At 39.5% G+C, this 60,948-nt stretch overlaps 3 protein-coding genes across 7 annotated transcripts in view; all 3 read right to left on the bottom strand.

Moving 5' to 3' along the window:
- Positions 1–2,122: 2,122 nt before the first annotated feature.
- Positions 2,123–32,857, bottom strand: SLC9A4 (solute carrier family 9 member A4). The gene is made up of 12 exons (XM_050331675.1): positions 32,584–32,857; positions 29,965–30,428; positions 24,273–24,532; positions 20,977–21,194; positions 17,289–17,491; positions 16,056–16,142; positions 14,743–14,813; positions 12,768–12,929; positions 7,816–7,912; positions 5,952–6,083; positions 5,135–5,222; positions 2,123–2,424 (listed from the first exon to the last, which is right to left on the bottom strand). Exons 1-12 carry the CDS (start codon positions 32,843–32,845, stop codon positions 2,123–2,125), a joined length of 2,346 nt encoding a protein of 781 aa, XP_050187632.1. The 5' UTR covers positions 32,846–32,857.
- Positions 32,858–34,810: 1,953 nt separating this feature from the next.
- IL18RAP (interleukin 18 receptor accessory protein) lies at positions 34,811–49,302 on the bottom strand. The gene is made up of 11 exons (XM_050331668.1): positions 49,257–49,302; positions 48,081–48,212; positions 46,816–47,083; positions 46,538–46,712; positions 45,111–45,285; positions 42,874–42,942; positions 42,587–42,707; positions 40,724–40,878; positions 39,725–39,862; positions 35,822–35,992; positions 34,811–35,181 (listed from the first exon to the last, which is right to left on the bottom strand). Exons 1-11 carry the CDS (start codon positions 49,300–49,302, stop codon positions 34,811–34,813), a joined length of 1,821 nt encoding a protein of 606 aa, XP_050187625.1.
- A 6,098-nt stretch (positions 49,303–55,400) lies between these two features.
- The window catches only part of IL18R1 (interleukin 18 receptor 1), a 22,195-nt gene continuing 16,647 nt past the window's right edge, over positions 55,401–60,948 (bottom strand). For 4 of the 5 annotated variants that reach the window (XM_050331669.1, XM_050331670.1, XM_050331674.1 and 1 more), the window contains exons 11-13: positions 60,339–60,500; positions 58,893–59,051; positions 55,401–57,230 (exon numbers count right to left, since the gene is read on the bottom strand). In XM_050331669.1, the coding sequence (XP_050187626.1) occupies positions 56,833–57,230; positions 58,893–59,051; positions 60,339–60,500 (719 nt within the window). In that variant the 3' untranslated portion in view covers positions 55,401–56,832. The remainder of the gene's footprint in view (positions 57,231–58,892; positions 59,052–60,338; positions 60,501–60,948) is intronic. The other variant, XM_050331672.1, reaches the window with a different exon arrangement.

Below are 60,948 nucleotides of genomic sequence, written 5' to 3'. Positions count from 1 at the left end.
ATCTTATAGGTACTAATTTTGCCCTCAATTAAATATCATGTGGCAACCGGGTGGCTCACAATGCAATTTAAGACCTTATTTTGTATGATTTAACTGTTTCCCTTAATATCACATTTTAATTTAGATTTATGATATGTCAATATAACTTGCTATAGGACTGAGATCTGGCACAAGGCCAGTTTAAAAACTCTGTAGAGAACTTCCTCCTTTGGTGGAGCTGGGTTTATTTGTTGATTTCAGGTACATAACTGTATTTCATTGCTAATTCAGTGTCGCTACAAAAGAAAAATCCTACCCTGTTTTAATAATGTACCAGTGTTTTCATAAAGGAAGTAGTATAATTCCTCTGGCACAATAAGGAAATACAAACAAAACTTGAGTTTCATAAAGCTTTGCACAACTTCAATACAGATGATTCACTATGACCTGCTAAGTATAAAAGCTGCAATCATGAGGGGGGGGGGGGAAAGGCCTTTTATTTTTTTTTTTTCCTCTGGTTTTGCTTTTCAAATTTGTTTATTTAGATTCTACCTGTCCTGAACCAGAAATCCTTTGTAAGAAGTGTGAAGTCATAACTTACATTTTCAAGTTTTTTATGGACCAGGACATACAAACACTTAACAATAATATAAAAAAAAAAGAGACACAGAGGTGGCACTGCTATCTCTAATTCCTATTTCTCTGACTCTTAGAGTAGCAACCTTGAGCTGGGCAGCTAAGCATGCTCTGAGTGGAGGAGAGAGAAGGAAACTTGATAAAAACATGTCTGAACTCGGTGCATTTCTTAACCATAGATTTGAGCTGTAAGGGTGGGTTTACAGACTTCTGAATTCAATTCACCCCTCTGGATAAAATCAGCTCATGTACAGTTTCAAGACACAGATGACAGTGGCAATGCTGCAGAAAAGAGCTCCATCAGAGGGACTAGGTGTCTAGGACTTAGCTTTTATCTAAAATTACTCCAGACCATACTTCTTGCTTCTCCTACCACTAGGGAGGCCTACCATTGAGAGTGGACCATGGGCATACAGAAACAGTTGGAAGGGAGCTCCATAGAAAGACTGAGAAGTCATGTGCTTCAGTGCACAACCTTTTGGTTATTTCTGCTTTTTTTGGTAAATACTTTTCCATACAACACATAGACAGACACATTACAAAAAGCTGGGAGCAAAACACAGGGCCTCTCTTTCCTGCTAGCCATCAGGCTACAAGGTTAGGTTCCCTTTACCTTTAATCCCAGTTTCTTACTTTCCACCTGCAGTGCTGGTCCAGTTTTAGTGTGAAGAATGGCCCATTTTGTGCACACAAGGTGGGAGTGGGGAATGGAGGTTAGATACTCTACAATGAAGCCTCCCATTTGCTGAATCACAAGAACATTGTGTATGTTCTTGCCATCCCACATTTACAAATAAAAGGTATCCTGACAGCACCCTGCCTGAAGAGTCCTCTGGATTTGTGCATGCAAGGATAGTGGGTGATAGGAAATTGGTTTAAGTAGCAGGAGTTATGAACCATCACAGCAACTGACTTTAGCACTTTCTCAGAGACAAAATCTGAGCTGACAAAAAATTACCAAAGTGCTGAAAATGTCCACTAAAAATCCTCTTGACTTAAGGTCTTGTTTAGGCATCTTCAGTTTACACGCCTTAAAAATGCCTTTCTGCTTGTAACTTTTTCCTGGAATATCTCAGCTACTCTGAGGTCAAAAGCTCTGCACAAGTCTTCAGTCTATGCATTTATGTGTCAAGGATGCCTTTACAAATGTCTTTCCTCTAGATGCAGACCATAACATAGAACAAAGGCAGTATCAGCTTCTACCCATAAGTATTGCCTGAGCCCTACTACTGTTGCTTAAATCCATGTTCAAACCTCTACAAAGATCATGTTCTCCTCTTTCCTGCAGTGTTTTGTTGGAAAGAAAGCTTGATATAAACACTTAAAAATTTGAGTCTTCTCTGAGCCACTAAGTACCGTGATACAGTGCTTGAAAGCGATACGAGAACAAGGACACTGGTCCCAGAAGGAAAATCATAGTTTGGTTCATATAAAAAGAGCTTTGTTATTTCTCTTGGAGCAGTGCACAAGGGGCCCTAGAGATGCAAACACTGCTTTTCTCTGCTCCTCATATAACTAATGGCCTGGCTGGTGCCATTGTTTCTGTCTCTTCTTCTGAGTCATACTCCTCTACCTCTCTCACAGTGAGCCGAGACTTTGGCATTAGAGCTAGATTGTCTGCTCTGGTGAAACGATGATGTCTGATTGAATTTCCTCTTCGACCTGACAGATTGGATGGACCTGCTTGTCTATCCAAGTGTGCCATTGGAATCAGCTCTTCTTGGCGGTGCTTTGCTTCGAGTGGCCGTAGTCGGGGCTGGGGTCTGAACATTAATGGCAATGCAGCATCAGAGCCACTTCTATGCTGATCTAAAGGAAATACACAAATAATTAATATTGTAAAGAAGAGAAAAGAGAACTGCCATGGTATTGGCAAGGGTTTAAACTCTGTAACCAAAGCATTTTAAATAATTACTATAGAATAAGAGAGAAGTCAAGAACTAAAAATAACTCTATTTTTTAATTTTCATCCCAAAGCTGATGTTTAAAAGATTTTATTTATTTAAAAGACTCTGAAACCCCAGCAAATAAGTGTATTCAGCTATCTTTTGATGTCTCCCAGACCTGCCCAGTGCCTTCACAGGGCAAAAGTGCTCCTCTATGTAGTTTTCAATTTTCCACAAATTTCACAAGTATACCTAGTAGGAAGCACAGTTGAAAAGCACTTTGAAACCCACAGCAGAAAACAAAAATGTGTCAAAGGAGAAGACTCTAGTGCCATCAAATGTCAAGTTTACCAGTGACCTATGATTAACAACTGGGAGGAAAAGAGTTTCACCTGAAACCAGGAGTTTGAATCTAGGGTGCTTTGATTACACTGGGTGTGTCAGACCTGCTCCCACTAGCAGTATGGTTTGCCTACGCAGATCTCTTTTGCTTTCATCTCTTTCACAGTAAAACAAAAGGGCAAGAAAAAAATTTGCACATGCAGGAAACAAACTTTATTGTCCAAGGTTTTGATATAAATATGAAGATAAAAAATATGGTTTCAGCCGCTATAGCAAATTTTGCCAGAAATTAAAAGGAATTTTTATAAGAACACTAATGCCTTTCAGATTCACATAAATAAACTCAGAAAGGAGTCAGGGAGATTACAGATGGGGACAATGATGAACATTCAAGTGTCCCAAATTCCATGTTTCTTGAGACACTCTTCTGCTATGTTTCCTTAGACAAGTCAGTGGTGCTCCATCCCTAACCTCTGCTTAGAGTCTGAGGATGGGTCTGCATTTTACCAGGTACATATGATAACCTGGCAGTGGCTGGTAACTTTATCCAGTAATACCAGTATTATTACAGAATATTCATAGAGAGCAAGCTGGGAATAGAGTAGAAGAGACCAACTACTTTGAAACAGACTGACAGGATTATTTGTTGAGTTACGTGATCAGAGACTCATCTTCACAAAGTCAGAGGAGCTCCAAGGCACAATGGTGAGTGGAAGTGCCCCAGTACCATAGTCAGAGGAAAGATTATGAACCCCTGCCCTGATCCATCTCAGGGATGATCATTCCCATGGACAGGGTGAGACCCCAGGGGGGTTTCCCTAGGACACCTCGTAGAGTGAAGTATGGAAGGGTATGGGCCCGATTATGGGAATGCCAGGTGGTAACAGCCTGACACCATACAGGATTTAGGATGCAATTTTAGGATCCTGTTTAGGGCAGGAAACAAAGACAGTGAAAGGAAGGAATCTAGGAAGTCCAAGGAGAAACAAGTGCAGGAAAATAAAGAAAAAAAAAAGGATAAAAAGGGCCAGTCAGTACATGTGTCCAGTAATGCCCTGCAACTAATCTGCCTGTCCTGTATTTTTGTTTGACTCCACTTCTGTTCCTTGGTCAGCAGCTCCCCATACTGTGTGCTTGTGTGTGTGGAGGCCCAAGTGCCAGCAGCTGGAGGGACTGGGGTGCATATGTCAGTGCAAAATTGCTAGCAATCACGAAGCCAGAGTAGCCCTTGTGTAGGATAAGAGGCTTGGGAACCACCTGTGGGAGCAACGCTGAGTCTGGAACAAAGACTGAGGAGAACAAAAGGTCTGTGAGTTGACTACTGGAGGGAATAGGTAGGAGGTCCAGACCAGTGACTGAAGAGACTGTGGGGTCTGTGGTTGGCTACTAGTAAGGCCATAATATGAACTGGGTACCAAAGAGACATGTTTGCAGGTGTGTGTTCCTGTGTGTGAGGCAGGAGGAGACCAGGGGATCCAGGGAGAGTCCTACAGTGCACAGAGTGGAAGACTCTGTGTGTGTGTGTGTGTGTGTGTACATAGGTCTAAGTACCAGCAGCTGCTATGTGGCTGTCTCCCCAGGGGTTTACATGGTCAAGTGTCACCAAATGGGCAGATGAGAGGTCCAGGGCCAGCTAATGAGCAGAGCGTCTATCTGAGGCCAGCTACTGGGGATTCAGATAGCATGTTTGTATTTATAATTTTTTTACTAATAATCTGTCAGTCTGATCAACCAGAGACAGGACCAAAATGCAGCCACTGGTGCTGTTTACATGTGTGTGAGCACTGTGCCTGGTCTGTGCTGCCCTTTGTGTCTGTCCATGTGTACATGTGCACATAATTATGGAATGAGGAGGCCTGCTGGTAACACCTGCCCAGTCTTGATACCTGGAGGACCTGGGGGCATGTGTCAGTCTTGCCTGGGCTAGGCTACGGGTCCAGCAACTCCTAAGAATTTTGCATACAGCTGTGTCTGTGGGGCTGCAGAGAACAGATAATTTGCATTTGTGGGCTTACACAAATGCCATCTTGGCCAGGTGGAACTACAGGGATCTCAGAAATATTTGTGCAAGAGAGAAAAGGAGAAAACTAGGAGGTGCTGGAACAAGAGAGAAACTGCAGCAGTAATGACCATAAAAACAAGATAGATAGAAAGGAGAAAAGCATGTAGCTCATTTAAAGAGGCTAGGGACTTCCATGGGAGTATTAATTTTATACTGTTAAGTCCACTGAACAACTGCCCCAGTTGCTTTCACTACTGGAGTAGAATACAGAGCAAAGCAGTTCCATTACCTGTAAAAGTAACGTGCCTGGCTTTTCGTCTAGTGGTCTGGCTGGGGCCCTGAGGCAAAGAGAGGTAGCGTACTTCCGTGGTGTTAACCTGTGTATGAGACAGAAGTGTGTTCAGTGCTCATGATCGCCTCCACTTGGCATTTATTTGGTGGAATGGTAAAGAGGGATGATTATATGCTGCACTTTTAAAGCCAGATTTTGAGAGGTATGAACAAGGTGAATGCTTGACTTGGATGGCTGAATTCAACGTCAGCTCCAGTGAAAGTGTCTGTCTGATATAATAGTCCTAGAGGGTTTTTTTATAGTCAGCAGAGAGAAATATGTTTTTCAATGATTCACCTTTCCTATTTCAGGTGACAAATTGAAATAAAACTAATCTATCCAGCAAAAAGTTATTTCTTTTCCTGAACTGTGATTATCTCAGGTGTAAATGTCTATGCTGTCCAATGCCTACATTTGGTCAGACAAATCTCTTATTGATCGAGAGTCCAAACAGTCAGTGCAAGGTGTCAGGGGCTTGGTATCAGGCTTTTTTTGATTATACTCTGTTTTGCATATGCAAATCCAATGCAAGTTACATTATTTTACTACATACAGCCAGAGTAGCTGATCTCTGACCAATGTATAGAGGTAGGACATAAAAACATTGCTGTTCACGTGCTAAGTGAACCTCTTTCTTCTTAGGTGCTGTGTGAGCACACTGGGGAAAGTATCCATTTTAGTTACAGCAAAAAGCCTATAAAAATGTGTATCTCTTTCCATATTTACAGATAAGCAGAGGCATTTTTACATAAATGAGAGTTTACACAATAGGTACCGGTCTACTCCAGGGCAAGCTGTTTCCCTTCCTGCAACTCTGCCTCAGGCTGTGCTGCCGGCGGATGAGGATTTCTTGCGCTTGTGTCTCATTTATGTTGGTAGGTAGGTTGTGTCGGTTGTATGGTGGCGCCTGAAACAGAAAGTGCACTCAGCTGATTTTTGTTGCATTTGCAATGTTAATAATCCTGGTCAGTCACAGGGCCAGGGTACATCTCTCTCAGCTCAGGCACCAACTGATCTCTTTGCTAACACATGGGAAAATGCAGCCTTGCACAAACCTCACTGCTGCACAGTAAGATGGGAAGCATGAACACAGCTGTAAGTCTCATACCTCAAGGGCTGCATTTTGATGTCATTTTTGATGGACTCTTGCCTGCTTGAAGTGCAGGTGTATAAAAATACAGCCACCTGTTAAAGGAGGCTGTTAACATCTCTGGGCTTATCCTCCCTTTGTCATCTCTTCACACAAATTGGGAGCTACAGGTATGAAGCAGGTCCCAAAAAAGAGGTAACTGGCTAACTCACCTCTGAGCTTTGGTACTAATATTACTGAGCCAGAAGCAGATGTGATCAGGAATGAAGAATACATTTCCAGAATCAGATGCACAGCTGAGTTTCCTTTCCATACTTGGACAAACTACAAATTAATATTACCCTAAAACTGAGCACCATTTAAGGCAAACTTTTTAATTTATCACACACATCTAGTGAAATGGGGGAAATAATTATCTGCCTTGGAGAGAAAAAAATCACTAAAATTTATAAGCCCTCTTAAAAAGCAGAATCTAATCTCAGTCTCATTTGCAAGGCTTCCTGTCAAGGGGCTCTGGTGAGGCAGAGCATTACCAGGCCTTCAGAGCTGAAAGGGAAGTATTAGAAGTGGCATTATTTTACTTCCAATCTTCCATTTCCAAAAGCACACAGTTCTCAACACCACATAGGAAGCAACTGGTTCAAATAATCATTACTGTAATTGATTTTGAAGAGAGAGTTCATTTCAGTAATCTGAGATAACCATATATGCAAATTGTTTCTGGTAAGATAAGAAATTAATATCATAAGGATAATTAGCCAGGGAAAAATCAAACAATGCTAGGAATGAATATCATGTTAATAATGCCACATTTAAATGACCAGGCCCTAGCATTTTCTCGTATATGCGTCTTAGATGAGTTACCCCCACTTTTTGGTGTCATTTCAAGGTTGCTGTAATATATCCTCTACCACTCATTTCTGTGAGTGAGTCGTCTATTCAGGGCCCACGATTGGGTTAAGTCGATACTACACACGGGGCTGCATCAGGATCACTACGAATTTCTGCAAAACAAATCCCTACCGAGGTATTACCACGCCAGCTTTATGGGGGCAAAGAACATCGTATGAGTAAAGCGGAGCTACAGGAGGACGTGGAATTTTCCTTTTTCCTGCCGGGGTGCGGGTGAGCAGCTGCTCCCACGCAGGGCTGCGCCGCGTTGAGCGCGGCCGGTCCGCCCACCCGCGCAGGGCATCCCCGCCAGCCGCGGCCGCCCACGGGCCGGGCAGCGCTCCCCGAGCGCCGGGCGGCGCGGTGGGGGCGGCTTCCCGTCCCGGTAGCTGTGCAGCGAGGGAAGCCTGACCTCTACAGCTCAGTCACAGATTTTCCTGGCTTTTCGCGCTGCCGTCAGGGTGAAAAGCTGATGGAAAAAAATGGGGCCCAAGCCGGGGCTTTTTCCCCCCATCCCGTTCTCGGGCAGGTGCCGGTTCGGAGCGGCTGCGGGCTCCCAGCAGGTGCCCCTGGGGCCGGTGCTGGTGCTGCGGTGCGAGGAGGGCAAACAAGAGCTCTGGGTCTGCAAACAGTGCGCGGCAGCCGGTGGCTCACACACCCTTTGTCGCACTTGGTACAGATTGTGTGCCAGGACATCTCGCATGGACTCCACCTCCGCGGGGGACAGCCTGTGTGCACGCCGGTTCCTGCCACTCCTGTAAATAAAAGGGAAAATTAAATATGATGTTAATGAGCTGATTAAATACTAATCCCATGAAATAACAGTCTATTTTTAATGCTAGAACAGAAGGCTACAAAGAGCCTTTCAGTGACCAGCAACACCAGAAAATCATCCAAAGACGAATACAAAAAGGCAAACTTTGCTCTTTCACAGATTTTTACCCATATAGTGGGTAGTCAGATTGGGCCCTAAACCTTGTACTACTGGCAGCAGAAACTCTTCTCTCTCTAACCCTCATAAGGAAGTTCCTATTTAATGATTAGACTGGGCCACAACCAGCTGTACATTCAGGAAGGCACTGCAAGTTTCCTCCTGTCTGAATAAAGACCTCAGTATGATCTGGCAGTCTTGGTTTTGCCATCCTACTGGTTGTAACTCCTTTGAGAAAGTGCAGAAAATCCCTAAGAACTAAAGGATATGCCAGTTGAGGAGCCTGAAAGACCTGCTGTGCAGTGAGGAGAATGTATAAGGTTTCCTTGCTGATGAGCCTGTTTGAAATGGAAGAACTACCTAAAAGATAATCATCTTTGTATTTTTTAAAAAAAACTTTGACAAGAAGCCCACTGTCACTTGTAGCTGCCCGGTGTTTTCATTGGCAAAACAATAGAGGGGGGCTGCTGTGAGGTGTTAACTGGTTTTGTTACATCAGTCAGTCTCTGTGAGAGTTAGCATTCGGATGAATTCCCAGGAAAAGAAAGAGAAATAGATAGTGATCATCCAGGATGAATCAGTCTGAGTTCATCTTCTTGTTTCTGTTTTTTTTTTGTCTTTCTCCATTTTGCTTTCCTGCCTTTAAAAAAAACCAAACAAAACCCAAAGAAACAAACAAACAAAGTGATTGCAAATCCTTGTTTTCAGCTAAATGGTGTCCTTTAAGTGTTGTCTGTTGTTTGTGCAATTAAAAAATTGATCATGATCAATGTCCAGTATTGCCAGAGCTTCGTGCGCATTTATTTCATACTTCCTCTAAAATAAATTTAAAACTTTTAATGGCAAAGGAAGATGGATTCAAGCTAAAATGGATCTGAGATTATCCTGGAAACATAGGAAAAGTATTGGAATTTGCAATTACAGCTACTTTGACAGTACTACCACTGTTTTGTTCTATGATATATCATGAACATCTTGAAAACCTGAACTGCCTGGATTTTACATTTTACTGCCTCTTACCATCAAGAGCCCTGGTGTCCTGTCCTGTCCAAAGTCCCTGGAATATAAGACTTAATTTCTGATATATTTCAAGGTGCTGGAATGTGTTTTCATTCTGTATCAGACTAAAACTGAATCTGACAATTTTTTTGTCAAATAAAAACTAAGAGAGAAATTGACAGTAGTGAAGGTATAGAGCTAGAACATACACGACCTCTTCCACATGCCAGCACAGAAGTGTCCAGTTCTAAGTCTCTTAAAAGCTTATTATTTTGCTTGTAAAGTGAATTAAATAGAATAAATAAAATTCCCTGGGTTTCAGTTAAGATGGGGTAGCAAGAGAACAAACATCATGAAGATAATCTGTATTGTTCTGGAGCACAAATAAAAAAATGTGTATTCTTTTCATGGGATTGTATACAAACCTACCCAACAGATAACAATGCACATATATAGAAATAAGGACCAGATTGCTTTTACAATGTGCAACATACAATACATTAAAAAAGAACTTTAAGAAAACCCAAAGACGTTTGGTATGTTACCAAACCCATAAAGTAATCCCTACTGAAAGTATTTCTTTGTTCTTATGGAAACTTCCAACATGTTACAACAAAGCATAGCACAGGAGATATAGTTGTGAAGAAAAATCCTGAATTTACAATATAGCATGAAAACTGTCTCTCTATAATGAGTACCCTGACAGTACTTCTTTCTTTAGATGCGGAGATGTATAGTTGATATGATACATTGATACTTGATACATTGATACCTCCACAAATGGTGTAATATTATTTTTTTATATTATATCTGAAATTTTGAACTTTGTAAGCTACTCACCAATTTTTACTAGTCCTGTGAAGGAACTAACATTCAACAGGCACAGCTCTCTTACAACTGCACCACCACAAATGACAACACAACACTTGGTTCTGATTTGTACTGTATTGATTTTACCAAAGTCAGTATTGCACCAATATGAAGCAAACAATAAATAAGCTCAGTATCAAACCATCTTTCTCTCTAAAGAACATGTCCTCCAAAAAACAGCTGTAAACCCCCAGTTTTGATAATATCTGTATGACTTTGCTTTTGCCATTTCTCTCCTTATTTCTAAGGCTTACATTTCCCAAAACATCATAACTGATTGCTCTATTTTCATTCAAATATGGATTCTTTGTTGCACAATCCATAGGCAAGTTTTTTCAGTATGCACTGGAAATACTTGCTGCACATTGGACACCCACTCCAACTGCAGGAATCATGCCAGCATGAATGCAATTTTGCTAATTCACAGCAATGGAGATCTGCTTTGATTCTTGTAATGCAATTCCCCTTGTTCACATAAAGGCTGCAAAACTGATCAGAAGTGCAGGTGAGAGTTTTCTCACTCCTCTGGCACTGCTAATAATGTTTTACATGCCATACACTGGAATTTTATTTCAAACCTCATCTTGTTCGTGGCCAGAGTTTGTATCCTCACAGAAGACAGGGATTTTAGGTACAAGCTATCTCAACAATATCAATCAGACATTCTAAAAATACATTTAGAAACCTTTTACATAGGTTCACTTAGTTGCTCAGGAAAATGGTGACGAGAACTTCTACAGTGGCTTAGACCAAAGATCCAACAATTAGCTCACTATCCTGTCTCATGTAATACTCCTGACAGCAGACATCTATCAATGAACAGAGTTGGGAAAACATGTGTTTTCCTAGAACACTCACCACCTGTGAGAATCAGAATATTTTTGAGACACAGGTTGGGATTTAAGTTTACACTTCACTTTTAAAAAGGCTTTTTCAGTAGGAGAAGCTGTGCGTTTCAGAGGATGATGCACAGTAAAATTCAATTATAGCCAGAGTAGAGCTAGCAAAAATTACTCCATCATATCAGCTGTTTATTATAAAACATTTTTCAATCTAAATTCTCTTCTCAGAAGAGAATTTTTGAATCACACTGGAGCAATTTGTTTTATTTTCTCTCTCCCTCAGGAAAAGAAGAGGGACATGGTTTGATTGCCATGGATTGTCTAACAATTTTGCACATTTTCCCTTGGCTCAGAAGAGTTAAGGGAATACAGCAGACAGAAAGGAGCCTGACAGACATGAAATCTTTTAATATCATCCATTCAGCAAACAATGATTCAGAGAGAAAAGGGCTGGGTCTTACACTGCATTCTGACATCAGTTTCAAGAAAGCAGAAAGATCTTGACATGATTAAGCCAAGTTTCAAGACAGATTTTAATTTAACATCCAGTTGGTATTTGGACTTTCTGGTATGGGTAGAGATGACCATTAACAAAGGAAAATATGTTGGACCCTGCCAGAGGCTGCTGCAAAATGCAGAAAGATTTAACGATGCAGGAGACAAGAGCAGGCAGTAGCAGCAACAGTGGTCAGTAAGACCCCAGGAAAGAGTTTGTGTAGGCAAGTGCCTTCAATACCCATACACGCTGGACAGCGTTTGCAAAATGAGGAGAAATACACGCATGTCAGTTATGGCATGCAGGAGTCAAGACTTGTGCAGACTTCTCTCCTAGAGGGCAGTTTCCTCAGTGATGGTTCTGGTCTGTCTGATGCTGAGTTGCATTACTATTTCCTAGAATAGTAGATTGATTTGCATCTAGTTCAAACCCCCCTGCAATGAGCAGGGGCGTCTTCGACTTGATCAGATTGCTCAAAGCCCCATCACACCCAACCTTGAATGTTTCCAGGGATGAGGCATCTGCCACCTCTCCGGGCAACCTCTTCCAGTGTTTCACCACCCTCATTGTAAAAATGTGCTTCCTTGTTTCTAGTCTGAATCTAGCCTCTTTTAGTTTAAAACCCCTACTCCTAGTCCTATTGCTACAAAACCTACTAAAAAAGCCTGTCCCAATCTTTCTTATAAGCTCCCTTTAGGTGCTGAAAGTTGTAATCAGGTCTCCCCAGAGCCTTCTCTTCTCCAGGCTAAATAACGCCAACTCTCTTAGCATTTCTTCACAGGAGAGGTGCTTCAGCTCTCCAATCATCTTTGCTGGCCACACTCCTTTTGATGCAGGACATGGTTGTTTTTCTGGGCTGCAAGTGCACATTGTGAGCTCATGTCCAGCATTTCATCCACAAGTACCCTCAAGTCCTTCTTGACAGGGCTGCTCTCAATGTTTAATTGCACAAATTTATTACAGAAGTACCAAAATATGGCAAGACAGTTTGAGGGACTGCAAACTGGAGTAGCAAAAATTACAAATGCTACAAAGAAATCTGCTCTCAGCAAAAATTGTGATTGGGATAATGGAGTCAGAGCCTGTGTGCTAAGCCGTCCCGTAGGGCTCTCAGCACCTAGCAGGGATGAGCAAAACCCACTGGCCAGATTAGTGGAAAGTACAACCATCTTGATCCACTGCTGTGATTTAAAGCAGCTAGAGTAGCTTCTGCACCAGACTCATGATTCCTTTTAAGAACTGCTCATCATTGAAAAGAAACAGAGAAAATGTCCATTTTAATTTTCACCCTCTGAATAAAGAGCCAAAGTGCAAATATGATGAACACCAAATTACAACTACTCTTTCCATAACTGTTTTTTTCTTTTTTCTTACGTTCCTGTTGAAGTCATGGAATACCTTGGGTATTTCCTCATGTTTGTCCCCTTCCTTCCTCTCCCTACTCTGCAAAGGGTCAGGAGATTGATACTCACGGTAAAGAAGCAGTGGATGGTTTTGAAATTTTCATGCCACTCTCAGCCATCTCAATGGCCAGTTTTATCTCCATCTTTTTGTACAATGACACAAGACTGGATTTGGGCTGGTGTTCCCGAATTAAAATTTTCTTCAGATACTTATTGTCAAACTTCTTAAATCTGCAAAAGAGATACCAAAATCAAAGTATAAAAAAAGGGAATGTGTTTTTTTTCTGCAGTACAAGCTGATCTTCATTCAAATGCACATACATGTAATTTGGTGGTACAAACTAAATCCAAATTAGAGGCACCTGTGGAGGCTCCTGAAGGCCTAGTGAGCAGAGACCTTTAGGGGGATATTTGGCATAGTCGACTAGTCCACAGAGATTTCAGAGCCCACGAGACAAAAGAAAGAAACAAGCCGCAATCAGAGCAAAAAAGAGGGCTGTGTGTGTGTTTGAATATAACACCACCACATTTGTCAGAAAAGAATATGGCCAGTCTCCATGCTTTTGTACTAATGTTGTATTATAGTAGGGCATAACAGCAGCAGCTGCTCTTACAGTAATCCTGGTCTATTCAGCCAGCCACCAATGAGGCTCTAAATGGCCCAGCAGTTACAGTAGTTTGGGCCCATTATGTTGCTGATAATTTTGAATCCTGACAATTAGAGAAGAGAAAATACATTTCTTTGTATTCTGAATAACAGAGACATTGAATGGACCCCAAAATACTATGTGCTTGCATGCTGCAGATTGTAAAATATCACTAATGTGTGGCATAATTTGAATGTGAATGTGTGCGTGTGCCTTGGAACAGGTATGTGCTTTCAGGCAGACATTTAGCAGAACAACAGTGAATCTTTGGCAGAGCAACTGTTCTGTTTCTTTCAAAGGAATAGTTTATCACAGCAAGGTAATGTGCTCTACAATGCTAGGAAAAGCAGTACAGAAATTGTATCTTTTTTTCTTAACAAAGGCTATTTTTTATTCTTTAATAGCAGAGGTAGGTACACAAACGTTTCCACTGGGATTAGATTTCTTTATGTTTTTCTGTGTAACAGAAAGCCTCCTGGATTGTCATCGCTGAGGGAATTAATTCTGATATACATCTTTAAAGCTGCATAGAAAATTTTAGGGAATACCTCTAATACAACCTTCTTACATTAAGCGTCTTCAGACACAGTGTGTTTTTGGAATCTGTCCCTAAACCAAAACACTACATTTATGGCTAGTATGGGCAAAATTCTCAATTTCAGAGCTATCAGGTAGATGTGAGACAAAGGGATAGCATTTACTCAAACATATGTGTCAATGCAGCTGTATCAGTGAAAAGACTGCTCCAATGGGGAATTGTTCAGATGATTGTCTGTACAGACAGTGGTGTAGTCCCAGCAGATGGGTGTCCTAAAGCTATCTCTGTACTGTCAGAGCCAAGAAGACATTTTAGCTTCCAGATGTGCCCTAGTACATTACATCATTATTCTCCACTAGGACAAGAACTGGAATCATAACAGCCATCTTCTTCCCACTATTAATTCCTGATTTCCATAGGGAGAAACCCAGTCAGGAAAGGAGTTGCCGCATGTCACAGCAGAGACCCTGGCTGGATCACTGGGGTCCAATGCTGAAAGGTCAGAAAGGATTAGAGCAAAGAAATCTAGGCATAGCTAGAATAACTAGGGGTAATTTTTAGTCCAAAGAATCATAATAAGATGTTTGAGGGAAAGAAAGATTAGTCTATCCCCTACTTCCCTTCACACTCTTTGGTGGTGGTCAACATGATCACAGAGTTCTCTTAAGGGCACCCTAGGGTAAAGGGCACATGATGAGCACTGCACTCCCAAAAGGCAAGGGTTACTCAGGAGTTCAATTTTTAAAAGGAGATATTGCACATGTCCCCAGCATTTTGATTTCCTGTTCTATTTACCTATTGTATTTTGCATGATAGATAGGTTATTTTATTATATTAGGGTGCAATAAGAGATACTTACTTATCTCTCAGCTGATAATGACTCCAATGTCCACATATGTCTTCAATACCAGCCTTCAAGTGATCCATCAACTAGAGAGAAAAACATGGAAAAATTTTAAGTGGCCATTATGAAAAAACAAATATACACTTGATGACAGAATTTTGAGGGGTTTTTTTGTTTGTTTGTTTGTTTGTTTGTTTGTTTTATTGGAGCATGTGTGTTAATTCTGAAAGCAGCTACATTTCTCTAAATATGAAGGTAAAGATCCCACTGTGTCGGCTTCTATGTTTAGCTGCAGTGGCCATATTTTGATGGAGGAAACAAATCTCCTGCTCCTTTTTGCTTACTGAGCCCAAAAACTAAATTCTTGGTTCTGTCCACCAAGCTTCCCTTCTACATGTGTGATCTCTGTGAGAGGGACACAGCACCAGGTACTCAACACCTTTGCCTTGACTGACAAGTTCTCTGAGGATTTTTGAGATTGTTATGAGGCTGGAAAGTTTATCACTTCTAACTACAATGTTTTTCAGTAATTTTTTGTGTATTACTAGCATTACAGAGACAGACAGAAAAAGGCCAATTCTTACAGACAGTTTGTCGTAAGTGGTGCTTTTAAATGTAAATTTTTTTCAAGGTTAAATGTAAAGGTTGAAACAGTAAGAAATAAATTCAAATTAAAATCAGTTGAGATGCTCCAATTTTGCTAATGTCTCTGCATATCCTTCATTTTAAGCCAGTGTTTCCATTAATTTCAAATTTATTCCCTAATGTGAAAACGAAAGAATGTATATACTTTTTCTATAACATTGTTAAGTCAGTTTGAACAGCTTTCTGTTATTTTTTATAATGGTAATTTGAGAACTAAAGTAAATGTTTGAGAGGGAAAAGATCATGACTCATAACTTGAAACTAAATTTGAAGTCCAATGGTTCAACTCATTTTAGTTCAATAAAACTTGGTTAAAGACTTTGGAGGTGTCAATCTGTCTAGAAGCAGTCAAAAGATGTCAACAAATATATCTGACAAATCTGGTTAGGAAGGATGGTGAGTTCATTTTGTAAACATTACTGTTCTATCCTCCCCCGGTCACAAGTACCAAGAAGTAAGGGACTTGCTACACCGTGACATTTGTGACTAGATCTTTTAATATGATAGTCACTATGAATATAAATGAGATATAATAGTCTAGAAAATTATGCCTAGGATTTCCTCCATGTATTCTTAAAAGCACTGAGTGTCCAAATCCATGGAATGCCAGTGCTTCCAGGTGCCTCCCTCTATCCACCCTTTCTTTTCTTTTTGGGATACCAGCTACTGATATAAAAACTTACCCTCACGTGTATTTCTTCATTGATAGATTCCTTTTTGTTTGTCTTTTTGACATCCAGATATCTGACCAGTGGTCCAATTGTGATTCCCTGCATTTGGAACAATGAGTTGAATTACTAATTATCTTTCAGGAAAAAAGAGAAAGAAAGCAAAATTGTTTAATATTAATAAATTAGGAAAGCTGTGTCTTAGATACACAAATGAAGTATTAGTTACATGGAGAACTACAGAAGAGAATTACAATCAAAAACTTAAAAAAAAATTGTACACCAGGGTTTTTTTAAGCAAGATTATATTTGTTGGCATATTCTAACTATGTAAAGTAACTGACTCATTGCCAATTTTTTTCAAAACAGGACTCATTTAAAAGAAAACATTATCTTTGCGAGGTCTTGCAATATTCAAGCCGTTTATTTAAACATTTTTAGAATTAATATCTTGGGGGAATATCAGTTAGAAACAGTTTTCAGTTGTTCCCAATTCTTTACTGTACTGATGCAGAATAGCATTTTCAAAACGGAAATAGAATTAATTTATTTTTTCCACCAAAACATTCTGGTGAAGTCTAAGTGCTTTACCTATCACACATGCATAGTGCCCCATTGTCACCCTATAGTATCTGAGATCTTGGTATGGGAAAATATAGAGCATGGGATGCAAGACCTCTAGAAAATTCAGTTCTTCCAGGTACAGCAGTGTAAACCAGGTGGAATAACCCAAATATCCAAAGTAGACACCTATACTTGCAAATATGAATTATTGACTAGATTTTTCTTTAATATTCTTTTACAAAGGATTTCAAAATATTCTTATTTGGTCTCCAAGATAGATGAAGATAAAAATATGAAATATATAAAAAGTATAAAATTCAGAATCCATCTTAGAAGAGACATGCTGTTCTCTGGTCACTTTGGGATACATCACCAGTAAAGAATGATCTGGTGTAAAGTTAAAATACTTCTTAAATTGGAAGCATCAGGAAATGCATATGGAGTGAGCATAACTCTGAACACATAGTACCCTTTCCCCTGAATATTTTGGAAGACACATTTTTTCAGTACAGGCTTTCTGTAATACCTAAAATTTCCTGAAAGGGTAATTACACATTGAAGTGCTAAATCTGGGCAAAAAATGCAATAGTTCGTCCTCGTCTGAGTACATTCAATGCAATTTTCACTATGAAGCTTTCAGACACCTCTATTACATGAAAGCAATCCATTAAGAAATATACTTACTTGGATGAACACAGTGAAATATATAACTACAAGAGTAGCAGTGATGAAGAGGTTTCTTCTGGGGAAGAGATTCACTGGAAGCAAGAATGCAAGAGAGAAGCTGCTGGCTCCTCGAAGGCCACTGTAGGAAATAATGAGCTGGTCTTTGACAGTAAAGGGATATGTTCGGAACTTGTTACTGATGTAGAAGAGAGCAAATACACCTAGGAAGGGAAAACCCCCACAGCTATTATTATTGATCAAGGAGAAAATGAAAATATTAAAGGCAAAATGTCTTGGCTCAGGAAACTGTTGACAGCCCATTTTTTTCAGTTTTGTTTTTTTGTGGCTTCTCTTTGACCAACTGCTGAATCTGGTTTACGTGAAATAACCTCGTTTAAAAGATGGTGATTCATAACTGCTTCAGGATTTAAATTCATTTACACAGTTTAGCAGTGAGATTAGGGAGAAAGATTTATTTTCCATATGTATGTTGCATAGTTTTCTCCAAAGTGTTCTGGAGAAAAGTAAAATGACTGGATGAGAGTTTTTCCTGTGCCTTCCCTTGCAATGTTTCCTGCTTTCTGCACAGTGTCTGACCAAAGTGTTTCAACAGTGCTTTACCAACAAGTCCTGTAGACAGGTTCACTAAAAGGCAAAGAGTAATAGCTTTTTAATTTTTAGTCCTCTGGCTTATTGTGTCTCTAGTTCTCTGTTTAATAAAAATTGAAAATAGTAAGACAGTGTAAGGATTGCAACTTTTCTTTATAGAGTACTTCCAGCAATCTGCTTGATTTACTCCTAATCTTCCTTGTCTTCCAAAGAAAACATGGATCCTATGTTTTGTGTGGAAACTGGTAAATTACTGGCATAAAAGCTGACAAGTGCTGGTAATTGCTGGTGTTATTTTACACAGCTGTCACTGATAAACTCAGATTACTAGCGGTAAAGACAGCAGCAGTATCCTGTTAAATAGGTTGCTAGATATCACTTTATGCAAGATCTTTTTTGGCTATTTATAACTATGCTAGACATCAGGTACTCAGACTGAAACTGTATATGTGAGGTATCACTCTCAGGCCAGTTTTCTTTATTCAAGCTTCAGAAAAAAATACGTAATCATTTTAATGTACAAGTTTAGCAGAAAATATTTTGGCCTTCCTCTAGAAAGCTCTAGCACTCCCCTTGGTGTCTGAGAGAAGGATGGACATGTGGCAGGAAAATACTTTTTATATCAGGAGAACACTGTTTCTGTCTTGATTGGAATGACATTTCAAAATGGACTTGGAAAGCAAGCCTTGAAAAACTTAGAGGCCATGCTTGGTGCAGAAATAGCAAGAAAATATGTAATTACTTTCTTTTTGCTGTCAACCCACAAGAATCATACCACCTCTACTGTTGAGTATTTGTGTCTTCCCTATATATAATAGAGTTGTTCAGAGGCACATACTTGAACCTGCACAGGTTTCCTCTTTTCTCTTTTTCCTCTGTTAAATATCTTTCTCTGGGGCTCCCAGACTTAAAAATCAAAGGTCTTGAAACGTGTATGGGCTTTGAGGTTCAAATCATCATCTTCTTCCTGCTCTGACATTCTTTTTGACTGAGGGATAAACCACTCGAGAGATTTAAGAAATAGCACCTTAATCTCAGATGTTTGATATATCTGGTCCCAGATGTTTGAATCAGAGTGCTGTAGGCTGGAAAGGACACCTTGAATGGAAGCCATCCAGAATATTGACTACTTCCTGCAGTTTTCTGTCAGCTACAGAGTCACTTGGTGTGCACTCTGTTCCTTCTTCCAGGTCATTAAGGAAGACTTTAAAAAAAAATTGATCTCATCTCCCCAAGGGATGCCATTAGCCACCAGCTCCGACTCTGAAGGGAATATAGATGGGGCAGATGGCCGAAGGAGGTGGTGGCAGGTGATCAGTGTAGATTTCTGCCCCACTGGATGCTCCAGAGGGTACTCCTTTGATTACAAATGAACCATGGGGGAACCAACCTACTAACTTAGCCAAGGTAGTTAGCCTAATTTCAGCGCTCAGAATATCTCCTCCAAGGCTGGATTTCTCATTTTCTTTAAAATTATAAACTACTCTGAAAAAAACCCTACTGAAATTCAAAAAGAATGCTCTTAAGATGGCAAATTCAGGCACTCAGAGTTAAAAAATGTCAGAAATAAGATTGCCTACATAATTGTATTTTTGGCCCTGTCATGTGTTATACTTCCAAAATATCTTTAATTTCAAAAACATTGTTCACTCATATTTTTAACTAGTGGCAAATAACAGTGGCTGAGGAGGGTGTGTTCCATAATTCATCACCTCTCCAGGAGTAAATGTGTTTACTTTCTGTTGCAGCAGTTGTAACTTAACCTGGTGCAGCCAATCAGATTAGGTCAGTTGGTTAGAGCATGGTGCTGATAGCACCAAGGTTTGGGTTTGATCCCTGTATGGGCCGTTCACGTAAGAGTTGGACTGGATGATCCTGGTGGGTCTCTTCTAACTCAGAATATTCTGTGAAATTCTGTGAGAACAGAGTATTAAGGCTACAAAAAAGGAAGTCGTAATCTCATGGACTACCAATCAAAAAGAGACCTCTATGTAGCACAGGCAGGGAGTGTACCCTCTCACACCTCTATCACAGAGTCTCTAGGATCCTGGAGAAGTAGGAGATGAACAAAGCTCAGAAAATGGCAAGGCCTGTAAGCACTTCCTAATTAGCATCTTCTGCAGGATCCATTGAAGACACCAGTAGATAGTTGGTCTGACCCAGTAGGTCATTCCTTCTTTTCTTATGTCATCTAGAAAGCTTGGCAGAACAGTAATGGTAGATGAGGGAGAAGATGGCAATGTGTTGCCTCTCTGCTTCCACAGTTGCAGTAAATTCACTCACAAGCACAAGAGCAGCTCTTGGTAGAGGTGTACCAGGATTGCTACCAGCTCCAGAACACCAACCATCAGCCTTCCTATTGCTTCTCCTTTTTCAACATAACTTTCAACCCATCCTGGACATTAGGAGGAGATGAGCACCTGTGTCGCACAACTCATGTGAAATTACCTATAAACTGTCCTGCCCGTGCTGCAGGAATTCCAGTCTCACAGATCAGAGACTAGGAGACCTTTGCAGGAGTGGGAGATACCATGTGTAAAAATGCAGCAATTTCATACAGGCACTATTTTCTAGCAGTTTAAAACTTCAGAGTTGACTTGTGAGGAACAGTAGCATAGTGTGGTTGACCTACATGTGGTATAAGTCCCTGCTCAGTTATCTATCAGTGCTAATTTTCACCTTTCCTCTTTTTCTATGTCTCCATCACTAGTGGCCCAGTGTTATAGCACTAGAAGTGTGATGATATACATTATCTAATTAGTTAATGACAGTGTGTGATGAAATCATTAGGAGGCCCACTTACCAAAGGCACAGAGTTAACTAAGATATGCACATCTCTATAAGCATAATCACGATAATATTTTATTTTGCTTAAAATATTCCATTCTCATCTAAACATGAAGTCTGTGCTTGGACACTGGCATTCACATTTGTCTGGGGCTTTTCCCCCCTTTTTCTTCATGTATAGATTTGTGAAACTTGCTTGTCAGCACAATAAACCAGTTGTGCCAGTCTACACAGACTTTTCTAACATACCTTTGCACCAAAGGTTTTCTCTCTGAGGTGTGGAGAAGGTTTTCTGAAAAAGCTGACTTACTCAGTGTCCGCCAAATGAGGCAGAAGAGCAGAGTGAAGCAAATGAAGGCCCAGTTCCACTCGTGGTTTTTTCCCACTGTAGAAACTCCCATGAACACAAAAATAAGGGTCTCACTGATGCTGCTTAGCATCTTCATGAAATATTTTATTGTGGTATAAGAATTCTGGGAAACATTCTCCTCCACATACTTTTTCATTGTCACTGCACATGCTGTCATCCTGTATCAAGAAAAACATCAGAGATCAGCCTCAACCTGTTTTTCTTTTCAGTTAAGAACAACCTCAACCATCATTACCTGCACTCTCCATCACCAGATTCTGACCTTCCTAATATTAAGAAGCATTTTATTTCTTCAGTTACATTAGCTATTTCATTAGATAGAAAAGCATCTTCATTCAGCTTTACAAATCTGTTTTACATATAGAATAAAGGAAGCAAACCAGTCAGCCTTCCTGATGAGGAAGTGAGGCTATCAAGTTCCAGTACAAAGTCCATTTTATCCTGAATGCCTAACCCAGAGTCACCAAGCACCAAATATTTGTTTCAAACAAAGGGCAGGTTGGTTTTGTACCAGTTAGAGGAACATAACCTGCCTCTTAGTGATCTTCCCCTTTGAGGTGGAAGAACATGGTGGTAGTGCCATGCCAGGGCCAAAGCTCCCAGTGGCTCCCTGGCTGGCAGATCAGCAGTGCCAGATCAAGCTTCAGGACTCTCCAGCCACAGTAATCCACTTTTGTACAGCAGGTGGAAATTCAGTTATCCTACAGAGATGTCCTTCCCCTTTTAGTTATCTAGGGTGTGGGGAAGGTGCCTAAGGAAGTAAAGAGATATTTTCCATTTCACTGTTAATGAAACCTAGAGCCTGCTTCAGAAGTATCAGCAGCCACCCAGCACAGACACTGATGGTAATCACATGGAGCAGCAGTCTTTGAGCAGTCCTACTGAAGGGGATTCCCTCTTCTCCCCTCCCTTTTGCATAGTCATAGGCAATAAATAGATTGAGTGCTATGTTAATAACATATTCCAACACCTATTTAGTTTCTACTGATATGATTTTAGTCTTTGGGGGCTTCTTGTGATTATATTTTTTCAAACTTCTGAATTCAGAGAATGCTGACTGCTCGTTAAATAACCTTCCTCTAGTTTCTGCTTATTTAATTTCCACTGAAGAAATCTCAAGGGTATCATGGTGAGGCTGAGTCATTTAGCATGTCCAAGGACACTCCAAGACAAGGCATTAGGCATTAATGATTAATACTGTTGACTTTCAGATACACATGCATAATAGACTCTCAGGATCCAAGCTAAAGATGAATGAATCCTCAATAATTCAGAAGGGTGACAATAAGCTCCCATCTCTAAAACAAGCAATTTCCTTAATGAGGCAGTAAGAATAATAAATCTCAATTATATTAACATTCTTATATTACTAATAATTTCAGAACTCTAATGAAAATAAGAATTAAAAGAAATAAAGAGCTATGTAGTCTACTGCACTGGATAGGCAGGCAAGCAGCATTTTGGGCAGTGCAGGTAGGAAAGGGTACATAAGGTATTAGCACCACCTGAATAGTAGGTCTCACCCTGCTCAACTAAAGTTGCCAGTCACCTAAATCTGGGCAAATGTACTGGGTATGCAAAACATAGTACAAGACTCATCTGCCTTGTCTAATTTCTCAGGATAACCTATATCCTGTCTAACTACTTATTTAGTACGTTTACATATGCAAATATTGCTTCCCAGGGTCATTCTGCAAGGTAGTTTTTTACAAAGCCAACTCTGCTCTGAAGCTCAACAAACTGGGGTTGTTCAGCCTGGAGAAGAGAAGGCCTCAGGGACACCTCATTTCAAATTTTTGATATTTAAAGGAGGCCTATAAGAAAGATGGGGACAAACCTTTTAGTAGCACCTATTGCCATGGGACAAGGGGTAATGGTTTTAAAACTAAAAGATTTAGGTATATTTAGACTACATATAAGGGAGAACTTTTTTACTATGAGAGTGATGAAACACTAGAACAGATTGTGCAGAATAGCGGCAGATGTCCCAACACTGGAAACATTCAAGGTCAGTTTGGATGGGGATCTGAGCAACCTGATCTAGCTGAGGATGTCCCTGCACATTGCAGGAGGTTGTACTAGATGACCTTTAAAGGTCCCTTCCAACCCAAACCTGTTGTTCTATGAAATCAAAGTTTCGCAAATGGTGGTGAGTAAATGCACCTGTCTGGACATCAGCAACTATGTGCTTGCATTTGTTAGGTTTAAACTGGTTTGTTCTCAATAAAGGGATGTCCTTTCTGGAACACTAGATCCTGCAAGACCCATTATGAAAGCTCAGAGCCAGCACAGGCCATGCAAGGCTGCTGCTATCCACCAGCTGGGCACTGAGCCTACAGCAGCTAGCAGCACCAACTGGACCATGTAGCACCATGAGGTTCCCTATTTCTGTAACCTCTACCCTGCTCAGGGCCTGTTTTGTGTGGTATCCGTGAAAGTCACCTGCCAGCAGTTTTCTCCTAAAGTCTCTCACTTACACCCTTCCTTTTTCTTCTCACTCCTTTCCTGCCGCCACCATTTTTCCTTCCCACAATGCTCGCTCTCTCTGCATTTACTCCAGCCGACAGACCTGCCAGCTTTCTCTCTGCAGTGGGCACCCATTCTGTCACAGCACTTTAAGGAAGCGGTCCCCAGCATTATAGCAGTACCAAACTATCCTGACCATATCAAAATGTGGTTGTCAATATCCATACACATGAGGATATGTATGTATGCCTGTGTATTTGAGGTTCTCAGTTGTCTGGTTTTGCTCAGTTTCAATCCCAGTGATGCTGTCCAAATGTAATGTAATTCCAGTAAATTGTGTTAGAGGTGATGTTCACAGCTGTATACAAAACCAAGAACTCTGACATTCTTTATTATGTTTTCCATACTCATTGCTTTACATCTCTCTGGTGATGGTGCTTAGAAATAAATACAGATAAAGTGATGTATTATCAAATCATTCTCTCCTACTGCTGATCTCATCAGAAGTAGCAGACAGATGGTAGCAGCACTGGTTACTTTACACACAGCTTGCAGTACTTTTGCCAACACTCCTTGGTATCACATCTATTCCTACATTGACTGTAGCCATTTCCTAGTTACCACTGCATTTTGCAGATCTCTTAGAAGGTGTCCACTGCAGATCTCTAAGCCAGAGGCTGAATGCCTGTGTTGTACCAACCTTGAGCAAACCACCTGCACAAAACAATACCACTTCCTTCAAGAGGTCATCCAAAATAAGGAATACTCACGCCAAAATGCCAGAGATGTAAAGGGTTTCAGCGGACAAGTATGAGAGGTAGCTGAACATGAAGACCAGCAGGGGCTCAATTGCAGAGACGTTGTGGGTGAATCGAGTCATGAATGCTGAAACAAATCCAAACACGATCCCAAACAACACACCACCCAGCCCCACCACGAAGAAGCGAGCAAAGCCAGCGAAGACGTCAATGGATTCGATTTCTTCATACCTGTGCATCTGGGTGAAGGCGATGAAGATGTTATATAAAACCTATATGTGAAAATAAAGACACAGCAGTCAGGCATCTTTCTGAATTTCCCTGTCTTACTCATTTTGTAGTTGAGTGTGGGTGTCTATGTATGCCTAAAATTGCTTTAGACAGACCAGCAAAGTAATAATCAAAATCTCAGCTGGTTCTTAACAAGTCCCAGGATTAGAAGCCTGTTAAGTACCCTGAAAAAGAGCAAAAAATGAAGGGTAGATGGCTGTGCAATAGAAGTAAAACATTCAGGGACCAAATGCCGTGGATGTAATCAGAAATACTCTTCTTTTTGTTTTGTTTTCTGAAGGTAAATTTAATTTTTGATCTTAGTAGCAGATGTTGAAAGCCCAGCTGGGTACTTTAAAATCTCCAGGCTCTACCCTCCACGTTCTCTTTCTGACTCAAAATGAGGCAGGGCAGGGACTAAGAATCACACACTGGATTTAAATTCCATTTAGATTGTCTGTATGATCAGTAGATCTTCTGGGCAAACTTCATGAGGTGGCTCAGAAATGTTAAAGGTTTCTCAGTAGTACTTGACACATAAAAATCATGAAACATCACTGGGAATGGAAAACATTGGGGAGGGAGGGAGGAGGGGAGGAGGGGAGGAGGGGAGGGGGGAGGGAGGGAGGGGAAGGGAAGGAAGGGAAGGGAAGGAAGGGAAGGAAGGGAAGGGAAGGGAAGGAAGGAAGGAAGGGAAGGGAAGGAAGGGAAGGAAGGGAAGGGAAGGGAAGGGAAGGGAAGGGAAGGGAAGGGAAGGGGAAGGGAAGGGAAGGGAAGGGAAGGGAAGGGAAGGGAAGGGAAGGGAAGGGAAGGGTTGGGTTTCATGCCACTTAACCTCCTCCCCAGGGAACAATTCCAAAGTAAGAAACAAAAACTGTGGCACTCTAAATGGCCTAAAGACCCTTCACACATGCACATTTTGACTAGAAAGCTTGAAATTACAAAATTTAAAGGAATATAATATCAGATTAGAAGAAAGGTTGAATTTACTGCAATTTATAATTTTTATATAATGTGTTATATAATTTGGTCTGTAAAGATAATTTCTTTAATTTAGAGCAGAAAACTTTATCATACTTCTATTATCAATAATTTATTTTCTGTGGAAATAGGTGATGAAAATTTTAAGCATATTCCACTTCCATTCACCTTTTAGAAACTAATAGAAAGTTTCCATAGTAATAAGTGGTGTAGTAATAAAAAGGTTCTAGAGGTTGTTGACAATTGGTTAATATTAAGTCCTGTCAGGTCTGTTTACAGTGAGAGCGTAACACATGAAAGTCACCTTTCAGTTTTCAAGAGAATTTGGGAAACATCTAAAGACACCAGCTCTCCAAAGCTGTTACATCAAAGCATTAGTTCAAAAACAAAAAATAGACCAAAATCATTTGCACTTTATGGTTTTTTTTGGTCTTTCTTCTTCATTTAGTTAATTCCAGAAGGTTATTAAGAAGATTAAAGCAGGTATTTGCAGGTAGAAGAGTCAAGTTCATTAGGATAATAATTACTCCCCAGGTACTATCTAATCTTAAATTGCTGCTGGGGACATGTGACCTTGAGGCTGTCACACAGCCTGTTCTCCAGGAGGCTCACTGCTAATATTTCTGGGGGACAGACACAGCAAAACAAAATATTTCATGTGAGAAAATGCATAGAACTGCTTTTTCCTAATGCCAGTGTATGAAATTCGACTGTTCAGTGGGAGATAAGGAAAAGAGTTTTCATTCTCCTCAGTAAGCAAACCTCACTGAACCTACCATATAGCTTTTAATTACAGAGTCTGTTTTCTCTCTGTTCCCCCTTTCCTGTAGACTTTAATCTATTCCTAAGAATTGTGGTTCTTTGTAAATTATACCAAGGCATGAATCTATGCTGACTTACAAATAAAGCAAGTTATCCTCAGCAAATGACTTTGCAAGTTTTTTTTCCCCTTTTCTAGTTCCTAAAGTGTCTGTATTATTTAATTGAGTTGGCATCAAAATAGAAATTATGCAAATATGACATAATTTCTTTTTTTTTTTGTAACATGCTTCATTAGAATAAACTGTTCTGTATAACAACCTGCACTGTGTCATACAAGTAAGGTTCCATGTAAGTGCTCCTCAGCTAAGTTACATTGCAGTGTTTATGACAGTAAATGGAGTACTATCATTCTTTACATGGTAGGAAAGCCTGAATCAGCTTAGGATGCTTCTATTCACTCAAAAAGAAGGGGTGGATTGATAGTTGGTGCCCTTTAGCAACTCTGAGAATGGCCTTTTTGGAGAGGATGTTACTGTGTGGTGGTGTACCACTGGGAGGCTCTTAGAGCCAGGAAGAGAAAGAGAGAGCATAACATTGTCACCCACAGGGGACTCCCCAGGGACTGCTCTGTGCTCCAGCTGTCTATATACAATTATTGCACATGTCATCCCCATCAGAAGCATTGGGGGGAAAAATTGTCAGTGTCTGCCTTAACCACCAACACAGGCAGCTTTGGTAACTTTTTCTTACCACCCTGATGATTCTTAATGACAACTGTAGTTAGTTGTACTCTAAACACAGTGGCTCAAGTTTAACATCAGTAGCAGAGACTGCCTCCATCCTCCTTCCTAGCACCCATATATCCCAGTAGTCAAAGCCTTCCTCAGTGACACCAGATGGGCAAATTCAGATTCCCTCAATAATTGTACTTGGGTCTTCAACATGTGTTATATTAAACTGTTCTGCTGCATACAAAGAAGAAATGGTGCCATTAGAGAATATAGTCACTTGCACTCATTTTGAGTACAGCATGATATATAGGTGTTCCCAGTGTTTCTAAAATCAAGCCTCAGAGATGAAGCAGTCAGAGAATATTCCATTTCCTGATGCATACATGTGCTCAGCCCCTGTTGAGAAACAAAATAATCTGTGTATATTGAGGAGCAGAGCTTCAGATGACTGAAACATTTTGCAGCAAAATCAGTTTGCTTCACCTGTGTTCAGGTTTGAATAAGCTCTGCACTGTATTTACCAACATCACTATTTTGAACAGGGCTTTAAAACTCCACTAATTTATGATATATGCTAGGACCAGTCCTGTTGCTGTCTGAGCTACTCTGAAGCACTCGGAAACAACGGGGTTCAATTAACAGGACTTGGAACTTTCTTGTTCCATCCACAGATATGGCCCTACTGAGGAGAATAGGAAAAAGTACCAATGGGTAAAAAGTGTAAATTTTCCACTTTCTCTCTTCAAGTCAAAGGCATAACTTCTAGATCATAATTCAAATTCCCCTATCTGTTCTTTTGTGATTTCTTTAATACCAGGATATTGAACTAAATATAGGAGACAACTATTGTTGCCTGAAATGTAATACACAAGTTCAACAAAATTCATACCAGTTTTTCCTGCTGGGTAAAAAATGTTCTAGCTGATAAGCAGACTGGAGAGAGCCAGGGCATATTTGTATTTAAACAATAAAAAAATATGTATGCTTAATATATCTTGGAGATATTATCTTTTTTAAACACATAGAGTTAAATGAAATGGTTAAGAGAGAAAAAGAAGGAAATGGTAAGATAAGACACCTGAGATAAATAGTTTTAGAGTCTTTAAAGCAAATGGGATATCAGAGAGGAGAAAGCCACCCACTGGACTCCATTCAGGTGACAAATACTTCAGTCTTCTCAAGCATAAAGACAGGTAGAGATTCTGAAAACTGAAATGCCCAGAAAATGGATGAGTGGTAGCTGATGCAGAGATGCAATAGCAGGAGCTGACAAACTGCTTGCAAAACAGCTGCTGTGAGAAGAGCCCCAAAGATAAGTGTGTGGGAGCAGTGGGAACTCACAGTGTTGTAGCCAGAATACCCCATGTACAGCCCTTTCGTCTCTTTTACTAACACACCTATTGAAGCTGAGGAGTGCCTATATACCACTGCCTTAAAAGGCCTTCTGTCTTTAAACATTTCTGCTGTAACAGGATCCTGACTGAAAGCTCATGTAAATACCATCAGGAGTTGGACCTGGGATGTAAATAACAGCTGGGAGAAAGGGAAAGGCAATGCAGTGAGCCAGTCAAAAAAAGCATGAAACAAGCTCTTTCAGAGTGAAGAAGAGGTACTAATTTTTTGAGGTTTGCACTTACAGGAACCAAAAAGACAAGTGTAAGTGATAGATGCATCCTGGACTTTTCTGTTACAACTACAGCACACAGATAGTTTTCATGTAAACGAAGTAACATTTGCCCCTTAGTTCTACATCAGCCTTACATCTCTGATTCAACAAGAGGAAGGATTTATGATCAATAGGTTGTGGCTGCAAGAAATTACTTTTTTCTTTTTCCTTTTCTCATCACTCATAAACTGCACTTTTCCCATGATGCCTTTCAGCAGTGAACTTTATACAGATTTTACAAGTCCAAGTTGTGCTGCACCTCATGTATAGCAGTATCTGAATAGTTTTTATGTGTCTTAGATTCCTGTGATTTAAATTCTGTAAAGATCTTATCTAACGAAACTCCTTAACCTGCCATTAACTTGTAGCACAGGAGTAGTGCTGTTGGTTTCTGAGCAATTAATTTCCTGCTTGAAATTTCTTCCTTGAAAAACGTGTGTGTTCTCAGTGTTCCTACCACTTCTGCTTTACAGCTAGAGTTTCAAATTGCTCCAATTTTAGCAGAACTAATGAGATATGGGGGAAGATATTAGCGAAAGAAGCTCTGTAAAAGCATTCTTTTCCTATTAAAAGAGAAAAACAACAACTAAAAACAACAACAAAAAACAACCAACCAACCAAACAAAATCTCTCTTATTCTAGAAGCATTGTTTCTGGATACTCGAGATAAGACTGCCAAAATAGGTGAGCATTTGTCAGATGTCAATTTTTTTACTGATAGAAACAGTTATGCAATGTTATTAGCGACATTTGGAATTCCTCTCTAAGGTCTCTTGGGAACTTCCTTGGAGGGGCTGGAGGATACAGTATGGCTTCCAGAGGTTGTCCACATTTGGATTTCTTTTTTTTTTTTTCAGAGGGCTTTCTGAGACGTATGACAAAGCAGGGTCTCCCATATTTCTACCCCTGCTTCCTTCAGTCTCTAAGCAGTAAAATTTTCTTTTTATTTCCTTGCATAATGTCAAGAACATTCCTAGGTCTTACACTGATCCTACCAGGAAAATCAGCTGTATCTCACCCATCCACTTCAGTGAATGCAAGAGTAAGATGAGTTCTCACGTGTATATATATGCTTCCCTCTTCCAGCAGCTCTAAAATACAGGCTTTTGAAAGAGTTAATATGAGATGTAATTTTTACATACATTAAAGTCCCTTTTGGGTAATGGAGTAGAGTATCCATAAAAATAAATAATGTATCTAGAATCTCCTTAAAACCGCTCTGGTCCTGTGCCCAATAACCCTACAAGCCACAAGACCCCAAAGAGGGGAAGACATGGAGTGGAAAGAAACTCACCACAGTTATGCCATCATTTAGCAATGACTCTCCAAAGATCATCATGTAAAGCTGCTCGTTAACAGAGGCTTCTTCAAAAACTACCAGCGCTGCCACAGGATCCACCGCTGAAATCATGCTGCCAAAGAGCAGATTCTGCAGCAGGTTCACGTTGGTCAGGCCGAAAGCTTTGATCTGGCAGACTCCATAGAGGGAGAGGCCAATCCCAAATGAGTTTAGCAGAGATCCCATAACAGACCACCACAGAATGGACCCAAAGTTTTCAAAAAACGGGCGAGTTGGCATGAAATAACCCTCCTCCAGGATAATGGGTGGAAGGAGATACAAGAAGTAAATACTTGTGTTCATCACTGGTGGAGATTTGTGATGTGAAGCAAAGATGATTGCTCCTACCAGTGCTCCAATGGCAATCAGGATGCAGCTTTCAGGCATGAGTCTTGGTAATCGGTGATAGATATGAAAACCTTGAATAAAACATTAGGATATTATTCAAGTTTAAAGCAACCTGATGTCAGACAGATGTTTTACCTGTGTTTGAATACTTTGTCTTCAGACAGCTTTTGTTCTTGGGATTATGAATGTAAAACCAGGCAGCACTGTTCCCCTTGAAACTAAACATTCCCAGACTTGTATCATTAAAGCAGGCCAAGAGCTTGGCCATGAATCTCTTCTCTTCCTGCTTTCCAGCTCTTGATTTTCAAACAAGCATGCCTGAACCTAAGCTCCGCTTCTGGGAAGGCAGAAACCTCTTTGAAAATGTTCTCCACAATTTGGAAAGAAATATTCTTCAAGAATCCTTAATGCCCAACTGCTATTAGGTTGTCTACTATACCAGGAACTGTGTAATCATATTGTGAATGAAAGGTGTATCTACTAGAAATGTAAGGATTTTTTCAGAATTTACAATAATGAGAATGAGGCAAACTAAGAAACCTTTAAATCCAGTGTCTGTGTCTCTATGCCTGAAGGTAGGTCAGCCTTCATCTTGTAACTCTAGAAGGTAATGCCATGAGTGTATTTCTGTGACCCTTGAATTATCAATCTTCAAAAGTAAAGGAACAGAAAAATATTTTTGTTAAATTTTCAATAATATATGTAGGACACCAGTTTTTATTTTTTTTACCAAAAGGTATGTTAAGATTATAACTTGACTCATCTCCCTTTTAATTATCATGCTCAAGTCTTCTGTCAGTTTTACAGAATAAGGGGATTGTTTTGCCTTTCAGAACCTCTGAAGTGTTTCCCACCCTGAAATCTTGAAATCCACAAAGATAATACCTGAATAAAACACTGAAAATGTTAAACAGTTTGGAAATCTTCTTCTCTGGGTAACCAGATTATTCAGACCAACTCTTTCTTCCAAGTATATTTGAAATCAGCAGCTCCACACTTTGCATCAAAAATAGTATTATTTGAAAACTCCCAGTAAAGGGAACAGTTCACTAGGAAGGCATCACACAGTTCTTCTAAAGTATCTATTTCTTGCTCAAAACAAGAATATTGAGTAGATGTGCCATATGGCAAGTCCTGTGCTTTTATGGATGATGAATAAAGAAATTGGTCAATATGCTTACTGCTAACACACTCTGCTGATGCCATAACAACAAATTTTATTTTATGCTAGCAGTGAAGATGTTTGTTTATAGGAATTGGATTGAGACCATCAGCTATAATGAAACTGGGAAATCACAGTCAGTGGTAATGATTTTTGTCAGCAGGGTGACTATGATATGAAAAATGTTTTTCTTCAGGCCACCTCCTGAGTAGTATCAGTCACCTACCAGCCTATTCTATAGTAAAGTTTGAAAATCTTATGGAAAGATTAAAAAAAAAAAAAAAAAAAAAAAAGATTACATGTGTCAGCTCTTCATATTAGTACCATCTTCTTCATTTATTGGACATTGCTGCATTAATTTGGAGTAGTCAAAATAATTTGAGCCCAGCCATGAAAATGTGTAAGATATGATGAGCCATTTGCTGTGTTAGTTGCAGTCCCTACTGTCCCATGAGTTATTTTGGTCCATTCAGATACCCACATGGAGTTCTAGTAGAAGCTGGATGATTTGGTATGTATTCAGAAGGAACCCACCTTACATCTCTGATGACCTACACCCTCTTAGACTCTCAGTCCCTCTCCTCTAGTATTACTTTCTGAGCAACTTTTAAGAGCAAATATGTAAAACAAAGGCTCAGAGGGAAATATTTCCTATTATTCACACAACAGAGGAATTCTTTCCTCTTTTGTCCCCCAAAATCAATATGTTGAGATCTCAGTCTGATGTAACTGATTTCTACAGCAGTTTCATGTTGCAAATTCTGATATCTTGTGATGTATAAACATTAGAAAAAGGGTTGGACAGCGCTGTGTAGGGGAGCTGTGTTGCTACTCAATAACATAGAAAACCCAAGAGATATAAGGTCATATGTTTACTTAAGTTATCTAGAAGCATTCAGAGATGGAATAATGCTACTGCCATGGTAATGAACATACCTGTTCTTTTGAGGACAGAAAAAGTAAAATCAATCCCAACTACAAAAATGCATGGAAGGTACTTGGCTACGTGGTATATTTTAACTTCTTGCTGAGGTAGGAAGACCCAAGACCCATTTTCTACTTACCTATTTTTGCAAGAGAGGCAAGGAGGATCCAAAGAGTAACTTCATAGGGAATCTGCACATAGTCATAGTCCACTGTGAAAACATGTAGCCTCGTATCTTGTGAAGAGTCTACAGCACCCCCAGGATCAGGTTCATGGTGAGACAAGAAGCTCTTGCCCAGGTTGGGCTCATCCACATAAGCAGCAGCAGAACAGGATATCAGACCCAACAGCAACAGCAACCAGTTTAAAAGCTTTGCACGTTCAAGTGCAGCAGAGCCCATGTCTGGGGCTGTGACTATTTTACGACAGAGTAAAAAGGGTGCATGAAGCTGTGTAACACTCACTTCTGTTGATTCGTGATGCTCATAGCCACAGCCACTTCATCCTCGGGACTGTTTCATTTACCTGTTAGAGGTCATTCTAAAAGCCCTAATGTGCCTGTTCTGTTCCTTGTGTTACAGACGGACCTGGAATTTGTATGAAGATACCGGTTCAGCAGGTTCCTCTGACCCAGATAAACCTTGGCCTCAGCATTGCCCTGTAGAGGAATAAAAAGCCCTTTCCAACTACATTATTTATCCAGCCACTTTGATTTTTTTTTCCCACTGTCAAAAATATATATTAAAAAAAAAAAAAAAAAAAAAAGGAAAAAAGCTGCAATGCTCAGAGTTCAGGCAGCAAGAGCAGCACAAGTGAATAGCATCAGCTGGGAGAGATGCTGGCAGCCTGGAAAGTCAGGAGACCCTGCTTCATGCCTTCCTCTCTTGCCCTCGCTCCTCGTCTGCCTCCCCAGCCCAACTGGAACCTCAGGCATTTCACTTAGCACTGCTCACTGATCCCTTCGCAACTGGTAACAAAACTACTCGGTGTGTAAATAAAGGGACTGTGGCAGGGCTCGCGGTAGGGACATCTGGTGGGGGACCACGAAAATTGCGTCCTTGTTTGGAAAAGGGTTGTCTCTCTTAAACGCAGTTTTAAACTTACCACATTTTATCAACAGAAAGAGGAAGGTCTGAGTCACATCACACTCCTAAAACTTGATTTTAAATTATCTTGTGTTTGGCCTTTGTTGGCATTTACTGGGCAGCCACATCATCCTCCTCCAACAGAACATTCAGCCTTACAGAACTTTTTTTTGAAAGGTCAGCATCTTCTCCACAGCACCACCAGTCCTTCCACCGAAATCTCTGAACCCAACACAAATTTAGGTAGATAATGCTCAGCCTGCTTGCAGAAGAGTTGCTCTTTTATTTCAGTATACAGCAGTATTTCTGGAAATCCCTTTCCAAAAAGGAATCTAGAAGATGAGATATTCAATTAGCATTATAAAACAAGGATTTTTTTACTGGAAGGCCAAATGAAGTCAACGGAGAAACAGATCAGTGGCTATAGTACTCAGATTTTCTTAACACTGAGAATTGCATTTCACTCATCTACAGCCACACACAGACTGCAAGATGCCTCGAGAGTAAGTGATATGAACCCTGGAGAGCTGGCAGCCAGAAGACTGCAAAGGAAAGACTTTAGAACCCCTGGAAGTGTTCTAGCTGTGACAATGAGGGCTTCGATTTACAACTGCAACACACGCATAATGCCAACACATTCAGCGGTCATTGACCAGCATCAGACAGGATAAGCAATGTGCAGGTGTCTGTGAGTATGAAATGTTTCACAGCTGGTAGGAATTCTTTCTCTCACTGCAGGAAGGATGGAGATGCCTGGGATCAGCCCTGAGACAGTAGTCCTTCTTTTCTGAATCCCTTAGGCATACCCAGTTGTAGCAGTCTCTCATGGTGTTTTCCTGGTGCTCCCACTGGAGGAGGTAATTCACTTAAAGAGTTTGGATTTTTCCCACTAGGCTGCACTGGAAAATTAAACTACAAGCTTCCTCTAGAGTTCCCTTTTTTAATGATTTTCTAGGAAAAAAACTTTGACAATATTCCCAAAGAAATACAGAGAAAGAACATTCAGCCTTATAGAACTTATGTCTCAACAGCAGAGCAAAAGAGTATAATAAATATAATTAAAAAGTAATAAAATAATAATTTATTAAAGATAGCTCACATTTATGGTTGCATGTAGTGACAGTTTTACTGTGGGGCTACAGCACTGTCACACTTCAGTCGTTCTTACTGTTTTAGAGCGAGCTATTGCTGACTGTAGTGACACTTCACAGTTGTCAGATGATGTACAAAAGTCTTTGACAATCAAGCCACCATTCCCAAGCCCTTGTGAAATTTCTGTTATCAATATACCAATCTAAAAACCCTTTGGAATAAACCCTTTAGGCTGCAATTTCCCAGCATCTTAGGAGTTTTCACTGGCATGTGGTAACGCATATATTTCCAGAACTTCTTGTCTGAAGGGGCAGAAATAAAAGACTTCCAGGTAACAACTGGTAAAATCCGAAGAGCTTTCTTCACTGCTGGAGGTAAAGTCTCTGGCTCTTGGAAAGCTTGGAATTTTATTAATACCAGTTTGATCCTTTTATCTTCCAATGCACAGTTCACCGCTGCCTGCAGTTCAAAGATGCTTGGTCCACTGACATAGGCTGGGCTCAAGATAATTATTACCCTTCTGCTTTGTTTAATAGCTGTTACAACTTCATCTGTGTATGCTGGAGAGAAAATAGTGATAGTTACTGCATTCTACAATGGAGTTTTTATCTTATTAGTTCCTTTATCAACAGCTAAAAAATAGAAACAAGGAAAGCCAAGAATAGGAACGCTGATCAATCACATAACCTCTAGAAATGAGTTTGCTCTCAGAGGGTACCACGGCTGATTTGATACAGCCTTGAGAACACAACTTTTTCCTCAGGAGATGAAGGGCACAGCTGAGACCTCAACGGACTTTGTTGCTACTCAAACAGGGTCTCAAGGGACACTTGGACTTGTCTCTGTCTCTCCCAGGAACCCATGGCTTTCTAATTACTGCAGGTAGCACAGACTAAAGTTGCTCAGAAAGTAATTACTGAAATATTTGGGATCTTCTTTCCAGGGAATGGAGTCTGCTTGCAAAGAAATTCTTGGATAAGAAGCTTTGTCTCAGCCTAGTAACTCCCAGTGATCACACTCAAATGTACATATGCCTCAGGAACAGGGACCAAATATAAAGAACAAAACATTATGAGATTTGAGCATAAACTCCACTACCAAAATACACAATTTGTTGATCTGGTGCATAAGGGTTTTTTTGGAAAGTGAAACAAAATTTCATAAAAACTGAAGAATTTCTACTGTCCACAGTGAACTTACCTCCTCCTGGAAGAATATCTCTTTCAAGAATACATAACTTGTATCCAAATTTATTTTCTAGCATATCTGGAAGAAGTTCCAGGGCAAATTTTTCCTCACTAATTAAAGTACAGTCCCTTTCAGAAGAGTCTAGTTTTGCATAGGACACAAACGCATCAAATTCCTTGCCATCTAAAATAAATTAATAAAGAAACAAAAAACATTGTATACATTAACAAGTCTGGCTGAAGCATTCAGCTTCTTTCTTAATGCTCAGTTTCCATTTATATCTATTTAAGTAGGCACAACACAAATCTAAGATTATAACCTGTTTATGGAATACAGCTGTCCATTTACCAAAGACAATCCCTGCCCTCATTGTCTTGCAAATTTTGTAGACATACTCTACCAAAGCAAAGGAGGAAACTACAGACGACCAGTGCAAGGTAGTTTAAAGGTCTGGCCCCTTCCATGCAAAATCCAAGTGGTAGGGAATGATTCCGTCTTTTCTCTCATTTGCCCAAATGCTGCTTCCAAAAATTTCTCATCAATGGCCAACCACCTTTTACAATATAATTAGTTTTAAAGTAACACTGTTCTTAAATATTAGCTGCTTGCAAAAGATTTTTATGTTTTCATACACTGTTATGTTTCTAAGCAGAGAGACTGGTGTAAGGAGCAAAGCCTAAATCTTATTAAAGTATCCATTCAGACAACATGTACTGACCCATAACTGAACTCTGTTTAAGTCTCATTAAAAGAATGTTTGTAGAGTGCAGGTGAAAAATATGTAAAGAACTTAGCTTTCAGTCACCCTGGTACCAACGTCCTGAGTTAGTCCCATTATTAACTACAAGGCAAAAGCAATCGTATCTATTCGCTGAATAAAATTTGAGCTACATCTGAGGGAGAAAAAAACAAAACAAAACAAAACAAAACAAAGATTTCTGGTGAAAGCAAATGGCCCAGTGGATTCAGTACATTTTCCCATATGTAGTTGCTTGAGGCCATTTATGGTGTCCTAAGATTGACAGAACTGCCAAATTTGACAAGGGAAATATTGGAGACTCAAGTCTTTTGGAATGGCAGGACATCATCAGGCAGCCCAAATTACATTGGACACCTATGAATCAATTAGCTGAGTTGTATCATATGTCAATACAGTTAATAGAGACCAGAAAGAAGTTCAGCAGTTTAGAGCAGATTGCTGCTGCAGAGCGAGCTGAGAAGGTCTCTAGATTTCATTGTATTGACTGCATTTTCACTGCACAGGAACTGAGACACCAACCTCCAGCACAGACACCTAAGTGTTGAGTATCATGATCCACATGCCTCGGTGTTAACGATTCCTATCCCTATATGTAAGATTAGGATCACAATCAAGAGCTAGAGCCACCAAGTTGCCACAGGATCTAGAAGAGCCCATACGGAAAGGAAACACACAGAAAACTAATGACATGGATGAGCTGGAGTTGGACACCTACATTCAGAACCAACATGTAGCAGAACATAGGTCATCAAGACAAAACATAGGTCTGCAGATTAGGTTTGGATGCCAAGGATGAGATCAGGCAACATATTGCGTCTCTGTTCCTCCCCTCTGCTCCTGGCCATACACTTTCAACCACTTTCTTCTACTGGTGTAGAAGCTCTTGTGGTAACAGAGGAAGCTGATTCCCTTTGCTTGCTGTTTTTTACTGAGTTATTTTTCTGCCAAACTGAGCCAATTTAAGTCCACAAGAGTGAATCACCAGCAGCAAGCACACAGGACTAGTGTGGGAATTGAAGGTGGTGCAGAGGGTCACTAGATTGATTCAGCTACACCCTAAATTGAAGCTTCTTTGAAAACAGTTTTTAAATGGCAATAAATTCCACTACAAGCCAGGTATTCCTCATTTCACCCATAGAGGTCACTGTGGTTTTATTAGACAACAACCATTAGTGAACACATTCCTTTATTACTATTACAATAGCAAGTTAAAACCAAATACACAGTAAGCACCACTAGGACTTTTTTTTCCCCATAATTGTACAAGACAGTTACAAGCTGAGGAACTTTTGGTACAAACATTTAAGATCCTCAAAGGGTTTGAAATGAAGAATACGCAGCTAAAGCAAAGTGACTGCATCTGTGATCTATAAATGTTAGTATCAAAGCCCCTGCATTGTTTCTTTCTTCTTGTGGAAGAAAGCAGGGTTTTTAAGACTTACACCTTAACCGGCTAAGGAGGAAGCCCAAGTGTTAAAGAGGCATGAGAGAAAATGTAACCTTGCTGCAGTCTTCAACCACCAAATGGGAGGCTACAAAGACGATGGAGGCAGTAATAGGTGAGAAGGCAACAGACACAAGTTGCAGCAAGGAAAATTCTCGTTAGAGGTTAGTGAAAAAGTTTGCAGTGCGAGAGTGGTCAAACGTTGGAACACATTCTGCAGAGAGGTTGTGGTTTCTCCATCCACAAGATCCTGCACAACCTGGTCTAGGATGGCTCTGCTTTGAGCAGGATGTGGGATCAGATGACTTCCAGGGGTACCTTTCAACTTTGTAGGATTCTGCAATTCTCTGATTCTATGCTAAGAGGGGTGTGGGGGAACAAATGATGGAAAGGAAGAAGCAGCAAAATCAAGTCATAACTGCTGGTTTGTTGGTCTCTGAGCAAGCCCTTTCAGACCTCAGGTGACTTGATATGCGTCCACATGAAGTAAGAAGGACATCATCCTGAAGGTGAGAACACATTTATCCTTAGACAGAAAACTACCTGGGTAAGCACAGTTGGTTTGCACACCTCATACAGCCCCACTCTGCAAATGGTGCTGTGTGCATGAGGTACATGAGGATGGGGACTGCCACTATGGAACCAAAGTTCAATGCACAAGTTTTGGCATTTCTGTCTCTGTCCTACTGACATAGTGGGTGTGCTCTAAGGGGACTTTCCAGAGGTTCTTAAATCAGGTTACCAAATAGCGGGGAATTCTTGAGTGATTTCCCAAATCACTTTTGCCAAGTGCTTCACAAAAATGTTTTCCAAAAGGACAGTTAATGTCTAGTTGTGGATGTATTTATACGTACCTACACACAGTTATTTCACACTCACATATAAGCTATATATTCACATGCAAACACAAAAGCAGACTCAGACACCTATAACTCAAGCTACATTAAGATGCAAGAATTTTTAGAAAAATTTCTGGGGGCAAAAACTTTCAGAATTCTTTCAACCCTTGTAAGAAAATTATACATTAAGTTCTTGGAAGTAGTCATAGTCATAACCCTTTCTGATACATTTTTACACTCTCTACTATTTCAGAGGCCCCTTTTAGCTGAGATGATGGAACAATGCTACTACAGAGACTTGAAATATCAAAAGCTAATCACTCTAGTACAAATTTCAAGACTATTTCAAAAATTTTTAGAAAGGAATTTCCCAAACATGCACTTCTCAGTTGGTGCCCTATATCACCTTATTTCTCTCTTTTGTTTATTTTTCTGAGAAATTTTTGGCTTAAAGTGAAAAAAGCACAATACTTTGGAGTCCTTCACTTTGTTATGCAAGGACATTTCATTCTTGTCCACAAGTACTGTTGAACATTTTGGGAGAATTATGTTAAAATGTTGGAAATGTTAAATTATTACCTGCAAATGGACTGCCAAAAGTCGACTTCCTACTCTAATTTTCCATGGGTAAATTAGGATAACAGGCTAACTGTGACATTTCAGTTGGTATTAGATATTTCTTCCACACTACCCGGCGTTTTTCATCTGCATTCACTGAGAAACTAACTAGGTTTGATAGCCTTTGTATTGGGTCAAAGAGAGCAGGGTCATTAAGAGAACTTAATTAAATGAGTAATTCATTCCAGATTATCCCACATGACAAAAGGCAGTAGAAAAACTGGAGGAAATTAATATTATACAAAGTTTCTTACCTCCTGAACTTTCATTGTGGACCAGATAACTTCGGTACATCAGCACTATTTCAATCCAGTGCTGGTAAATAAAGGCAGTGCACAAAACAAACGCAAATAGAGTAGAAATGGCACTGCACAGTACGTATAAGAACAACACTGTAGAAAGAAAAGATTCTATCATAACTCATGCTTTCCAAAATAATATTGACACTTATATAAGAAACTCAGTCCAGAAATAGAGGCAAACCATTTCACAATATTCATTCTTACTCAGCTGGAAAAATTTAGGAAAGTCAGGATTTCTTAGGTAGCTGCAAACCTCAACACATAGTTTCAGTCTACCATCAGGGATCTTTTTTGAATAGCATCTCTTTGGTAGCATGAAAAGTCAATCTGTGATAGCAGGCACAAAGAACACAGTCTCTGGTATACTCAGTAGTGCTGAAAGTAGTCATCTCCTGAGATGGAAAAGTCACATCAGAACTGATACAGCTGCACACAATGCTGTGCTGGCAGCTTGCTGTGCCACTCCAATGATGAATCTCCACTGTGAACTATGGTTCAACAGTTAAGTTTCCACAATGATTCTGGTTTTGACCTTGAAAGGCTTGAAGGGCTGCCACATTCATATCAGTTATGGTAACTTGACAGAAACATGCTGCCAACAACGGGGAAAACAAAGAGAAATGTCCTGAGAAAATCAAGGAATACTGTTACTTTCAGTGGCCTCCTTGCTTCAATTTAGTAGATTGTCTTTTAATGTTCAGAGACGCTACTCTACTCTTCTTCCTCCCAGTTACTCTCCAGCTTCTACTTGGCTCACTTGTCCCCAGATAACCTTGTCCTTCTGAGTAGTCCTCAAGCCTTTCAAGACATCTGACAAATCAAACTTTTCCCATTCAGCTTCAACTTCTGCTACTAGCTAAAAAGCCAGTGTAAAGGGGGAATGAATTTGCAGCAGTAGAGTAAATCAAAATGTGTCTTCAGGGGCAAATAGTTACCAATGAATAGTTTTACCTCTCTGCTTTCTTTTCAGCTGAATCACAGCAGTGGCATTCCCCACTGAATTCTCAGCAAAGCATGTGAAGTTGCTTCTGAGGTCCTTTTCAGTAACTTCTTTCAGTGTTGCAACATGAAGAAGTATGTGCCCCTTCAAACCTTTTGGATAAACACTAGAGAGAAAAAATTGCATATTTTCATGGTACCTTTGCTGTTCATTCACACAAAAAGTGTCCAAACTACTTTCATAAAAAAAGAGGAGTCTGCAACGTTTTAACATTCACCTTGAACTTTTAATAGTAATGCAATATTCTGGTTTGGAACTTCTATTTTGTTTATACATCATAAGGAAAATAATAACAAGGGCCTGAAGACTGAAAGGTTTATTCTTAATTCATCAACTCAGCAAAATACTTATCACTTGCCTAGTTTTCAATATATAATCCCCTTTGTCTTCTATAAGATTGTGTTCTTCTAAGATGCAAAAAGTTCCCCCAGCAGAAATGCAGAGAAATTAAACTTCAAAAAGTAGCTCCAAGAGAGAACTAGCTGGGCAAAAAGACTGAGCAGCACAGCCTCTTGCAAAGGGGTAAAAAGCCCAAGGACAGAATAGGCAAATAGAAGAAGAGAGGGACAGAAGTATAGGAAATGAAGAGGTAACGGAGGAATCCCTTTGGTGTTGAGTGAAGGATACAGATAACAGACCTGTGTCTGCAATCACTCTAGAATGCCCAGGGTTTCTGAGTTCCAGCACTCCCCTTTGAGAGTACAAGTATGAGCATCTTTGGGTCATCCTAAAGGCGCCTCACATCATGGCCCTGCAAAATGACAGTCTCCTATGGCCCTACCACTGCTAATTCAAGATACACAAGCACAAGCATGGGTAAGGATTCAACCTCTACCAAAAGTCTGTGGGGAATGTTTCATTTATTTCTGTTTCTAAAAAAGAGACAAACAGAAATAGTACCCATGCAAAAAGCTAAAAACTTGTTGAGAAGAACATTACAAAGCTAAACATTCAAAAGTTAGGAAAATCCAATTTCCAATCTACTCATGAGTGAGTGTGTGCATGTGTGTGTGTGTTATCATCATTTGTTATTTTTTTTACCCCTATGACTCCTATTATGAACTTGATTTTAGCAGTGACAGCAGGGTGTTTACTTCCCTCAGTGTACAGGAAAGTTTACTCATAAAGATGACTCAGGGCTGTATAGTGAAAGACACACTTGCCTGTGTTGCCTCCACTATATTTCTTGCCCAAGTTGAACACCGCATAAATGAACAAGAACAGGAAGGAAAGGGAAGCATGGTGCCCATAGGGGTTGCCCCGGGTTACTTCTTCTCTGCAGGGTCTCATTAATTCTTGCCAGGGAAGACTCCTAAAAGTCAGTGCCCTGAAATCCAGGGCCAAAAGTCCTCAGATTGGGTCTGTAAACACTTCAGTGTTCACTCCTTTCAGTGCCCACAGTACTGCTTTATTGATCTGATTTATTCCCCACTTGGAGACAGCGTTCAAGGACAGACTGTGTGAATTGCTAGCAAAGCACAACAGAGACACTGTTTTCAAGAACACTTGAAAATAGCTGATGGCAGTACAGGCAACCAAGCACCACTCATGTTGAAGCTGTCCATAAGCTAAAGCTTTAGGAAGAAGAGTTAAGATTGAACAGAACGTTTGAGTTCTTGATTTTATAGCCATCAATACGTGCTTCTGTATGTGAAGTGAATGTGTCTCATGCTCATGGACATACACATTATTAGATTGGAGAACAAAGCCTTCTGAGTTTCTTTCAATAAAACATATTCAGTAAAGTTGTTGTAGAAGGATTTTTACAGTTGCTGGCAGAAGTAGTAATATGACTACAGGGAGAGGTTTCTCACCTTGTTTCCTGATTCAATTTCTCATTTATATTTTCTTCATTGTTTCGGTTCCATGTTACCCTCATCGGAGAAACTGTTTCAAACCCAAACTGTACACGGCATTCCAGTTCAAGTGGCTTTCCTAGAAAGAATTAACACAGGAAAACCATGAATGGAGGTCACCAGAACATTTTTTTGTTAAATAGTCTAGAAAGCAAAGCTGTTTTGCTTCATCAAGATTTATCTTTATTTATCAATACCTCGTTTAAACATGTTCTTTTGCTTTAAGATGAGAAATTAAAACTTACCAAGTTCTGCTTCAAGGATCATAACACCGTTAGGATACAAAAGGTTTGGTGGATGAATAGTGTTTTTAGCTGCAATTAACAGGAATATTATTAATAAGTATAAATAGCTATTGTCAGTGCAGAAGACCAGAGAAAATGGCTTACAATTTAATTTTTCAAATGTTAGGTGGAATTTAGACACCTAAAATCCAAAAGGATGTTTTACAGTTGTTGAGGTATCTGAGAGTACACAGATAAGGGATTTTCAACCACAGAACTCATCTAGCAACTTACACACCTGCTATCTCAGTTACTCAGAGACATTGTCAGTTTACATGAGCTGAGGAGCTCAGCATACAGCCTGCATTTAAGATTATTTAGGATGCAGAAATGAGGACCCCCCTTGCAAGACCCCCTGAGGGATGTAAGCCTCATCCCAGTTCCTTGCCAAGCCTTCTTCCATGCCCAATGAGCACACACAGAGCACACACAGACCCCTTTAACAAGCACAGGTAGTTGCACTGAAAGAGCCATGTTGTTTTCAAATCACAGGCTGCCAAAGAGCACAGAGAATGGCACCCACAGGTTATACAATAAAACCCACAGCTCTGATATTCTAGGAAAGTCCCTTATGGCAGGAAATGGGGCCACATAGCACTTTTTTTTTTCCACCGAGCCACAGCAGAGAAACGTATGAAAGGTTCTGGGGTACTAGATGCGTATATGTCACCTTTTAAGTGTTTTTCTGACTGTGTATGAAGTGAAGAAAAAGAACTGAGGACAGTGTGTCAGCTAGGGTTCAGCCAGATCAGAACAAAAGCAGAGCTAGTCCATGTGTGCTTGGAAAATATTGTGGCAATATAGCCAGAAAGAAGAGTGAAAGAGCATCAGATATTGTGAGCCACCACACAGAGCTTTCAAAAGTCGGTGAGACATCGTTTCCTGTCCTGATGGGGTATATACATTTTTTCCTATGAATTCTTAGCACCAAATGCATAAAACACCTGAGGGGAAAAAATCACCTATTTCAGAGAAGTGCTATCCTCACTAGATCATGGAATTTCAAAGGAATGCTTCCTCACTAGACCATAGAAACAGGTTGCCTCACCAGACACCTTTCTTTTGCTCCCTAAATCTTATTCTCCCTTCCACAGAGTGGTCCACTTTCCACCAGTATCCTGAGAAACAGTCCTGTGCTGTTGTCATACAGAATCAGCTGTACTGGGTCCATACAGTTCAGGATATAGAATAGATATATATACTTTCCTATGGGACTTGGGATTCCCTGGAGTGACTGCAGTGTCTTACAGTACTCAACCATAGATATCTGGAGAAAAGCATATGTGGAGAGAAACATCTCTCCTTGAGCAAATCAAATAGTCTCCCTCAGTACTGATCCTGAGTTGCTAGCAGGCTCCCTTGCACAGCGTTGATGCTGTCCAAAACCACTCTGCCAAGGCAATACCTGGACTTCACCTGAAGGCAACTGAAGACAGTCAATATTACAAAAAAGGTCACTGTAGTTTGAAGGAGAATAAAAGGCCATGCCACATCGCTGTGCCATAGAGTCCTAGCCAGTTTTATTTAGTAATGCATACAAAGCATGAAAGAATGGGTCATGCAGGCAACAAACAGCTTGTTAGATTGCTCACAGCTCTCCCGTTTACTCTGCTGCTAAAAAATTAGGAATTGTGGAAGAGAAGCACTGATCCCACCAACCTCAACTTCCTTATCACTGTCAAGAGAAAAAAAAAATTAATGTTTCATCCACACCACAAGGAACGATTTTTTACCTAACTCATACTTTCTCCCTCACTTCAGGGAGACAGGTAGGATTGAGATACAGTGCTTTTGTCCACATTTCCAATGTAGGATCCGCACTCCTTCCTCCTAGTATGAGAATATGTTCCTAACACTCCTCAAACAGTACATGGAGAACATTGGCACCAGATGGAGTCTCATAAATTCTACTCCCAGACCAAGAGATTTAAATCCTTTTGTAGATTTGACCCCCAGTGATAGGAACTACAATAAATCCAAGGCAGAGTTAGATCCTGAAAATTATGGCTACATGCTATTACTGAACCTTGAAGGTTCTAGTCAATGTCCCAAGATGTCCCCAGAATACTTGGATTTTAATGGTCCTGTAGCTAATTCAGATTACGGGTTTTTCAGAACAAGAGCCTGAACAAAAGACATAAATTAACACAACAGAGAAAACATACTTCAAGTAATTTATTTTGAATTATATTACTCACCAGTGACTTCTACTGTTACTGCTGTTCTGACTGTCCACTTGGTAGTGTTGTCATACAGAGTGTAATCACACACATACATTCCAGCATCTTTGTCATAGGTTGGATTCAAGTAGATTTCATTATGCTTCAGCTTTAGGCTTGGTCTGCTTTTCCTAAGTTTTATCTGATGACCATCCTAATGAAAAGAATTTCAAGGAATTAAAGTCCTTTTTTATTGCTGTTGCTGTTGCTATTAAATTATATCTTAATATATTTTTATGTAATTACCATGGCAGTAGGGCTAAACCAAAGTCTTTCCACTGAAGCCCAAAAAGAGGTGTATTAGCAGTCTGATGATATTTTTCAGTTATACTAAAAAATATATGAATACCATTGGCTTTTTAAAAATTAGTTGAAATTTATGGTTGCTGTGAGAAATGTGAAATCATAAAGCTAATCTAAATTAAACTCCTATTACTAAAAAGAAACCAAAAGGACAACTTTTTTGATGGACTAAGTATATTGTATTTTGTAAAGAAATTATTTTGAAAGCATTTTCAAGTTCTTTAATTAGAAGTAAATCATGAGTTTGGTATGTCTGAGACTGAGAACAGTCACTACTTTTAAAAGAATGAAAATGGACTATTTTTTTAAAAGTACCGCTATTTTTCATCTTAATATTAGTCCACTGAGCGTGTTAAGAATTTTCTTTAAATCAAGTTCCTGAAAAAAAATCCACTAATGTAACTGCGAAGAAGTCCCTTAACTTCAGGGGGCTTCAGACCCACATGTAGGTAAAGATATACCTCCTTTAAAATTTGGAAGTAAATAAAGAGTAACTTTGACTAGATCATAATTCTGCTTGATAGAATAAATAATGTAAATAATACCAGGTAGTAAAATGCACAATTGAAAATTTAGTCATTTTTCTTTGCTCATTTATACAGGTTTAAACATTATATTACAATCCTTACAAACTGTAAATCAATAGTGTTTCAGTGGAATAGTGTTTCATTAAAAACAGGAGTCTTGGAAAGAACAATTTGAAACATTAAACTTAAAAGAATTTAATTTCTAACAAAGACACTTTTTCTTTGGCATATTTGATATTTTCAGAATTTGAAATGTCCGAATGAACTTAAAATTTTAAATTTCAATCATATGTTAGTTTTGTAAAGAACCTATTTTGATTCTCAATTACTTTAATTTCTTAGCTGGAGAGAAAGCATTTCTTGTCTTCTGTTTCATGGGATAATATTTTGGGTGTGGCAAATTTCTTCAAAACTCTTACTTAAAAACTTGATATATAGCAATTCAAGATTCCACTTTTGTGTTGAATTTCTCAAGCTGCATTGCCTGTCAAAGAGGAGTTCAAGAACCTATGGGACATGAACATTAACTAGACCTAAAGCTCAGCTTTTTTGAATGCTAAAGAGACTGACTCTTACCTTGTACCATTTTACATCTGGCTTTTTTATATGACTGTAACATTTTGTCCCAGGACAGGTTATTGAATTCCCACTGCCAGCAAGCAGATACAGCATATTTGTGTCGTAACCTGAACATTTTGCTGCCTTCTTTGTTTGAACCTCCAAAACAATTTTAAGACATGGGATTTTTTCCCTGAGTGATGTAGGGAAAAAAAAAAAAAAAGTTAAACACTTAATACACAAACCAAAACAATAATTCTCATATAAAAATATAAATATTTTGCTCCATTACTTACCATATAGTACACATGTACATTCCAGAAGCATTGTCCCTTACTGGTTTAAACCAAAGTGCATCCCCCTGGAGAGACAAATTAGAGCTTTCCTTGATAACCTTCAGTGTTTCTTCATCTTTCTGACGCCAGAACCACTTCACCTTATGCTGATTTGGAAGTGAGTTATTATAAATGTGGGCAGCATCTCTATCTGGTAAAGCACACTGTAGAACAAACTCCTCACCATTAATCGCACGATACCATATTTGAGGTTCAACATGGGAACACCCTAAAAAGCAGAATAATAAGATATCAGTACCATCTGAGAGAATACACAGTCATGGTGAAAAAATAAAAATTAGGAATACTACATAAATAGAACTTTACTTTTCTTGTGTTAAATATGTTTTTATGTGATCAGATGCTGAACAAAAAGGAAATAGATTTCCTTAAACATGCAATTTGCCAATGTTCTTAAAAGTTTATCAAAGGTTTCCAAAGGTTTAATAGGTCTTTTTTAAAAGCTTAACATGAAAGTATCTGAAGATTTTTATTGAACTGAAGATTTTTTCATGGGTGCTAACCTGTTGAACCTCAATCTGGAGAAAAGCAAATGCAGCACTTCTAGATCTCCTCATATTAATGGAGAAGGGACTGAAATAAACTTGAAGAAGCACATCCTGCCCTCCACATGCCCTATTCAGGTTGAGACTCACAAACATTATAGTTCCACTCCTTTTAAATCCTTACCCTCCTATGTTTTAGTAGCTGTCACTAAAATTAAACAATTTTTTTGATTCTGAAAGGCATAGTCAGCCACCCTAATCCTCCTCCTTCCACTCAGGCTGTAGTGACCCTTGAAGGTATGGTAGGATTTCATTCCAGCAGAAAGGAGGGCATGGAATCTATTCCTCACAAGCCCAGCTGGGGGACTCTGCATTTTCAGTTTCTATCTGCAAAATTAATTGGATGAAGCTTCTCCAAATAGACGAGAAAAAGATTTTGATAGATCAGTCTTGTCCTGCTTTTGTCTTCCTTCTCCCTGTTCCCTACCTCCCCAGGAGGCTTGGACCAGCTGCTGGAGACTTCAAGGAGTCACGGAAGTGATTTGTTTGTTTCATTTGGGTCTCAGAAATTCCCCTTTACATTTGTCCTTTTCATTAGGGAATTGAATTTTGAGTCATATTTAGAATAAATTGTACTACCAATACTTTAAAAGCTTGCAGAAAGGCTATTTGTCTTGGACGTGCAGGAAAAAGTCACAAAGGCAAGGAGCAGACTCTTACCCGGCAAGTTAATCTCTTTAACTTCTGCCCCACTGACAAACAATGTTAGTACCCAGCACAAAGTGAGCATGATTTTCTTTATCAATTTTGGTTGATATTCTGAGACATTTTCTTTAAGAATCATCTTGCTTTCTGTAAAAGAGGAAAACAGATTTTGTTTTTTTTTTTTTGTAGAAAAGAGTCCACTAAAATAGATAGGCAATTCCATATTTTATGATGTGGCCTCTATAAAACTAGTAGACACTATTTCCAGGTTTGTTTTTTTTTTAATTGGTGTTTGCAGCACTTTACCTGCTCTTACTATTTCTCAGAAATGCAGGATAGATGATACTCAAGAATATGCAATTGTCTCTTTAAATACACCATCCATAGAGTTGCTTATAGACAGATTTCCAAGTCATACCTACAGCAATGTAGAACTCCATACCCGGAGTGTAAATGCAGATCCTTCCTCCTTTCATAGGAATATGTTCTCTAAAATGAGAGGTAAGATACCAAATAACAACATCAGTCTTCATCTAATGACATTATTAGCAACGGACTGAGACAGGCATCAAATCCATAGAGATCTGTTGTATCTTGAAGGTCAGTAGACCCAGAGTGTGTTGACTGGACTTCTCTGGGATTAAACCAAATCTGAAGATGTGCTGCAGCTGCAATGGGACCAGAGTAGAACTATGCAGAAGTAAACCCCCAAAGCATGTGCTGTGTGAATGAACATACCCTAGGATGCCCATTAGGGTCAGCAGAGCAACCTAAAAATCCCTTTTTCTCTTCCATGACTTACCTGGGTGTGCAGCATCAGGCCTTGCTTTTGCACCACAATGCTGTGCTGCACTGCTTGAATGACCCTGACAGAGACAGGGTACTTTCTACACCATTATAAGGTACCAGCTCTGTTGTGTGCCATCTGTAAGCTGAGACTGGGAACACCCAGGGGGTTTGGAGCAGGTCCACAAAGCACTCAGCTGCATCCAGACACCTCTATGACAGCATCTTGTCCAAGGTGAAACCCCAAATCCTGTTGTATGAAGTGTTTTCCCTCTTCTACTAAGAGGTCTGATCTGCATCCCACAGCCTTCTCAGCCACAGGGCTAGAGTGAAGGCAGGCTGCCCAGCATGCATGTTCAACAGCCATGGCTTAATCTGGGTATTTAGTAAGAACATACCCAACACCTGTGACTGACACGTCTGCAGTGCCTGACTCAGGAGTAAAGGTCATGTATTTTGCTGATGTTCACTTTGTGCAACTTTTCATTGTGCAACTGAGACCTCAAGAGGTTTTTTTCTTTCCTTTGGCCACAGAGTGACTCTGCATTTGCACTGCTGTCAGAGAGGCACTGAGTCAACCCCAGGGAAAAACAGAAAAGGTCGGGCAAAGGCTACAGTCCCTTATCTGTTGGCACTTCACACAAATCTGACACCACACATACATCTGGCAGGCATCAAGTGAGCATCCAGTTCACACTGAGCTAGCAAGAGAGGTGATGAGAACTCCCACTCTGCACTTTTTTAGGCAGCTGTTCTGTGTAGAAGGGAGCACTTGAGTCACCATTCTCTTCAACATGTCTCTATTACTTGCAAGTGAACGGAATGGTCTATTTTTATCCTCAAAGGTAACAGACAGTAAGTTAACTCGTTTGTCTGAACCCATCCTGGTGCTTTGTTACAGACTGGCTGCTGTCCACTGTCATCACTCAACGTATCTTTCAAAATCATCTTGAAACTCCAAGCCAGTATGTAAGTCTGAATAAAGACAGTTTACTGCCAGCACTGGGCAAAAGCCCTCCTTAACTTTATCCATTCTTTATCCACTGCAAAAGGACCAATGGATCCTGACTCTTGTATCTGGGTTTATGACAACTATAAAGACCTTCCTGCATCTCTAACTATGTTAATTCTGTATAAAACCAAGGATGATGTTTTGAGTTATGTCACCCAACAGCCCACATGGCAAAGGTGTACTGGTGCCAGTAGCAAGCAGGGACCTTGTGTGATTCAGTGCTGCAGTCCTTTGAGCAGGTGAGCTGATGTAATGGGCTGCTGTTGTCAAAAGCAGAGGGGCAGGTACTGATCTCTTCACTCTCATGAGCAGTGACAGGACTTAAGGAAATGGCATGAAGCTGAGTCAAGGAAAGTTTAGGATGGATGTCAGGAAAAGTTTTTTCACCCAAAGGATAACTGGAGCAGGCTTCCCAGGGAAGTAGTCACAGCATCAAGTCTATCTGAATTTGGGAAGTGTTTGGACAGCACTCTTGGGCACAGGGTGTGATTCTCGGGGTATCTCATGCAGGGCCAGGAGTTGGACTTGATGATCTACTATGATCTACTTCTTTGTCCTCCCCCGTCCCCTCTCCCTTGATCCCAGGCAAATGGTCCAGTCTCTTTCCTGTGACAGTTCTTGTCCTTTCTGGTGACTCATTCAACCTGTTAAGCCATCAGAATCTACTTGAGGAGTGCCTGACCTGGCATAAGATAAGCAGTGGAAGTATTTACTTCCCAGCTTCCCATATGTATGTAACTGGGGACACAAAGCCTGCACGTAATGAAACTACATCAAGTGACCATTCACAAAACATTTAATAATGTCAGTGATACAAAATGCCTCTGATCTCCAATTTACTGTCATACTAACAGTACCCTCTTCAAGCTCAAAAGGTCACCACAAACAGGGATGTGTGAAAGGGAGGATTAACTAATGAATGTTACAGCTTTGGTTAGCAATCTGTATAATTGTTCTGTTGCCTTTAACTAGGTATGGGAAAATATACCACTGCTTTTTTTTTTCTTTTTCTGCTAACTGATAACACTTTTATTAGAGAATCTTGTAATCTTTGAATTTTTATAGTGTTTAAAACCGATGGCATTATGTGAAATTAAGAATTGTCATCTTGCAAGTGTGCTTGACAGAAACAGGGAAATTCACAGCAGAAACAGCAATCACCATTCAGGTATATTTGCACTGCAGGTGGACTCAAGGTGATTCAGTAACTCAGTTTACTCAATGACTCACTTTATCTTAGTTGGTATCTGCCAGAGTGAGTAAGTAAGTACTCTACTCCAGGCAATTTATTGTCAAAAGTCTCTGCCTTCTGCCATGTATGTACCCATATTATCATATCCTTAGTCTAGGGATTTAGGATGCCATTTAATTGGAAAGTATCTTACATACAGAGGAAATTAATAAGGTTTTGTCCTAATTTCCTGTGATAAAAAATATTAGAGAAGAATAGGAACTGTATTATTTTGCCTATGTTTCAACTCCAAAAGGATCTCACAAGAAAACAGTAAATTTCTATTTCATAGCATTTGATGTGAATTTACATAAAATATAAGTAAAAAAAATCAAAATCAATTTCTTGAGAGCTGCACCAAGTTTCAGATCTCTGAAGTCTAGTAAAGACTGGCATTCCACAATCTTACAATCTACTATTCTGATTCTGATAAAAACCACTTCAGCATCAAAGCTATCAGTTCCTGCGTCTCATATCAATGGAAAGGCAAACATAATCTGATTCCAAGGCTAAGATTAGTAATAGCCACATAGGAGATGAAAAAAAGCTTCACCATACCTACAAAGCAGAAAAAAAAAATTCATGAAGTACTTACTAAGACACTGTTGTCTGACCAAGCAGTTAAAGACAATTGACTTTAAAATGCAATTCTACGGCAATGAAATGAACTCACCTTCAAGCAGATGGGGTAGGGAGGGCTAAAATCAGAAGGTAAAAGATACAATTTAAAAAAAAATGTATCCGAAAATACTACCTGCACACCCTACACAACATGATAAGAATTGTGGTTAGTTCTAGCTGTGCACTGTGTTGAGTCTATTTCCTTTACAGGAATTTCCTCTACCTCACAGTCAGCATCCCTTCCTTTCTCAGTTTAGTTGCATTAGGTTTGAAATTTCCGGATCACTTTCTTGTAAAAAGAGCAGGGGAAAAACCTCCTAGTAAAAGATCAAAGCCTCTCAGTTTCTAAAATCCTCTATTTGCATTGTGTACAAAAATGTGTTGGATTTTTTAGTTTGTTTAATTTAAGAGGAGAAAGGGTAAAAGTTTTTCTTTTTTTTTTCCCCTCATATGCTATATTAAGATGGTTCAAAAAATCTGTAATATCTGAAAACTACAAGATTATTCCAATATGGAATAATATTCACTCTGAGAGTCAATGTCTCCTTAGCCTTAATGCCCCCAGCTACCTTCTACACCCACTGCATGTGGGTGCTATAATGGGGCCCTATTACTGCCTATCTGTGTCCTCCTAGTTAAGCCTCATTAGTTCCCCAAACACAGCTTTGGCAGAAAGAGAAGAGGAGCCCTGATGAATCTGAGCCATCTGTGACTTGCTCCTGGGACAGGCTAGGCAGGCAGAGCACTTCAGCAACACAGTCCACACAGTCCAACCCCTGTCCCAGGCTTCCTACATGGATGTGAAACCCATAAAAGACAGATTGCACAGTGACTCAAACGATATTAAAGCATCTGACAGCACTTTACCATCAGTTCAGACTCCAGCGCTCCCTGTTTCAATAGAGGATATGTAAATTCATGTACATGAGTTTGCACCACGCTCATTTCAAAACAGCAGGACTTGTTTCTTTTCTTGCGTGAAGGTCGCTCTCCTTACTACAGATTTTGTCAATTGCTCAATTTCTTACAAGAAGGTAAAAAAAGCTGTTTATTGCATAATATGGGATTTCAATGTTGCCTCTGTTTTTGTACACATTCCTTTATACAATGACCAGTACTAATGCTTGAGTCTGTTCAGTTCTGGGCATTTGAAGATAGAGAATTTGTATTCTCAGCTTCCACCATGTATTTAGCTCTCTGCTCATTACAGAACAGAGCCCGCTGATGATCAAACTTGGTGTTTGTCCCCTAAAGTCTTTTTAATGTTTGGCCCCAATACAAAATAGACATAAAATACACTTCATTCATTTTAAGTTTTGTTGTACTCTCCAAGTAATAGGCTTATCACATTCAAAAAATTAAGCATACCAGTCGAACTGTTACCTCAGAAATACATCTTAAAAATACATCTTCGAAATAAAATAGAAGCACCAGTCACGTGGAGTTTTGAAAGCCATGCTACCAAAAGACTGAGTCATACTGGTTACCATACTTCTTGTAAATAGCACCAAATATTTGGCTAAGCCTCTGCTCCAATTCACACTTTTCTAAAAGTAATATAGATGTTAAAAAAGTAGCCTCACACACTTGTACTTCCCAGGTTCATATTTACCCTTGGCTGCTTGACAAAGCGTGAAAAGGAAAGGGTAAAGGACCAACCTAGAATATCCACCCTGTTTCTTCTCTGTCCCCTCCCTCTCCTTCCCCTCCCTCACTTGCCCTCCCACTCTGCTAGAATTTAGCATATTTTACACTATAGCTCCAGAAAACTGTGCCTCCTCATCCCTGTGGAAAGTCAATGTCAGGGTCCTTATCTTACCTCGTCCATCTCACTTCTGCTCAAGTGGGAAAAATGTACCGTCTCAGTGTGTATGCAGTGTAGTCTTACAGTGCTGGGAGTATTACATCTCTTTAGTGTTCTGGTACTATTCTGGCACTATTCTGGTTTGACACATTTACACATCACCTCCTTCTCTGCCCAGTATGGTTAACACCTAGTGGGTAAGAAATTTTCCTCTCTGATTATCTTCTACACCGAGTTGGTGGTGCTGGTTCTGCTGTTACAGGAAGTGTATGAACAACTATGATTCACAAACCCTATGCATTTATAGGCCCTTATAGAGTACTACCCTATAGTACCAACACCATATACAACAGTCCCAACCCTTTCCTAGATTTATGTTAAAACTATCAACAGACAAGACTTCTTTGATACTAGTTTTTTCTTCTACCCTGTATTGTGTGCAGTAGAAAGTGGTCAACCAGGAAAACTAAAAAAATGCAGACACAGACTATGTTCTCACAGCCAGTTACTCTGTTGTGGTACGTGCTAGAGAGACAAGAATCTTCAAGACTGGTGACTTACAACAGCTGCCTTCTCACTGATCCCATCTGTGTCCTCCTCAGGGAAATTAAATATTTCAATAGGTTGTTTGGATTTGGCTTTGTTTAAATTGTTCTTCACTACAAATGAGACATTCATTGCTTGTGGAGAGCTGGTCTAACCACAGTCTTGCTTTTTCCTGCCCTTTTTTTTTTAATACTCAAAGCTTGATACTTACTTGTGGTGGTGCATCCTTCCCTCCCCTCCCTCCACCTCACCCCTCTGGCCACACTATGATCTGACAAATGCTCGTTAGGCCTTGGCCTTGATGAAGCACCTGGACTAAGCTCCCCCTGAGCTTATTAGAAACCCTGTCTGTTCACAGCAACCAGTGCTCCTGTTTTTTAACTAACAGCCTTGGAAACTCCTTGCCTGAATAATACAAGTGAAATAACACTTTCATTATCAAACTTTCAAAGAAAATTTCTGACCCAAATTGTGACCAGGATGGAAAATTACTTTGATCTCTCCTGGACTGCAGTGGGCTGTCACCAGCAATCTCACTAAGAGTGGTGCCTCTCAGAGACAGTCATCTCGCACATTCACCACACTTGGAGGACCATCACCAAACAGCAACGGATCCTGGGCTGATAATCCTTCTGCTCGAGGCTCAACCCTTTGTTGAGAAGATGTAAACTCATCTGACATGAGTACTTCTCTGAAGTACTGGGAAATTTTTCATGTACATACTTCTCTAAGTCTGTGCACACGTGAGTGTGAATATTCTATAGCAAATGTAGGACGAATGTTGCTCTCCCAGATTCTAAAGTACTTCAGAGTGTAAGTTAGGCCTATAAGTGAGATGTTGTTGTGCTATAGTAAATTTTATATGAATCTTTTGTTAAATTAAGTTATCGATTAAGTGCTGTTAAGTGCTGTTAAACCTTTAGGCCTAAATTGTTTGTCAAGTCTGAGGCTCAGTTTAGCAAAGAGGTCTACCCTGAACCTTGTACCTCAATGGGATGGTTTTCCTTATTCCTTTTTATCTTTATCCTTTCTTATCCTTATGCTTTTCTTGCCCTACCCCCAGTCCCCCAGCCTCCACATATAACATTTTTGGATTTTGGGTTTAGATTGATGTATTTTAGGTTCTAGTCTGATTTTTCTTTGTCTGCTTTACCCATCTAGCAAATAGTAGACTGAACCTTGCCAACAAACTTTGTCACACTTTCACTTTTATATTAAACCTGCTTTTGCTAATATACTGGCCAATGATTCTTTAAGTGACCTTAAAACACTCATTCACAACATTACTTCTGTCTAACTGCAGCAAAAATGGAAGCCACAGAGTGGAGAGGGAGAAATAAAGTTTTATTACGTGAAAAAATGATACAAAAAACCTCAATATAAATCACGGACATGACCCATTACCTCAAATCAACTATCATGTGAATTCACTTCGACATCGACATACACATGAGCAGGCAAAACATCACAACTATAGTCTATAAAAGTAGCATTAACAGTTCCTTTTCTCTATGGACTGGTAAACAGAAAGCAGGTATTTCCAAGCCCTGATTAATGTCAGTAATTCAGGATATTGGAGCAATAAGAACAACATCTGGTGTTAGTATGAGTATGCATATCCTTATTTATTTCCCTTGTCTCCCTTTACCACTGCACAGGCAGCAGTGAGAATCAGCTATAGAGATTAAATTACTATGTCACGATACCTTTCTGTGCAAAAAAGTTTCCCCTTTTACAGATGTTGAGTAGTTCAACATACATCTGCTTTGCTGGCATTCAAACAACTTTGGAGTTAATGCCATTTAGCTTTCAACCTCCCTTATGTACAGTCCTCCGTTATTGTGTAAAATCTCAGGATAAATTCTGTATGGTGTCACAGGCTTCAGGATACAGGTTCATGAGGTGTAGCAAGTATATGCAGTCACATCATCTCTCCAAGCTGAGGTGAAGGGGAAATTCAAGCTCAGTTTCTAGTAGCTGATTCTCATAGAGGGTAGACTCAGTCCAGCACTTTTCACAAGCCATGTGCACTATGCATATTCACATGCGTAGTATAACACATTAGACCTTTAATTGCTTATATCTCATCTCCGTCCTCTCTCTGCCAAAATGAGCATTTACATTCTTCTCAGTGAAATAGGATGTAAAGTCTTTACCATTTCTCCAAATCATTCCCACTTGGCTTGTCTATACCATGTACAGCTCACTAGCAAATATTGTTAACCCATCCAAATCTGCCCTATTATTTCTAATCTCCCTGTTCTCCGTTTTCATTTGTTTTTTCTGCTTGACATTGCCCAAAGCCTGCATGCCAAACTCTGTAGGGCAGAGCTGTTCGGGTCTATTTCCAATCAGGATCCTTAGAAAATACCAAAATACAAAACAAAGAGCATCTAAGTAAAAATAAGATATTGCAAATACTAATATATTTATTAAGGGCCTCAAAAAATATGCAAGTAAAACTATTATCGTTCTACATTACGGAAAAATGTGAAATAAAAATGTTTTTCATTGTGTTTTGTGCCATGTGGTAAGTTCTAAGCAGAATGAAACTTCTGCTCCCTGTGCAGATTGCTGAGGAAACTCCCTAGGACAGTATCTAGCACTGGGATTAACACAATCCTCATCACTGTAAAAGCTTTTACATTCTTCTACATTCTTCTCAAATGTCAGAGATGGCCTCTTATGAACACTATTTTCCAAAATATAATTTAGTTTTATTAGCAGAATTTCCCGTTTTCTGCAACATCTTCTGTCGCCAGACTTGTTATATGATGGCATTAAAGTCACAGTCCTCAATCCATGGTTGAGCAGCTTTTGAGCCTAGGTCAAGATTATAGTGCCTTTGGGTATTTATCTTGGTAGGTTTTGCTGGCATCAGGTACCGAAGGTTCTTCCAAAATCTGGAATTCACAGGAAGAGATTTATCCTTCTTCCACTTCACAACCCTCTTTGATGGTAAAAGAGACAGTGATTCGGGCAAGAAACTGTAGTCACTTATAGGCATATATTCAATTAATATGATTTTAGTTTTTCTTTCAACGAGGGCTTTATGCAGTCCACTCTCAAGTTCGTATATGGCTCTGTCAGAAACATAGTTCTGGCTCAGTATAATGATTAATCTTCGGCTTTTATCAATGAATGAATGGATATCGTCAACAGCTGCTGCAAATTAAAGATAAATATGTTGTTAAATTAAATGGAAAGAATAGGCAGTGAATTGACTTTTTCTTTAACGTTCACATCTGTACCAAAAATGTTCCTCTTATAAAGTGATAGCATGTGAACATCCTGTCCTTATGAAGTGATTAATATATATTACATATTAAGAGTCTGTAAAAACAAACTCAGGTACAGCCAAAACTTTTTTTCCAGACCAGACAAAACCTATTTATAATCGCCATCTACTCTAGAGAGCTGTCTGGCAGTTGTCACATGGACAGAAGGTGACAGCAAAATTTAACTTTCTCCCATCCAGATATCTCTGCTCTTTCATCAGAGATATTACTGGAGTGATTTCACAGAAACCCACCAACAGCAACCTCTCTCCAAATATCCAGGACCCTTCAGGTTACACCTTTCTTTATGACACCAAACACCCAAATCTATTGCCAGTAATCCAAGGTTGATAAGACTGGCATGTAATGACAGAATGAGTTCCAACTGTGTTTTATATTAATGACTTTTGGCATGAAAATTGAGGAATGAAAGCAAACAGTGATACCCTTTAAAAACCTGATGCAATTTTAATGCACAGTTTCCAGTGCTTGTTTCAACACCATGGAACAAAGTCCACAAAGACCAGAGATCTAGAAAACATGCCTTGTAGGGAAAGGCAAAGCAAACTGCACAAGTACCCTAAAGAAGAGAAAACTGTGGGGAAAAGGAGACTGACAAGGGTATTGAAACATCAAAGGCTCCTGTAAACAGTAGGAAACATTCCATTTTACATGTTAAAAATGGATCAGACCAGAGAAAAGGAAATAAGCTAAAAGTATTGAAGGAATCAGACTGCACACTTCAGTAAACCTTTTTTGAACACTTAGAGAGAAATAACAAGTAAAAATAATAATTAAAAAAAAAAAGGCTTAGGAGATCTGTGGCACTTCTCAGGTTAGAAAAATATTTCAGGAATGGATATGAGGAGACGAGATCCTGCCTAGTGAAGGAGGCTAACTGAACTTATTATTCCATGGTTTTAATAATGAAATCCTAACCCTCAACTAGATCTTTGGACTAAATAGAAACTCCTAGTATCTTTTTTCCAAGCATCTGCAAAAGGCAGATGTCAGATCTATCCACAGGCCATGTAGAGAAACAAAATTCCATGTTCTCATTTCTATTCTGTTATGGCACCCATTACATTCAGAAAATGGTTTCAACTACCAAACTGAAGATACAGCAAACATACAAGTTACCTAAGAGTAACTAGTACCAGAGATTCCAGCTGCTCTGTGCAATAATGTGAGTACATTCACTGGCCCTCAGCAAAAGACAGTGCAAAAGCACTATTATTGGGAAAAATCTGACATCATCTGTGTTTTCAGCTTCCTCCGTGTTCTTTTTCATCTTTTCATCTTAGTTCCTTTTAATTAAAGACATATATGTGTCTGTGTCTCTGTGTGTTTAAGTGTATATGAATTCATAAATATATCCATCAAATATGTAAAATGTGTGCAAACTTTGCATGCCCCCAATCTAAATTAAATGAAAAATGTATCCTTTCAATGCACAACACATTTGACACAATTCCTTCTAATTACAGACTTCTACCTTTCTGTCAAAATGATGAGCCTATTTAATGACAAGAATTTTCAATACACTTACCTCCTCCAGGGAATACATCCCTCTCAAATATACATAACTTGTACCCAAAGTTTTCTTCTAATATCATGGGTAATACCTTCAAGGCAAATTCTCTCTCTTCTTCAATTGAAGAAACACAGTCTTTCAGGTAAGACACAAATGCATCATACTCTTTTCCATCTGAAAAGAAAATGACAATTGTTGTCTTGTTAACAACCATCAGAAATCCAGTGTCTGATGGATCATTCTGGTTTTCAAAATTATTGTCTAAGTAGCAAAACATCTAGAAACTCCTGCTCTTTCTTTTGATACCCTGAACAGTCTTCAATCACTCTTCATCAGATTCAAAAGAAGTCCCAAATTAATTTAAATTTGATACAAAAGATTCTGATTGCATTTGGCAAATACTTGAAAATAACATTTCTTTTCCACAGTAAAGTGTTTTGAAATAAAATTTGATTAATTTAACCAGTTAAAGTCACATCTGTGATGATGAAGAAATGAAGGGAAGCAAAAAATGTATCTGTAACCTGATAAAATTATTATTTAAGACATATTGCAGATTTCCACATTTATTTTACTTTTTTTTTAAAATATCAAGTAATTCTGTTGAATGGGTACTGGCAAAAGAAAATAAATCAGTTACTCTTGTAACTAAATGTTATACCTAAAAGTTGTAAGAGTATGCCATGTCTGGTCATGCTTTGGGGAGTAATTTACTAACACAAAATCAAAGACCAATCCAGAGGCCAAGTCTAGCACACTGAGCGATCATGAACCTTGCCACAAAACAACTATCTGGATCGATACAGAGGCACACCAAGGAAGGTTAGGAAAATCAGGTCCATACATACAGCAAGTTTTTTCACCACAATTTTCAGAAAAATTATTCCCAAAATTGGTTAACTGTCAGGCTTGCTTCCTGTGAAGGCCACAGTGATGCTGCTTGGTAAGATCCTGCTCTCCTTAAGTGCATGTAATGACAAACCTATAAACATTGCAATGGCCCCTGCAGTCAAGGAAGCATTTTAACCTTCACCTCACTGATCAGCATCAGTGAGGAGAAAACAACTTTCTGTCAGTCTGCCTGGCTGACAACTCCAGAGTGCTCATCCTCTTCACAGATAGATAACTGAAAACCTCTCCACCTTTATATACTTTTGTGATGAATAATATGGCAGAACAGAGTTCATCTGCATCTAACCACATCCCTTCTACTACCTGCACTAGAGGCAGCTTCTTCACTGTGTTTATCTGCTGTTATTGCCACAGGTGTATAACAAACACACTTCAGCATCCGATCATCAAGTTCTCTTTTATATATTCTTTGCTGTTTCTACTCACAAAACTCCTGGATGTAAGATTAATTTTTTTGTCTTCCTCAGAGATTATTGTTTTATAAAGCCTTCCAGGAACTATTTTTTAATCAATGTACTTATTTCAATGTCAGCATTAGCAAGGTCATACCTCCAGCAGTGTCATCTCTTCTGCATATATTCCTGTAAAATAGAACTAAGTCCACCCTAAACATCACACAAACAAACACTGCAGCTACAGCAACAAACGGAAATAGTAGAGCAAGGACCATTCCAGTTGTAAATATGTGCACAGGCAGATCTTGGGTGCTCCCTGTAAAACAGAAACCCAGGAAATTACAGCCTTATCAAACAGTATTATATGACAAAATTACTGTATCCAATATTGATGGCACCTTAAAAACACCTCAAAAAATTAAAATGTTGATGTAAATCCTTTCCTGCCAATAATTCAAGCATATATGCATGCTACTTGTACTGAGATGGAGAAAAACTACAGAATTACTCTAAAAACAGGAGAAACAGCCTTGCACACATTCACACACATAAATGAACTGTATGTCAGATCAAGACTGACACTACAGATCTTCATAGATGTACAGTATCCCAAACTGGTGGTCACCCACTTTTGTGATGAGCTTCCTCCAGGTTCTTTATTATTTCCTGTTATTATCTACCTTTCACCCCTCTCTCAGTCCATGCATAACAGCCCTTTATGTCCTCTTTAATCTCTTTGGCCAATTTTTTTTTTCTTGTCTCTA

This window comes from Myiozetetes cayanensis, unplaced genomic scaffold, assembly GCF_022539395.1.
Source record: "Myiozetetes cayanensis isolate MyiCay16 unplaced genomic scaffold, myiCay2020 scf5-8, whole genome shotgun sequence".
Lineage (NCBI taxonomy): Eukaryota > Metazoa > Chordata > Aves > Passeriformes > Tyrannidae > Myiozetetes > Myiozetetes cayanensis.
The sequence above is the reverse complement of the archived record's forward strand: the minus strand, read 5'-3'. Positions and strand labels throughout refer to the sequence as shown.

Bases quoted from the DNA above. Each gene is read 5' to 3' on its own strand.
- SLC9A4 (XM_050331675.1), bottom strand. From the start codon at position 32,845: ATGGGCTCTGCTGCACTTGAACGTGCAAAGCTTTTAAACTGGTTGCTG. The intron at 14,814-16,055 runs GTAAGTTTTTAT...TTTTCTCTCTAG, and splicing joins ATGAAGAAATACACGTGAGG to TTGATGGATCACTTGAAGGC. The intron at 5,223-5,951 runs GTACCTATTGTG...TCTCATACACAG, and splicing joins GCTTGCCCTGGAGTAGACCG to GTTAACACCACGGAAGTACG.
- IL18RAP (XM_050331668.1), bottom strand. From the start codon at position 49,302: ATGACCTTTACTCCTGAGTCAGGCACTGCAGACGTGTCAGTCACAG. The intron at 47,084-48,080 runs GTAAGAGTCTGC...TCTGCTTTTTAG, and splicing joins TAAAGAGATTAACTTGCCGG to GGTGTTCCCATGTTGAACCT. The intron at 42,708-42,873 runs GTAAGTTTTAAT...AATTCTTTCTAG, and splicing joins GATCCTTGAAGCAGAACTTG to GAAAGCCACTTGAACTGGAA.